Source organism: Micromys minutus, assembly GCF_963924665.1.
Source record: "Micromys minutus genome assembly, chromosome: 31".
Taxonomy (NCBI): Eukaryota; Metazoa; Chordata; class Mammalia; order Rodentia; family Muridae; genus Micromys; species Micromys minutus.
Genome location: NC_137966.1, coordinates 16363063 through 16414908, shown reverse-complemented (window position 1 = coordinate 16414908; position 51846 = coordinate 16363063). Strand labels below are relative to the sequence as shown.

Here is a 51846-nt window from a genome sequence, read left to right as displayed (position 1 = left end):
AGTACATGCGTTCAATTCCAGCATATTAGGGAAAAGATCTCTTGAGTTCGAGGCCAGGCTGGTCTACATAGGGAGTTCCAGGACAGCCAGGACTATTTATCAAGACCTTGTTCAAAAACAAACAGGCATAATCCTACTTTTAGCTGGTGATATGGTGCAAGGTAGGTAGGTATTCTAGTGGTCAATCCACAGCACAGGGTGGGGGAGGGGAATCTTGTTTCAGACTTAGAAACACAAGTTGATCAAGAAAGAAGTGACCCAGAGAGCTGGGGGCGTGGCTCAGTGAGCAAAGCCTTAATGTGCAAACTAAGGACCTGAGTAGATACCCAGCGTTCACATAGAAAGCCCAGAGTGGCAGCCCCTGGAACCCTAGCACTTGGGGGAGGGGAACAGAGAAAACCCAGGGGAGTTTGCCTGCCAGTCTAGCCAAAACAGTAAGCTCTAGGTTCAGCGAGAAAAGACCAAGGGGAGGTAGAGGAGGAGACTCACACAAGCCTAGGAGAGTACACCTGAGAGCACACAGACATACCACACTTAACACGAATACACACACTACACCACACATGCACACACGCAATGGAGCGGCCCAGAAATCTCTTGGATGAACTGCTATGGAGAAGCGGTCAAGCACTCTGCCCCACTGGCCTTCCTGCCCAAGCAACCTGAGCCAGGAATGAGATGTGAGTTCAGCTTTGACCTTCACTACTGGAACCCAATGACCTCCCTTCCAAGAATTACCATCATCTGGCTCTGGGGTTAGGAGCGATGATAGAGGTGCCAAGTTCAATTCCCACAACCACATGATGGCTCACAACTATCAGTAATGGGATCTGGCGCCCTCTTCTGGTGTCTCTGAAGACAGTGGTCCTCATCTACATAAACAATTAGCCTGCGCCCACTGGCATACAGCACATCCACCGGGAATCAAAATCAAATTATCTGTGATGATCACGCCTGTGCTGCGTTGGGACCGGTTGTTCTGCAAAATGCCCGGCTAAAGACCTTCACATCTGCCAAGATCGCAAACAGTGGCCGTGGACTGGGGTGAATTTGGGGTGATGGTCAGAATGAGAGATCTCACCTTTCACTATCACCCTGGATTGTTTTTGGAAGATTTTTATATATATTCTGTGTGTCTGTGTGAGTGAATACCTCCCTTGTGGACAGGCACCCCCTGAGGCTGGAAGATCCCTTGGAGCTAAAGTTACAGGCAGCTGTGAGCTGCCTAACACGGGTGCTGGGAAGCCAACGTGTGGCTTCTGAAAGAGCAGCCAGGGCTCTTTACACTTCTGAGCCACGAATCCATACTCACCTTCTCAAGATGCCGCCACCAGCTCACTTCTAGCAGTAGCCCATATTTAATAGTGTAAAAGGTAAGATCCATTTACTCAACAGGGTCTTTTTATTATTATTATTATTATTATTATTATTAGTCTACTACTCAGAGAAAAAGGGTCAAAGACCAGACTTCTCACTATGAGGCTGAGGCAGGAGGATCAGGAGTTCAAGACCAGCCTGGGCTACAAGAGACTCTGTCTATGAATAAATGCATAAATACGTATGGACGTACATATGTACATGAGCCAGGTTTGGTGGCTCACACCCAAAATCCCATCACTCAGAAGACTGAAGCAGGACAGTTGTCATACATTTCAACTTCCAAAAGAAAAAAGGTGGCTGAGGAGACAGTTCTGCAGGTGAGACCATTTGATCCCTGGAGTTTGCTGGCTGACCAATCTGCTTAGCCAAAATGGTGAGCTGGTTCAGGTGAGCCAGGCTCTCTCAAGGGAATAAAGTAGAGGGAGGGATGGGGGAGACACATATTCAGGGTTCTCTTCTGGCCTTTGTATGTGTACAGAGATATCTTCACACACACACACATACACACACACACACACACACACACACACACAAATCCCCCCCTTCTGATAAAAATGAAGCAAGAGTTGGTGTAACCCAGTTGATAGCTTGCCCACGTTCACTCCAGCTCTCATGACCTTGGTCATGACTAAGGATACCAGAAGAGCAAAAATAGCTGGAGACCCAAGCGCACACAATGAGCAGGAATCATTCACACATCTTAGGTCTGTGAGCAGCGGATACTGAATCCTGAGGTGTCCAAGTCCTGATACTGAGAAGCTGGTGAGGTGGTATACATCTATACTCCCAGAAGTAGGAGGATTGGGGGTTCAACTCAAACCTACCTGTTAAGAACCTGCCTCTGAAACAAGGGTGATCAAAATGGCTTAGCAGGTAATGGTACTTTCTACCAAGGCCTGAATTCCATCCCAGGATCCACATTATAGGAGAGAGCCAACTCCCACAAGTGGTCCTCTGACTGCCACAGGGCACATGCACACTCTCATTTAAAACAAAACAAAACAAACAAACAAAGGAAACAGGGCTGGACAGATGGCTCAGTGGTCAGCTGCTTCGTTCTCTTCCAGAGAACATGAGTTTGGTTCCCAGCACCCACATCAGGTAGCTCACACAACCACCTGTCTACCTCAGAGGACACGAGGCTGTCTGGCCCTCACAGGCCCTACACGCATTTGGCACACTGACACATAAAACAGTTTGTTTTTAAAAATGGAAAGGAAAAAGGAAAATGTGGAAATGGGATGCGAATATTAGGAAGGATAAAGCTAGAGGCAGGGTTCATTATTTGAGAAGGGGCTTTGAAGACCGAGGAAGGACATACCAGCCAAACCAGGTAGGTTTCTAGAAGCTGCCAAGAGGCAAGTTAAATGTTTCTCTCCTAAAACCTGCTGTCTAACACCCACATCTGACCTCTGGCCTCTAAAATAGACGACAATAATGTGTCATTTTAAGTCATAGATTGGTGGTGACTGTTGTTTCGGTGGTCATAGGACAGTTAAAAGTCCAAACTCTCACTGATGAGGCTCAGCAGGCTTGGAATTTCAGTTGTTATCTTGGGGTGAGAGACAGAATTACCTTTATAGAGATGAGAACTAAACATGTCCTAACTGGAAGGACAGACCCTTACCCTCTCTGGGCTGCTTTGATCTGTGTAATAGGAGATGCTAGCATCAGATGAAGGGTGAAGTCCCTGAACTCAGGTTACTAACAGCAGCTGCTATAGTCCTGCACAGTAATGGAGAACGAAATTGGGCTTCCTAAGGAACGGTATGACACTGGGGTGTGCGGGACACATCCCACAGGGAAACAAAAGTAAACGGAAGTAACCATCCCAAAAGGTCAAGAACTGTATAATATGCAGGGCATGACAAAGTTTCTCCAATGCGGGGGTCCCAAATAAGAGTACATCCCTTCCCTAATCACCATGACTCAGAATGGTATCTTCCACCACCCTTGCCCCAGCTCCCAGCCCTCGAACTCTGCTACTGAGACAAGGACTCCCAGGACATATGCAACAAAACTGCAGAGCGTAAAGGATGGGCATGTACCAGGCAGAGAGGTCTAGGGTAGGGGCGCGTTGAGGTGCGTGTGTCCCAGATTGGGGGTATCCAGGGGTAGTGTGGATTTGTAAAAGGAAGCATGGAGAAAGAGCCTCGCGGATGGCCGACAAAAAAGCGGCCTGAATCTGGGGGTAGGGGGCAGAGTCAGGGACCCTTCCTAGCACCGGTTCCAGATCCCGGGACCGCCAGTTTGGGGGTCACTTCTCGAGTCAGGACCCTCCCGCCCGCTGGGGGCCCGTCCTCACCGACGGCAGCAGGCCCTGCCTCTCGGACGACGAAGCCGTGGCGGGTCCCTCAGCCTCAGTGCTTTGGGCCCCCGCCTTGGCTCCCGCCGTCACCTCAAGCTAGGGTCACGGGGCGAGCATGCGCAATATGGCCATGAAGGGGCCCCATTCCTTTGTCGAATTCCGCCTATCCGGATATTACAGTCGCAGCTAAAGAGTAGAACGCCCGGTGAACAGGCGTGAGGGGCGGGTCCATTACCCGCGAAGGGGGCGGAGCCAGTAGGAATGGAGCAACCTGGCTTTAGTATCCCCAGTATGCTTTACTGAAGTTTTTTCCATTTACTTCCCCCAGTATGTGACTCTGACTCCCTGCGGAAGAAGCTGGGATATTAATATAAAGGTTTTGTCTGCCCCATCCAGGGAAGGGAAATGTGTTCTTCATTGAAGCTAACTGCATTATTCAGACAAACATTCCTAACTGCGCAGCGTCCTTTGTCATTAACCCAGCCCTCGCCCATTGGTCCAGCCCCCGCCCATTGGTGCAGCGTTTATCACATTTGTTCAGCCTTCGCCCATTTTTGTAGTCACTGCCTGCTGAAATAGCCCTGGCGCAATGACTGTGTCCCAGCCATCTTGTACTGTAGAGGTGGAAGCCGGGATGGCTCGGGGCGCTGCTTTCTTTCAGTATTTTGCGTGCTCGCGATCTTATCATCCTGGGGTTGCCGGCCCTCATCCATCTGCAGAAAGGCTATCCTCCTACGTGACCATGGCTCCGCAGATCCTTGGGTCCCACCCTCCTTTCTGGTTTCTTTACCTCCATGGCCCCATCCTTTCTCCCGAGTCACGTCATTTCCTGGGCATTCTCTAGTAACTCAAGGGCCTTCGTGAATTACATCATTTGCAATCAATCATAGTCTTGGTTGTTTTTAAAATTATTATGTTATAATAATATATATTACCATTAAATGTTATAATATTCTATATTATATCTAATCTTCATATATAAATCACTGATATAAGCTTCTGTCTCAAGAACAAAACAAGGGGTTCAATGAGGTGACTCCCATTCAGATAGCTGGGCTCAGCCAGAAGGCTCACTCTATACAGCACTGCCAAGCCTGGCCCACCCAAGTTTAATCCCTAGGACCCACATAAAGGTGGAAGGAGAGAAATGACTCCACAGCGTTGTCTTCTGGTCTCCGCACACAAACCCATGACCACACACAGACATAATTCAAGACTAGAGAGATGGCTATTTGGCTCCAGCACCTACATGGCTGCTCACAATGATCCAGATCCTCTGGAATATAACGCCACTTCCAGGGGATCTGACACTCTCTTCTGGCCACCGTATATCCAAGCAAAACTCCCAAACACAAAATAAGTAAATATTAAATAAATATTGTGGGAGCAATTTTCAAAACATGGAACCAATAAAGATCTTGTATTTTAAAAAAATGAATTAATGGGGCTGGAGAGGTGGCTCAGCGGTTAAGAGCACTGACTGCTCTTCCAGCGGTCCTGAGTTCAATTCCCAGCAAACACATGGTGGCTCACAACCATCTTATAATGGGATCTGATGCCCTCTTCTGGTGTGTCTGAAGAAAGCTACAGTGTATTCACATACATGAAATAAATAAATCTTTAAAAAAAAACAAGTAGTACACACATAGTAGCACATGACTGTACTCCCAGAGAGAGAAGGACTAAGAGTTCAAAGCCAGTTTTAACTACATAAAAAGCTATTAGAGGCTCTTGGCCTCTCTTGCCTCCTGGCTCTCTTGCTCTCCCAATCCTACCCCTCCTCTTCCCTTCCCTTCCCCCCCCCCCCCCCCCGATGTGCTCATGGCCGGCCTCTACTCCTCTATTCCTCTATTCCTCTCCCCTCTCTCTCTGCCTCTACTACCCTCTTAACTCTCCTATGACCCGAATAAACTCTATTCTGTAAACTCCATTGTATGGCTGGTCCCTAAGAGGAAGGGATTTCCAACATGGGTCCCTCAGAGGCATCTCCCTTCCCCCCCTGCCCCCCATCTCCATGTACCATATGCCCCCACTCTCTTTATCTTTCCCCTAACATTGGTGCCAAAACCCCTGACGTCATCTTTTCCTTACATTGGTGCCCCGTGTGAGGAGATTAGATTTCCTCATGACCAGGTATCTCTTTTTCCTTTCATTCTGTGATTTTTAACAACATTGGATTGGTGCTGGCACGACTCAAGAAATCCGGACCGCTCACTAGCCCAAGACCTGGTAAGCTCCCTCCCCACATTGGTCAGAGTAAGCATCCATGAGGTCCCAGGGAAGTGTTCCTGAGCTACCCCTGAGAACAAGTACTTTTACTGACCCTCATCCTAGGATTTTTGCCCTTGGGACCCCCTCCTCCTTTTACTAGACCTAGGCCAGGCCTGGATCTCATTCTGGAGCGCTGCCTCTGAGGAGCACTGCCTCCAGTTTAGCCCCATTGCTGACTCTCACCCATGTGCCACCTCCAGGGAGCACAGCCTTCGAGTTTAGCGCCCCCCCCCCCCCCCCGTGGCAGCTATCCCTACCACACCCATGGGCTTGTCGTCGCTGCCTTTGTCCCTATTTCCTGGGATGCTTTGGTTTAATTTACAGTAAACAGAAACCAATAAACTGCACTCCCTTGCTAGCTATCCTTTCTGTGTGAATAGTGGGCCTGGCCCTGCCCCTAGCCTCCGCTTGGGATTCTGTTTGCTAGACCTAGTTGTTCCCATCCCACAAGTGCTTTCTCTGTCCCGGTCTCTGTCCCAGACTCTTTGTCCGCTGGGAGCTGGTGGGCAGGCATCTGGTCCCGTAGGAGGTTCAGCCTTGGTTGTTTGGGCTTGCGGCAGGAATCCGGAGCTAGTAGAGCCTGCCAGTAGGTGGGCTTCCTGGAAGCAGCAACAGCCAGCAACACCACTCCTGCCGGAGCTTCAGGGCAGGCTGATGTGCTCTGGGCCGAGTGTCCCAGGCTCCAGCCACTCCCTGGGGGCAGCAAGCAGGAGGGTGGCGACTGGGTTTCTGCAGGGACCCTGGCCCTGCTCTCAGTCCCTAGAGAAACCATGAAAGCAGGCCTCCTGGTAAGCAGCGACCTAGCCGATCACACACGTGGTCCCCCCAACCATGGCGGCAGCACCAGTACTCTCACGCCCACCGAGGGGCGGGGTAGCGTGCCCCCTGGCCAGTATGACTTGTCCAGGACTTCCGCCTGCCTTAGCCTTGCCCTGCCGCCACAGAACCACACCCCTCCCTGTATGTGAGTACCTCCAGTGCATCAACTGCATTCTCTCTCCTGTGTGCAATAGTGCCTGTCTCAGACAGCATGTTTTATTTCCCTTTATTATTTCCAATCTTATTCTGCCTGCTAGATTAAAGTTTTATTTATTTTGAGCCAGATTTCTTACTGCATTGACAGCTAAGGTAACTGCAGTTGGAAACAAATTTCTATTTTCCAACAAGTAGTTCAGATAAAGGCTTCTACCGATATGACTGGTTACTTTCTTATGTAAACTCGGGTTCCAATAATGCTTCATGTTTTCTTTTGCTACTTCCTTTTCCACTACATATAATTCTTGCTCCTTCTGCTCCATAAAGGCTCATCTTAAAAATGTTTATGTTGCTAACTCATGTTGTTATCTCTTTTATAAACTTGTAAGCTACAAGAAACCCAATCAGATCTACCTCCTATGGACCAAATAAGACTCCACCCAGATAAGTACATCTACCTAAAGCTCACCACCTATTCTAAAGGGTGGGCTTCCTCTAGATTTCAAATGTGGGTTTCAAATGTACAACGAAGAATTTTTCTTTCTTTTCGTGACTATAACTCTCGCCGCGCAGGCCACTGAAATAGTTGAGCCAAACGCCACAGAGTTTCACCTTTCCTGATCCCAGATCATGGCTAAGATTCCGGCACAAACATCGGCAAATTGGTAGAGATTATCACTCCAGTTGGCAGAGAGAATCCCCAATTTCCCAAACAAGGCCTGGCCAGCCTTTGTGGGCAAAGAGGGTTAATTCTCTATAGCCACAGTTTTGAGACAGACATTGACCATTGAGAAGGTCCCTTCGGGAGTGCCCTTCACTCTTTATCCCTTCCCCCAGGGCTCTAGCAGCCGGTTCACTCAGCCGAAGACCAGGCCTGGCAAGGGCACTCTCTGCCAGATCTGGGATCTGGCGAAGCCACCAGGAGTCCGAGTGACGACTCACGACCCCTGCGCATAGGCGAAACTTTCCTACCGAGTTTTATCCACTGGGATGCTGGTTTGAGATAGCTCGGTAGCCCCTTCCTGTACCTTCCCAATGGACAACTCAATGTCTCAAAATGAAAATGTTACCAGGCTCCCCACTGGGATGTCTCCTGGAAAATTCCAAATCTCTAACACTCACACCTCAGCTAAAGACATCTAAATTGATACACCTCTACAACAATGTTTAGACTCAGTATCCACTAGATAATGACTCAAAATGGCACCCTAGACTCATTAATTTTATGAGACCTTCACTCATACTGCCAGTGATCTGGTAAATGGAAAGAGGTTCCCTATGTACAGGCATTTATCTATCTCCACTCTATCTATCTCCATTTATCTATCTCCTTCTCTGTGTTCTTCTTGTAACCCCACCCACCTCCTTTTAGCAATGAGGCAATAAGGCAGATGACACCACAGCTCTCGATCCAGCCAATGAGCATCCTCTCTCTGCTGCAAAATCCAAACCTCTACCTCAGCTTCTACTCATGCTACTCTAAGCATCAAAACTCTCCCTTCCGCGGCCAGACTCACATGTGGACGTGGACACAGTGCCCGGTCTCAAGCAATGCTGCCAATGCCCCTTACCTCCCTATCTTGTCCTCTTCTGTGCTGCAATCTTATAGCCTGATGTTCCATGCTTTACGTATGAGTCTCACTAATAATTTACTTCCTGAGGAAAGCCAGCGAGTTTGGGAGCAGAAAGAATGCATGAAGACGAGATCCATCAAACAGAAGCTCAGGACACCACAGGAAGACCTATAGAGTCAACTAACCTGGACTCTTGGAGGCTCCCAGAGACTGAAGCCCCAACCAGAAAGCAAGCATGGGCTGGATTTAGGCCCCCTGACATGTGTGGCAGATGTACAGCTTGGTCTTCATGTGGGTGCCCCAATAACTGGAGCAGGGGCTGTGTTTGAACCTGTTGCCTGCCTGTAGATCCCATTCCCCTAATTGGGCTGCCTATTCTGGTCTCAGGGGTACAGAATGTGCCTAGTCCTGCAGTCACATGATGTGTTTGTGTGTGAGGGTATGCAGGGGTTGGGGGATTCCCCTTCTCAGAGAAGGGGAAAAGAGAAAGGAATGAGGGAAGGATCTGTGTGAGGGGGACTAGGAGAGAGGGTCGGCTGAATTGGGATGTAAAGTGAATGAATAAATAAATAAGTAGGAAAATTTTTTTAAAAAGCTATTAGAGGAAAAGAATATTTATATACATCTTATATTTTTTCAAATGTAGCTCTTGAACTCTTAACAGCCCCTCTGCCTCAGCATCCCAGTTTTTACCAGTGACTAGGGTCTGGGCCAGATGTTTCCAGGCTCTTGGTTCTTTTTCAGGGAATTGACATACAGACACAGATTTGCAAAAGTAGCAAGGAAATCCTATTCAAAGCAAAGAACGGTTCAGATGCGCTATAAACTCTGACTGTAGGTCCTGTTGGTGGAACTTTCTTTTATGTGGTTCAGTAATTACCAGATCTGCACTTGGGCTACACCTCTATTTTGATTGACAGCTTTTGCTCACTGCCCTTTCCCATAATGCAACTGATTTTAATGATATGTATGCCCATTTACGTGTAGGTATAAGATGATAAATAGGGAATTTTTTTTCTAAATGTTCGTTTGGAAGATACACTTTGGCTTATTCTATCTTGTAGTGGGTTCAAGGAGACTGTTCTCCATAAGTATTTGAACAGTTGGTTCCCAGTTGCTGGTGCTGTTTGGGGAGAGTCAGAAAGTAAGGCCATATTGGAGAAAGTATGTCACACAGGACAGGCTTTGAGACTTTAAAGACTTTTGACACTGCCATTTGCTGTCTCTTGTTGTGGGAATGTCCTGTTGCTGTTTGTATACTGATATTACTTCTGCTTCCTCACAAATGTTGTCCCCATGAACAGTCAATCACATACTCAGGTGATCTCATGTGAACCTTCTCATTTTAACTGGTCAATAAAGGCTAGAGCTTATGATGGGCAGTGGAGGGGAAAGGTGGGACTGTAGGGTTGAGAGTGGGGACAGGTAGAGAGGGAGAAGAGGACAGAGAGAGGAAGGAAAGAGGACTGAAGAAGAGGAGGAGGAAGCCATGATGGACCAGAAACATGGGACCAGCAGAAACTGCAAGTAGCAAGGGGTCTTGTAGTTGAGCAATAAGTATAGTGTTAGATCTGCCCAATCTAGGTTTATACCTTATAATTATAGTAACTGGATTGTGTGGCTTTTTATATGGGCTTATTGGGGTTGGAAATTCCAGCAACAGTCTCTGTTTGGTGCTCATGGTTGAGATGTGGGCTTTCAGCTTTCTGTTCCTGCTGCCTGCTGCCATGGTTCCCTGCTGCAATGAACTCTTAATCTTCTGGAAACTTAAGCCCAAACCAACTTTCTTCTACAAGCTGCCTTGGTCATGGTGTTTCATCGCAGCAACAGAAAAGTAACCAATACACACATGCACTTGAAACTAGTTCAGGCTGTGTCTTAGTTAGGGTTGTATTGTTGTGAACAGACACCATGACCAAGGCAACTCTTATAAAGGACAACATTTAATTAGGGCTGGCTTACAGTTCAGAGGTTCAGTCCATTATCCTCATGGCAGGAAGTATGGCATTCTGCATGCAGAAACAGTCCTGGAGAAGGAGCTGAGAGTTCTGCATCTTGATCTGACTGCACCCAGGAGAGAACTGTATCTTCCACCCTGGGTAGAGCTTGAGCATAGGACTTCACACTTCCTCAAGCAAGGCCACACCTAACAAGGACACATCTATGGTCCATGCGTATTCAAACCACTACAGGCTGGGTCATCTGTCCTACCAGATGTAAGTAAGTAAGTAAATATGTATGTAAGTATGTATGTATGTATGTATGTATGTATGTATGTAATGAATAAAAATGTACAAATTTAGCCAGGCATAGCAGTACATGTCTTCCCAGCACTTGGGAAGCAGAGGCAGATGGATCACTGTGAGGAAATTTCAGGATAGCCTGAACTACTTAGAGAGACCATGTTTCAAAAAAACAACAAACAAACCTATAAGTTTGATAGTCATCAAATAAGGAGAACCATTTTATTATTTATAAGGGGCTGTGCACTCAGAGTACAGATGGGCAAAGGTTTCAGACTGCCGTGTGCATCATTAGAAATGTGTATAGGGGCTGGAGGGATGGCTCAGAAGGACACAGGTTCAATTCCCATCACCACATGGCAGCTCACAACTATCTGTAATTCCAGTTCCAGGAGATCTGACACTCCCCCACAGACATCTGTGCAGGCAGAACACCAATGCACGTAAAGTAAAAGCATAAGCATGTATATAGCCCAAACCAAGTGGAATCTTCTCAGATTGCTAGGCTAGTCCTCATCCCTGCATACTTCACAGCTGTGAGATTACAGGCATGTAAACACAGACAAGTCAGAATACATCTCCCCTCGGCTCCTTTACACTATTGCTTTTTTTTTTTTTTTTTTTTTTTTTTTTTTTTTTTTAAGACAGGGTCTCTCTATTATGTAGCCTTTGGTGTCCTGAAACTCTCTAAGTACACCAGGCCTCAAATTCACAGAGATCTGCCTGCTTCTGCCTCCTAAACACTAGTATTAAAGGCCTATGGCACCACACCTGACCTGAGGGGTTCAAGAAGATCTGGTTATGTGAGGTTAAAATTTGTCATATAGAGTCTTAAATGGAGACATTAAAAACTTATTCATTTAAAATAGTAGGGCTGGGGGCTGGAGAGATGGCTCAGAGGTTAAGAGCACTGACTACTCTTCCAAAGGTCCTGAGTTCAAGTCCCAGCAACCACATGGTGGCTCACAACCATCTGTAATGGGTTCCGATGCCCTCTTCTGGCGTGTCAGACGAGAGTGGCAGTGTACTCACATACATAAAATAAATAAATAAGAGTGGCCCGGGCAGAACATGGCAAGTCATATCCCGGGGTTATTGGCAGGGAAGTAGACATAATAACATAGACGGTAGATTCTGGTGCTTTAAACGCTTGTTATAAATCTAAAGGTTTCGTGTCTTTTATCTGGGAATTAGATGACCTAAGGCAGGGTAAAAACCCCCAATGGATAGTAATTATTACCAACACTGTTCCCTCCAGAAGATTCCCTCTCAGAGGCCAGGGTTCAGTTACATTCACTCCAGCGTGCACTGCAGGGCACACCATGCTGGACCACATCACTCTTGGCTAGTTCTCTCTCTGGCTATGCCTGCCTTAGGCTCCCAGCTGCTTAGAGCAACACAGGCAGCTGGAGGAGTCAGGACTCCAGGGTCCAGGCAAGAATTCTACACTCTTAGTGGTTTTGTTGTCTTCCTTTTTTCCTCCCTTTGTTGTTTTAACAGGATCTCTTTGAGCCACCCATACTGGCCTTAAACTTGTGATCTTCCTGTTCCACCTCCTAAGTTGCTGGGGTTCTACAGCCCCGAGTCCTTATTGACACGCATACAGGAAAGGATTTGGGGCCTTCCGTTCTGACTGGAGACAGGACAAGGAAAAACCCTCCCAACCTTGACAGTCAGGAGAGCGTGGAGTCTTCTGGACAAAACATTACCACATATTGTCAGTGTCCAGCAGAAGAGGATTTTAACCTTGCCCAGAGCTAAAGCCAGGTTTCAATAGCCTTCAAGGTGGGCTCAGGGGAGGTGGGGATCTGCTATGGAGGTCAAGTTGAAGCCATAGGTCAACTGAGTCTGCCTGAATTGAATGCCATGGTAACATCTACCATCTCTCCCCGAGGCGCCATGACAAAGAAGTCTGCCTGGCATAGGAGTTTCCCAAAAACGAGAAAAGCCTATACATAACTAATATATATGCCCTTAGTCTTTGTCTTCTTGAGACAGGGTCTCCGCTCTACCCTCCCAGGAGTATGGTCACAGTCATCCAGCACTGGCTTAGTCACTGTTCTACTGTTGTGAAGATACACACAACTCCCCCAGACAACTCTTATAAGAGAAAGCATTTGACTGGGGACTGCCTTACTGTTTCAGAGTTGGTCCATTAGCATCACGGCACAGATGGTGTTGGAGTAGAGAGGAGAGCTACATACATCCACAGGCAGAGGGAAGGAGAGAGACAGAGAGACAGAGAGACAGAGAGACTGGGCCAGGTGTGGGCTGTTGAAACCTGAAAGCCCACCCCCCAGTAACACACTTCCTTTGACAAGTCTATTAACTCCTAATCCTTCTAATCCTTTCGAATAGTTCCACTCCCTGGTAACCCAGCGTTCAAATATATGAGCCATGGAGACCCTTCTCACTCAAACCACCACTGTAGTGTGTGTGTGTGTGTGTGTGTGTGTGTGTGTGTGTGACTTACACACACGATTTATGTGTGGTAGGCAAGATCTCTATCAGCCATTGATTCTTTTTCAAAATGTTCTTTGCTTTTAGTTCTTTAGAGACAGAGTCTCACTTGCCCAGACTGGTCTGAAAATCTTGTAGCAGAGGCTGATCTTGAACTTCCTGATTCTCTTGTTTCCACCTTCCACGTACTGAGAGTACACACATGCAACCACCTACCGAACACCACCTATTGGTCTGCAACTGTCTAGGTTATTTAGCATGGCCTGGAACTTTCCAAGTTCCCAGCTTACCTTCCTGAGTTTACCACATGAGATTACAACCACTACTGGCTTTAGTGTTCCTTTTTTTTTTTTTCTTTCTTTTTTTAACATGTGAGTACACTGTAGCTGTCTTCAGACACACCAGAAGAGGGCATGGGATCCCATTTCAGATGGTTGTGAGTCACCATGTGGTTGCTGGGAATTGAACTCAGGACCTCTGGAAGAGCAGTTAGTGCTCTTAACTGCTGAGCCATCTCTCCAGCCCTGGCTTTAGTGTTTTTGTTTGGTTGGTTAGTTGGTTGTTTTTTTGTTTTTTTTGTTTTTTTTTTGTTATTTGAGACAGGGTCTCTCTGTGTAGGGGTTGTCCTGGACCTCTGTAGACCAGGCTGCCCTTGAACTCATGGAGATTCACTGGCCTCTGCCTGCCTCTGAGGCCAGCCTAGTCTACATAGAGTGGTAAGCCAGCAAGGCAACTGAGTGAAACAGTTTTGTTACTGTTTTCAATAACACACACACACACACACACACACACACAGAGAGAGAGAGAGAGAGAGAGAGAGAGAGGGACTGCATTTTTAAAAGAATTCATTCCGCTGTTGTGTGTATTTTTTTAATGCTAACTTGTACAAACAGAAGTAAATAATTGTAAAAAAATAAAATATAAAAGCAGTGAATTAAAAACTCACATTTTTACCTAAACTGAATCTCACAAGACTGTCTTCCCAGTCAGTCAGGAGAATCAGGCAAGAGAATTACAAGTTCCTGGTCAAACAGGAGACCTCTAGTGATAGATACACTGTGTCAAAACAAAAGGTTACACAGAAAAAAGGCAGACCTGGTGTGGATGAAAATAAGTAGGGATCACACCTAGGTATGGTTGAGGAGAAGGTTTTTTGTTGTAGATATGAGGGAGAGGACAGCCAGAGGCATCTGGAAAGATCCAGACTGGACCTGGCCATGAGAGGAGAGACAGAGTGTCAGGAGAGGAGACCAGGAGAGGGAGAAGAACCAAGAAGTCAAAAGGATGAGGACCAAGAGCGTTCCTGGGCAATATGGCGGGGCTATATAGGAACGAGAAGATGGGAGAACGGGAGGGGAGCTCCGTTGGCTGGAAGGCTTTAGGGTACAGCGTGGTGAGGAGTGCTCAGAGAAGCCAGGACTCTGACAGGGCTAGTTTTGCTGAGGGAGCTTGACAACCAGTATTAGCTTTGATATATTAACAGGCACCTCAGCTGGCCATTCGTCCTGTTATCCCAGCGCTTAGCGGGTTAAGAAGAATGAATGAGAAGGCCAGCCAGCTCCCACTCAGCAAGTTGGAGGCCAGCCTGGACTGCCTGAAATTCTGTGTCCAAAACCAACCACCCAAAAAGCCCAATACATCACAGTGGCAATGTTAACACCATTCGCTTCATGAGACCCTGTCTGAAAACAAAGTTCAAAAAGAAAAATAATAAAGAAGTAATTTTAACAATATGTTTGTGTGGAAAAATCAAGGCAACAGTTATCTTATCCCCCACCGCCGCCAGCCACCCCCGCCCCATTTTTATTTCTATTTCCTCCTTTGCCCCGTGGCCTGTCACGGTGTTGCTTTTTAGTATGGTGGCTCACTCCTGCAATCCTAGCACTTGGGAGGCAAAGACTTGGAGGAGCGTGGGGCCAGTCTGGATTTCTAGCAAGCACCAGGGCAGCTTGCACACAGTCTCAAAAAATAAAACAAAAACCCAAACCAAACCAAAAACAAAACCCCAAAAAACAAAACAAAAAGACCAAGCGACTGTGAGGGGCTCCGGAACCCGCTGCTAGGTGGAGCCTCGGCTCGCAGGGCAGCGCTCACGCGGCTGGAGCCACTGTGCCTTTGTTCTGAGCGCCCAGGTCCACTGTTTGAGAGCCTCGGGCAACTCGGCTCCGCCCGGCGCCCTGGTCCCAGAGTCCTCCTTAGGAGGACAAGGAGGCAGCTGCGGGGGGCCTGGGCTTCCGCTAAGCGTTGGAGGAGGAGCCGCAGCGGTGGCTCCGCCGCCACACCGTTCTCAGCTGGGATCCATTAGGCCTGGAGGATTTTCGAGAAGAGGAGGCTTGGATATCCTGGGAAAGACTGGATACTTCCTGGAGATAGCCCTGGGAGGCAGGGTCTCGCGTTACTAACCCCGGGTGTGCAAAGTACCTCCTGGCTGTCACTGTGTCCGCCTGGAACGGGAATCCGGCATTTTCACATCCTGTTGCTGCAATGCCGCCGGTGTGCGTCCACTGAGGAAGAGCAGGACACACAAGGTACTTGGAATGGGCTTATTCCTGGTGGGCAGAAAGGGATGACAGTCCCCAAGGCTCAAGAAAGCGTCAGAGTGGATGCAGTCTGCACTGTGTCCCTCACTGTGCTGCTGAGAGACCCCACCCCCACCCCCAAAGGCAGCCACATTGAGTTTTAACCCTCGTGATCCACCGGCGCTCTGAAAAACAGCCTGCTCCCAGGGGAGGCCAGCCTGACCTGCAGGTGACATCCTTTAGGAGGAACAAGAACAAAGCCTGAGGGTATCTGAGCACAACGGCCTTTGTCATCATTTTTTAAAAAATAATTATTTATTTAATGTATGTGAGTCCACTGTAGCTGTCTTCGGACACACCAGAGGAAGGCATCAAATCCCATTACAGATGGTTGTGAGCCATCATGTGGTTGCTGGGATTTGAACTCGGGACCTCTGGAAGACCAGTCAGTGCTCTTAACCACTGAGCCATCTCTCCACTCCCCACCCCCTTTTTTAAAGATTTACTTTTTATCGATTTGTATGTGTGCAGATGCCCACAGAAGCCAGAGGAGTTGAATCCCCCAGGGGCTAGTATTACAGGAAGTTGTTCATGGGAATCAAACTCTGGTCCTCTGAAAAAGCAGTGCCTGCTTCCCTCCAGCCCCTAGATGTTTAGTTTATTGAGACAGGGTCTCACTATGCAGCATTCATACTGGCTTAGAACTCACCATGCAGGTGAGGCTGGCCTTGAACTCATAGATATCCACGTGCCGCTGCTTCCAAAGTGCTGGGGCTAAAGGCGTGTGTCACCACTGCCTGGCACTATTGGATCAGACAGTTCCCCAGAAATCCTCATGGTAAGATCTGGGCCTTTCCTTTCTACACCTTCCTGTCAGCTGGGTTTTGATTGCTGTTTGCTTGCTTACTTGTTTTGGTCTTTTGAAGACCCGTTCACTCTGTGGCCCTGGCTGTCCTGGAACTTGCTCTGTAGACCAGGTTGGCCTCGAACTCATGGAGATCTGCCTGTCTCTGTGTCTCCATTGCTGGAATTAAGGGCTTGCACCAACATTACCAGGGATTTGTCAGCTGTGTGTGTGTTTTTAATTATTGTTTTATTTTACATATATGAGTACACTGTAGCTGTCTTCAGACACACCAGAAGAGGGCATCAGATCTCATTACAGATGGTTGTGAGCCACCGTGTGGGTGCTGGGAACTGAACTCAGGTCCTCTGGAAGAGCAGTCGGTGCTCTAACCGCTGAGCCACCTTTCCAGCCCCTGTCAGCTGTTTATAATTCTGCCCCAGCTGCATGTCTCAGGAGGTAGAAAGACTAGATGGACGGTTAAGTGACACGAGGAACCTCATCTGTGTTGCTGGAAAGTCGTCATCAAGGTTGGGGTGAGATATTTGTGTAGTGAAGCTGTTTTAGGGTTACCCGTGCTCCCTTAAGTAACGCCTCATTCATACTCTGTAAAGAAGCTCCATAAACAAACTGCTTCAAATCACTGGACTTCTGCAGAACTGTCACCGGAGCCTGTCACTGGTGGGGTGTTCGGGGGCAAGTAAACTTTGTTTTTGTCTCCCCAGGAGAGTTCCTGAAACACTTCCTGTCTCTGGTCATTGTCATTCCAACGCACTGTAGTGTGACTTGGGTCTATAATCCAGCAGAAGAAGGGGAAGGCAGAAGCCACCAGGCAGAGAGTGGACAGGTATGTGGTACTGTGTCTTCCTCCCTCTCTTTGTTCGTAGGCATTACTGAGACATTCTATGTGTGTGCACATACACATGCGAGCACATGGGGAGACACACCAGAGGTCAACCTCGGAAAGCATTCCTCAGGTGCCACCCACTTTGCGCATGTGTGTGTGTGTGTTTAAATTTACATTTACTTATTTTGTATGTATAAGCATGTGAGGGTCGGAGGACAATTTGTGGGAGTCAGTTCTTCCCTTCCTGTGAGGGTCCCTGAAATTGAACTCAGGCCACCAGGTTTGTCAGCAGATGTCTAGTCCACTGAGCCATATTGCCTGCCCTCCTTGTCTTCTGAGACAGGTCTCTCGCTGGGATCTAAAGCTTGCTGATTATGCTTGACTGGTTGGTTATTAAGCCATGGAATCCACAGTCTTGACCTTCCAACGGCTGAAGTTACAAGCAGGCACTGTCATGTCTGGCTTTTTGCTGTTTACCTGGGTTTTGAAGCTTGAACTTAGGTCTTTCTTGTTTGCACAGAAAGCACTTTACTGGCTGAGCTGTTTCCCCAGCCTCTCCTTCCACTTCTAGTAAAGGCATTAGTCACAGATTTAAGGTCTGACCTAAATTCATGACGTCTTCTCAAGACCCTTAATTATATACATTTATATACATATATTTTTTTTCTTAATTATATCTGCAAAGCCTGTTATCTCGGCCAGACTACATGTCTGCGTGGACATGACATTTTGAGCAAGACTGCTCAAAGTGTTCTACTGTGTGATGTGATTTTTCTAATGAAAATTGAAAACACATTTTGGAGTTTATAGGGAGGCTGAAAGGAAGCTGTCACAGAGTGGGGCCAGTGTGTGTCTGTGTGTGGGGTGTGTGTGTGTGTATGTATGTGTATGTGGGGGTGGGGGGTGTGTGGGAGTGTGTGTGTATGTGTGTGGGTGTGTGTGTGTGTGTATGTGTGTGGGTGTAGGTGTATGTGTGTGTAAGATGGGTGCGGTGGATGTGTGGGCATGTGGGTGTGTGGCAGCTGAGAGCCACAGAGAGACAGGGTAAGGGGCAGCTGTCAATCTTCTGGTCTCTCCAAAGAGGACTGACAGGAGCGTGCGAAGAGGGTTATGTATCACACTTAAACACTGTATTTGTTGTTATTATTGTGTTTTACATGATATGTGTGTAAATGGTTATATGGAGGTCAGTTGGCTCTCTCCATCCACCATGGGGTCTTGAAGATCAAACTCGGATGTTGAGCCTTAAAAACAAAGCAGGAACCCACCAGCCTCTCCCTTTTCTTTTTAGAAAGAAAAAAGACAAATGGCTAAGAGGTCCGGAGATGTAGGTCAGTAGTAGAGCACATTTAAACACAAAGCCTGGGCTCAGTTTCCAGCACACTTCTCACAAGTAAGGACAAAGGACTTGAATAGATTTTCTTCAAGGAAACCCTCCAATTACCACATACAGTATGTCTGATTTCTTTAGTTCTTGAGGACTGCCACTCAAAACTACCATGGCAGTTGGCACCCAACCATGGCAGTATGGAGCTGGCTCAGCAGCTTAGAATACCTGCTGCACTCCCTGAAGGACCCAGGTTTCCTCCATCACTCTCATGGTTCTCAGACATTAGGATCCTGTGCCTTCTTTTGGCTCCAAGGGCACCAGACACATTTGTGGTGAACAGACATACATGTAAGCAAAACACTCATAATATAAGTACATCTTAAAGCATCATAGTAGATCATAGGCTGGGGAGGTGTCTCAGGAGAGTGCTCAAGTGCTCAGTTCAGCCTGAGACGTGGAAGGGAAGGGTGTGTGTATGTTTGTGTATGGATTTTATCATTTACACTTACTGGAATGGTTACTATAGAAACACAAAAATATAAAAGTTATCATGTGAGCCAACAGTTCTCCTCTTATATTTAAGAAATTAAAAATAGAGCAAAATATAGTATCACACACCATAATCTCAGTACTTGGTAGGCTGAGGCAGGAGGATTACTATGTGTTTGAGGCCAGTCTAAAATGTAGACAGTAAGACTCTGTCTAAAAGACAAAAATCCCAAACCAAACTGATACACACACAAACATACACATCCTAACAAAAACTTGCATGCCTTTAATTTTAGCACTCAGGAGGCAGAGGCAGGTGGATCTATGAATTCTAGGCCAGCCTGGTCTACAGAGTGAGTTCCAGGCCAGCCTGGTCTACATAGTAAGAACGAGCATTAAAAACAAAACAAAACAAAACAAAACCTTGTATTTAAATGTTTATAGCAGCATCATTCATTACAGCCAGAAACAACAAAAACACTTGTTAATGTCTCTCTGTCCTTCTGCTTTGATCCAGTCATTAAAAGGTAAAATTCTGGACTGGAGAGGTGGCTCAGTGGTTAAGAGCACTGACAGCTCCTCCAGAGGTCCTGAGTTCAATTCCCACATAGTGGCTCACAACCATCTGTAATGAGACCTGATGCCCTCTTCTGGTGTGTCTGAAGACAGTTATAGTGTACTCACATACATAAAATAAATTGATAAAAAATATTAAAAAAGTAAAATGCTGGGCAGCGGTGGTACAGGTCTTTAATCCCAGCACTTGGGAGGCAGAGGCAGGAGGATCTCTGAGTTCAAGGCCAGCTTGATCTATCTACATAGTGAGTTCCAGACAGCCAGGTCTACACAGAGAAACCCTGTCACAAAAACAAAGACGAAAGCAAGGACAAACAAAAAACCCAAACCAACCAACCAAAAAAGAAGATGAAGTCTATGTTCTGTCTACCATCAAACCCTACACTGAATACCACTTAGCACACCAACAAAAATTCACAAGTATCACAACTCCCTCTGTTGGAGCGGCTGCAGACAAGCAGGCCCGTTCATATTCTAATAGTGAGGACTGAAAAGAACCTTGTGTCACTAATAAATGCTTGTGTACGCTTACTGGGTGATCTGCCTCCCTCAAGATGGTCATTTCAGTGTTGCGTTTTTTCCTCAGCTAGATAAGTTCTACCTCTGAGCCAAGACATCCAGCCCTGAGGCATTGCTTGGAAACAGCTGGAGTCATTTCTGCCTACCATAATGTGATGCAGCCAATGACAGGGGCCCTTAGTTAGAATCAGTACACTGGGTGCTGGAGAGATGGCTCATTGGTTAAGAGCACTGCCTGCTCTTCCAGAGGACCTCAGTTCAAATCCCAGCAACCACATGGTGGCTCATGATCATCTGTAATGGGATCCCATGCCCTGTTCTGGTGTGTCTGAAGACAGCTACAGTGAACTCATATAAATAAAAATTAATAATAACAATGATGATGATGATGAAGGTGAAGAAACACACCACTGCCTGCAGTTCAGCCTCTAAAGCTAGCTGTGATCTGCACAGTTGATGAGTGAGGCTGCCTCGAGTGTTTCATAGTCCTAAGGAAATAGGAACTAGCAGACCTCCATGATGTGTTCTTGCTTATTTATGTGAAGTGCCCAGTGTAGAATGTATGTACAAGGCAGATCTGCACAACAGTTCATTTGCCAGCACTAAGGTTGTCTTACCTCTAGCCGTCAGAGTTGGGTGGAAGATGGGAAGGACATTAGATCATGAGCTCAGAGTGGCATCTCAGTTCTGAATACTGTTGCCAGGTTCGCTCCATTCTTCCACCTCTGCGTTTGTGACTCTCTTCCCCAAATATAAGAAACCTGGTTTCCCAGCTGGAGAGATGGCTCAGAGGTTAAGAGCACTGGCTGCTCTTCTAGGGGTCTCGAGTTCAATTCCCAGCAACCACATGGTGGCTCATACCATCTGTAATGAGATCTATTTCCCTCTCCTGGTCAGCAGACATGCAGAAAGAAAGCTGTATACATAATAAACAGACCAATCTTTAAAAAGAAAAGAAACCTGGTTTCCATCTCCCCAATACACTTCTACTTTGCTAGAAATATAAAAAGTGGGTTTCAGGATTGTACTTAATCCTGTCAGGAAAAAGAGGAAGTACTTATAAATTGAGTTCCATATTTGCTTTTGTTTTGTTCTTTTCTTAATCTTAAGGCTGAGGACATATACTGTATATACAATATTTGAAATTCGCTCCATAGGAATAGAGGTATGTACCAGCATGCCAAACTACACACACAGACATTTAAACAGATCATTGCCTTCCTACATCTTCCGGTCTTTCTTTGGAAGCTGAGCCTCCAGGCAACTCTTGGCTGCATAGGAGGACTTTGTCCCCCCAAAACAAAAGAAAAACAAGAACATTACAGTACTGGGCATGGTGACACACACTTAGGAGTGGGAGACACAAGAGAAACAGGAGCTATAATCCTAGTATATTTGTGCCATGTGGTCTACATATTAGATTCTAATCCAATTAGAATTTTGAGATTGTGTCTCAAAAGAGCCAGGCATGGTGGCACACACTTTTAATTCCAGTACCCAGGAGGCAGAGGCAGGTAGACCTCTGGAATTTCAAGCCAGTCAAGAATATTCGGTAAGAACTTATTTAAAAAACAAAGCTCAGTTGATAAAGTATTTGCCTTGCAGACAGGAGAATCCAAGTTTGAACCTCAGAACCTTTGTTAGAAAAAACAAAACAAAAAACAAACAAACAAACAAACACACCCAAAAAACATTAGGGGATGGTGCATATTTGTAATCCCAAAACTGGAAAGGCAGAGACAGGCATATCTTTAGAGTTCACTGGCTAGCCAGCTTGGACTACTGGGTGTTCAGGTCAGCAAAAGACCCTGTCTCAAAAAAGGTAGCTCTTGTCCTGTTTTGTTTTGGGTCTGTGGTAAGCTAGGGCTGGATTGATCCCTGGAAGTTACATGGTAGAAGAAAACTCACTCCTGTAAGTTCCCTGACCTCCATTTGTACACGGGTAAATGTATGGGCATGAACAGACTATAGCTTTTGCTGGCTCAAAACTCCCTATGTAGATCAGAGTGGACTTGAACTCATGGATATTTGCCTGCCTTGGCCTTCCTCATATCCCCTGGGCTCCATATACACATGTACACATGCACTAACTAGCACATACCTGTGAACACATGAGTGTGCACACATGCACTACATAAGAAAGACATAACTGAGTGTAATGCATACATATATGACTTCTCCTGAAAAGAGCAAATATCTGCTCTAATTAGGGTGCCAACGATGGGCCAAATAAATGATTCCACCCGAATCTAGTTTGTTAACCAAATAATTTACTGGTGTTACAGGAAGGTGGGTGAGTGCTGGTGACCTGGGTGTGTGTCACACATGCCCATTCCGGTGTGGATGAGGGCACATGGGTTGCATTGCTAGGTCCCCTGCCTCATTTGCAGGCAAATTCATCGGAGACTTTCCTCTTACCTAGCAATTGTCTCCTGCCTATGTTCCTTGGAGATGGCCTTATGTTATGAGCTTTGTATATTTTGAGTCTTAAGCACCTTCTAGGAGAGGATGTTTTAACGCAGAAGAAATAATTAAACAGTCCAAGTGGTTCGAAGCATGCTTCTAATATGTATTATGTTATCGGAACAAATAAGCTCTCAATAAGATTTGCCTGTAAAAAAATAAGTGAAGTGTTCGCTAGAGAAGAATAATCTATATAATCTTTGTAAATGAGGTGGGTTTTTTTTTCTCCTGGTGTTCAACTTTGTTCCAAGCCCTTAAAGCCACTAAGCAACATCGTTCTATAGTAACATCATCAAATTGGGTCTAATCTTGTATGTCAGAGTTTTGCCCTTCACCAACAACAGAGCTTTGACCAATTTTGTTCCTCTGGCTCTATTTTTACTGTTCAATATCCACGGCTTCTTCCCTTCACTGTGCTAACCACTGTGACTGTGGACCTCCAGTACAGCCGCCACCAGTGCCTTCCAGTTTGGGGGAATAAGCTGTTTTGAGCAACCCTGTTATTTAGAATTTGTTTCACATAAATTACGTGCATCCCATATGAAATCACAGCCTCTTTAAAACAGCTTAGACCTGTTATTTCTATAGACTCCGTTCTGTCTTAACCTTGTCCCATACCATTAGCAAGGGTGTGCTGTAAACGACTGGAGATCTCATAACCCAGGGCCACCTCTCTTCTAATTCTGGCCGTGTACTTGGTTCGAGATTAACCCTTCGTTTGAAACGGGCAGTTTCATCTGATTGTCCTCCTTTTTCAACTTTGTTCCTGACCTGACCATCCTCCAGCATAGCTTCTTTCCAGTTTTCCTCCTGCAGGAAACTTGCTTCAGTCTCCACCACAACCTCTTCAGTTGCACTGCCAACTCTGCAGCCTTCTCAGAGCAGAGAGAGCAGAGTGGTCCCTTCGTTTTCCCACTTCAGCCAGGGTTTGCCTGACAGGCTCCTCCTTTCCACCTGTAATTTTTCCAACTGCTCAGCCAGTCTGTCAACCTTTTTTGAAACAAAATATATGAAAAAGAAGAAGGAGAAGGAGAAGGAGAAGGAGAAGGAGAAGAAGAAGAAGAAGAAGAAGGAAAGAAAAAGAAGAACCCAGAAGGAGGAGGAAGAGGAAGAGGAGAAGAAGAAGAAGAAAGAAGAAAGAAGAACCCAGAAGGAGGAGGAAGAGGAAGAGGAGAAGAAGAAGAGGAGGAGGAGGAAGATGAGGAAGAAGAAGGGTCCAGAAAACCCCCTCTTGGCGCAAATCAGGGGATATCTCAGTGGTAGTAACTGTAATACATTTTTTTGCTGGCCTCTTGAGAAAGAAGATCCATTCCTTTGTTCCCTGGTATTGTCCCTATGGTGGCTGAAATCAAGTTTCCTGTGTTTATTCTTAACTTTTGAGCCCCACATCTGGGAGCCACCCGCAGCTGAGCTTTGCTACCTTGTGGGCTCTTCTTTTACCCTTTATCCCCTCACCCTGGTTTTACCGGCTCTCACAGGTAGTGTAGAAAGGAGTGGGGAAGGGGGAAGAAAGGGAGAGGGTGAAGGAGGGGGAGAGACATCCTTTCCTTTTGATTCTTCTTTGATCACGGCTGATAACAAACTGCAACCAGCCCCCCTGAAGACCAGCGGTCACCAACCATGCCTCTTGGGGCTCTAGTATTTTTATATACCCTCTGAAAAGTTCCCAGAATTATAAATGTCACACAATCCCAGAAATTTTCTGCAGCTGGCTAAAACATGCTTCTGCTAGTGCATGGGGCAAATCAAAGTCAGCTGCCGCAGGCAGTGCAAAGCAGCACCACATCTCCATAGCTGGGCTTAATACAAAAACATGCATATATATATATATGTCTGTGTTTTTTAAAGAAACCAAGATTCCAGAACTTTCACCACTGGGGACTCTAACAATGCTTCTGTGTTACATTCACCTATTTATTTATTTCATCTATGTGTTTGGAGACTTGGGGTTGGTGACATGCCACACATTAGGAAGTCAGAGGACAACTTTGCAGAAATTGGTTCTATTTTCCCACCTTACAGGTTAGGCTTAGTTTCCTTCCTAGCTGAGCCAATCTTGTCAGCCCTACATTCCTGCTGTTCTTACTATTGAGAAAGGGTCAACCCAGCGCTCAGACTGGCCTTGAACTCACGGGGATCTTTCTGTCTCAATCTCTTGCGTCCTGGAATTACAGACGTGTGCCAGCATGCCCAGTTTTCATGTGTGCACATGTAAAGGAACTCACTGTTGTAATGGAAAAAGAACACTTTCCCATGCTGTTGTCACAAACATTTAATGCACTGATTCGGACCCAAAATTTGGCACATGAAGGGAGAACTTTCTATGGGAATTTCCCATAGAGGAGTGTTCTAGATAGAAGTGATACAATCTTTAAAGATGCCTCCAGCCTTTACTTTCAACCTAAAATACCTTAACTCCAAAACTTGACGGTAACAGTTAACACAGCTCTAAGCACGGAAATGGAACTCAGGTTCCTGCACAGATGATGGCTTTCACAATCTTGGGATTCTAGTACATTCTTTTGTTGGCAAATCGAGAAGAAACAGTATCAGATTTGATTTCTCATACTCAAGACTGCAGAGAGCTTGGTACTGCATCTGTTAAGGCCACCTGGCATTAGCTTGAAGGCTACAAGGCCAGCTTCCTACAACTCTGCTTCCTGGGAGACCACCTTTTAATCAGCCCTAGAAAAAAGGACTTTTACAAATTAATGGAGTGGGCTGGAGGGATGGCTCAGTAAGACCTTAGCATTATTCATTCAGAGGACCTAAGTTTGGTTCAGCAACCACCTAAGCTGGCTCCCAAGCCTCTTAACTCTATCTCCGGGGATCCAATGCCTCTGACCTCTACAAGAACTGCACTCTTGTGTACCCTGAACAGACCAACATGCATACATTTCACTGTTAACAAGTTAAAAGAAGACAAAAAGGAAGACAAGGGGCTGGAGAGATGGCTCAGTGGTTAAGAGCACTGGCTGCTCTTACAGAGGCTCACAACCATCTGCAATGAGATCTGATGCCCTTTTCTGGTGTGTCAGAAAAACAGATACAGTGTACTTATATATAATAAGTAAATCTTTAAAAAAAAAAAAAAGAAAAGGAAGTCCAAGAATAATAATGAGCAGGGAGTGTAGCTCAGTGGTGGAGCCCTTGCTATGAAGTATGAGGCACTAGGATAAACTCCCAGAACCATATTCTAGGGCCCAGGAAATGGAATTGTATTCCTGACACATTCCTTCACAGATTCTATAGGCGAAAAGAAATCACTTAGTCTCTTTACCCAAAGGTAAGAGAAAGTATTTAGTGGTCAGCTCGGTCTAGAGGTGAAAACTTTGTACACCACCAGAGACTGGTTTGGCTTTTGCTTTAGAATCTGGGCCAGAAGCGGGGTTCAAGTGGTTCCAGAGCTGTCAGGTGGCTTGACCCTGAAGCACCTTTTCCTAACAGGAAGACTCGGTGCTAATGGGGCTTCGGACTCATTAAACAAATCCACGGTTACCGTGAAAAGCTAAAGCTGCTGAGCCACTGCCGACAACACAAAATGGCGACCCTGCCATTTGTGGAGGGGGTTGTACGATTTTTTTTTAAATCTTTAAAGCCGAACTACAACTCCCAAAATTCTGTGCGCCGAAGGCATGCATTTGAGCTTCTCCGGTCTTGGGGGTTGCGGCCCCCACACCCCTCCCCCCTCCTACAGAAGAAGATTTTTTTTCAGCAGACGTTGCAGCTTCGGTACCGAACCACGCCTTTCCCCGCAGTGCCCGACGGGACTCGGGGTTTCTCGACTGAGCAGTCGAACGTCCCTTGCGGGGACTATACTTCCTATACTTCCCTGTGTGTCTTCAACGCCTGCGCACACCGCACTACGGTTCCCAGAGGGCCCAGCGGCTCTCGTGATTGCGTGCTGACGCACTAGGGCGTGCTGACGCGCAACGCTACCCAGGCTGGGTGCGAGTGGCGCAGTCGAAGCTCGCTGCGGCCCCTGAGGAAGCGAGGAGGCGGCAGCGGCAGCGGCGGCTGAGGCAGGCGGACCGGCGAGGCGGCGGCTTCAGGCTCTGAGGGATTCGAACTCTTTAAGCAGCATCTGAGGCAGGACCTCTCCGTTTCGCAGGCGGCGGCCGGAGGCGGCGGCGGCGGGTGAGAAAAAGGGAGCGCGCTAGCTGGGTGGGGGAGGGGCGGCGGGCTCGGCTGGAGGCCAGAGCGCGGGGAGAACGGCCCAGGCCGCCGCGCGCACGCGTGCTCGCCGCCTCAGCCGGCGCGGACGCCTTCTCTTACCTCCCTCCCCTCCCCCTCCCGCGGTTCCAGACGCGCGCGGCCTTCAACTCCTCCGCCCCTCCCCCACATGACAACGGCGCGCGCCGCCGCCTGCTCTCGTCCGCGCGCCCCCGATGAGACAGCGCTGCGCGAGGCTCTGAATCTCGCCTTTGCTCTACCTGGGGCTGAGGAGGCCACCATTCCGCGGTCGCCCTCTTCCGTCTTTCAGGTGGCGGGGGAGGGGGCGGCAGCCGGGGCACTCGTCCCTCCCTCGAGCTTCGGACCTGCGGGTATCTCTGCTCGATCGACTCCGGCGTGAATCCCCGGCCTCTTCTAGGGGCCTGAGAAAGGGCCAGAGCCGCAAAGGCTGCGGGGCGCCGCGCGGCCCCCTCCCCCACCCCCGAGGCCGAAAATAGGCTGGGCAGCCCAGTGGGCGCCGGGAGGCCCGGATTTAAACCCCCCTTATTCGTATCAGAGGCTAAGAGTGTGTGCAAGGGGGGTGGGGTGGGAGAGGAATCCCCAAGTCTTAAGGAAAATAAAACCGCGAAAGTTAAATCTGCGTGTATTAAGGAAGACCAAAGTGCTCCTTCCAACCCTGATATTTATTTTTTACTTTTTGGTTTTATGAGTTAGAACCTCTAAATAGTCGTCTTGGTTGTCCTGGCACTTACTATGTAGATCAGGCTGGCATCGAACTCGAGGTCTGCCTGCCTCTGCCGGATTAAAGGCATGTCTGGCTCCTACCCTGCTTAATATTAAAGCTGGGCAGCTTTTGGAGCTTTTCGATGGGGGAAAATTTCTTAACAGCCTGGTTTGTGTCAGACATTACTTGACAATGAAATTCTTCCTTGGCTGTTTCCATTTTACAGTTCTTTTAAAATATCTCTGAATTAAGGACTCAAACGGAAACTATTTCCTTTTCTCCGTGGGAGTGGGCTTAGGTTAGATCTCTTCCTGGATTAATCCTGTAGCTTGTACGTTTTGTGGTGCCTACACAGTTAATAGTGTCTCAGATTATTCCATGTCCTTTTCCTTGATCATTGCTGTTCTCACGATAGCTGTTTCTTGAATATCTTAGTTCACTATATTTCTACCTCTCTGTATTGGCATTCTGATAAATTTTCCTTGCCATCTGTTCTTTGAGAGGCTTGCATACTTTGGACACTCCTGGTTTTGATACCCCCCCCCCCCAAGTTCCTTAGCTCTTTCCGAAAAATTCTCCAAAACTGGTTTTAATATCTTTTGCTTAGCTTTCATTCTTAAGGTAGGGTGTGGGAGGATTTTTGTGTGAAATGGTGGAAGTATTAGTGAATGGTTAGAAGGGCTTTTAGAAGCTTTTTGCAAAGGAGACAAGATGAGAAAACAATATAAACCCTAGATTTAGAGTGAGGAAGGATTGGTTTTTCTTTTGAGACTATTACGAGTGTTTGTTTAAAGGTACTACAGAAACATTAGAATTTTTGGCTGTAAAAAAGGTTTTGTGTTTCTTAAATTAGCCTTTTCTATTCTTGACTGTGCTAGATACACCTTTGCTTTTAGTTTTCTCTTGCGTTAGTTGTTGAGGTTGAGTAGGACTTAGGGTAGGATTGAAGATGGCATGGGACAAAGGTACATCTCGGTGTTTGCTTTACATTCAATATCTTCCTTTATCTGTATTTTTCACACTTTGGTGACATGTTCTTGTCCTCACCCCCAGACTAGGGTATTTCTGTGTAGCCCTAACTGTTCTGGAACTTGCTATATAGACCAGATAGGCCTAGAGCCCAAAAGATCCACTTGCCTTTGCCTCCCAAGTGCCACCAGAGCCTGGCAACACACTTCAGTGGTTTTGTTTTTAAATCTGGGCATTGATACGGTACTACTGGAATTTCATCCAGTTCCATCTATTTCATCTGCTTTTACTAATCTCTACTTTTACCCCGGGGTGTGTGTGTGTTGCTAGTTTTCTTTCCCATGTTTGAGAACCTTTGGAGAAAATGTGTTGGAGGAAAAAAGTGAAAGATACAGTGAGAAGGGAATAGAGAATGAGTAATACAGTCAAAAAAGAAACTGGATCTTGGGAGTTCCTAGTATTGCTGAGCTTGGAACAACATGGAAAGGTAGAACCTTACAGGAAAAGTGTTAAATTGAAGAGTAAAGCAGGACTTAGAAAAAAATGAAGTGCCAGAACAGGGATTGATTGAAAGTTGACAATTTTACATTAAGGTATGGAATTTGAACATTTCTAGGTACTTATAGAGAAGATAAGAAAACAGTTGTGTTTAGACTGAGTTGAAAACAGGCAATATTTAATAAGAGCTAGCTAGACTTGGAGGAGCTGCAAGCCATGTGATAAACCTTACTGGGAAGGAAACTAAAACAGTAAAATCACTGTAGTCAGTAGGAGCTGTGAATATTTACAGTCAAAGAGATGGTTCACCTTCCCCATGTAAAGTATAAGCTTACATGTCCATGATTTCTGTGTTTCCAATGTGCTTGCTTGCCTGTAGTTTGGGTATGAGACTGCATAGGACACTTGGTTTATGTTAACTAGCCAGTTTACCTATTTAGATAACTAGGACTGTTTAATCTATTTTGTGTTTGTTCAAGTTAGTTTAAATATTTTCTCGGAGGCGGCTTTGAAAATGGACTTATTAGGCTTTTATTAGGTGATACTGATCCACAGTGTTTGTTGTGCTATTTGGAGTACTTGGTTACCAGTAGTTACATTCAGGGTGTTTGGTGAAGATACTGTTTGTGTGTATTGTGGCCACAGAATAAAAGGATAGTGTGGAGAGAAACTGGATTCTTGTTTTCTCAGATAAAAGGAAATATAAGTACAAAGAAGAATGGTTTAGAATTTGAAAATACATTGTGAGAAAGGGCTTAAAAGTAGATGGTGAGTGGAAAGGATGAAGTGTGGGGAGGATAAAGGGAGGGATTTGTTTGCAGACCAGTGGAATGAGGAAACATCAGTTTGCTAATGAGAGATTCAGTATGAGACTAAGTGTTGAACTAAAGGTTAAGTAAGAGAGCCAGGGATGTGGGAGATGTGGTAAGTAGTTAGATTGGAGCTAGGAGCCTGACTGGTGTCTCCCCGCTCCCCCTCAGGAGCGGTGGTGCCCTTGGGCACAGGGCCATGTACAACGGGATCGGGCTGCCGACGCCCCGGGGCAGCGGCACCAACGGCTACGTTCAGCGCAACCTGTCCCTGGTGCGGGGCCGCCGTGGTGAGCGGCCTGACTACAAGGGAGAGGAGGAACTGCGGCGCCTGGAGGCTGCCCTGGTGAAGCGACCTAATCCTGACATCCTGGACCACGAGCGCAAGCGGCGCGTGGAGCTGCGATGCCTCGAGCTGGAGGAGATGATGGAAGAGCAGGGGTGAGGGAATGGGTGGGGAAAAGCCAAGCACTATGAGTGCTTAGTTTGGGTTGTTAGGTGGGTTGTGTGGAAAGAAACTAGAGCTGGTTGAGAGAGTCTTAAAGAGGAGTTGTAAGGGATAAAGAGCTTGAAGAATTGAGAAGAGGCATGGGTCAGTGCATGGTGGGATGTCAAGGAAATTGTTTGGAGTATTACTAGTGTAAGGGGGTCTGAATCACTTAGCTGAATTTATGAAGGGGATGGGGGACATGAATGAACAAAAATGTGTTGTGCAGGGAAGGAGTATAAGGTAGGAGAGCTAGGTAACCTGATAGGTGTTGTTATTGGTAGGAAGAGAAAGGTAGGTGGATTGAAGGATTTCGGCTGTGGAAGGTGGCAAAGGCAGAAGATTGGAATTGAGAGAATTTGAATAGAGGTTGTCAGAGAAATGAAATTTTGGAAAAGGAGCGCATTCAGGCAGAAAACTGTTTAGAGCAGTGGTTTTCAAACTTGAGCAGTGGTATCTTTTTATACATTTTGTCTTCCTTGAGGTCCCAGGAAATAAAAGATCTATTCTTGTTGAAGTTGGGAAGGAGCACTGGGAACTCCACCAGCAAGCTGTCCTCTCTTGGCACCTGAATTGTAGCATGTTTAAAATCCACTGTTCTAGAGAACATAGTGTAGAGGAGTGTCATGGAGAAAGATTAGGAAAACTTAAGTAACTATTTGACTAACAGTGAGTGCAAAGTACTGTGTGCATGGAGAAGGAAAAAAGACCCTGTTGGAAAAAGAAGCAACTAAAAATTGAGACTTGGGAAAACTATTATGCTCTAACCTTGATGGGATTTATCCTTCAGGTACGAAGAGCAGCAAATTCAGGAAAAAGTGGCGACCTTTCGACTCATGTTGCTGGAAAAGGATGTGAACCCTGGGGGCAAGGAAGAAACCCCAGGGCAGAGACCAGTGTGAGTGTTGTTCTCTTTGTTCCTTCTTTGGGTCTATGTAGTTACTGCTGCCTTTAATCTTTACCTGGGTGTAACTCTCAGTTTTACCTTCATCTTCCTTAGTCCCTAGCCTACCTGTTTGACTCCTCCTCATAAGTTCTGAATTAGGGCTCTGACCTTGCTCTCTCCAGGGTAACTGAGACCCATCAATTGGCAGAACTGAATGAAAAAAAGAATGAACGACTTCGTGCTGCCTTTGGCATCAGTGATTCCTATGTAGATGGCAGTTCTTTTGATCCTCAGCGACGTGCTCGGGAAGCTAAGCAAGCGGCTCCTGAGCCTCCCAAACCATACAGGTATTCAGGAGAGAAGCTTGAGTCTGTTTACTAGTTAAAACTGCTCTATTATGTATCACTACTAGAAGACTATTTCCAACCTTTATTTTCATTTATTTTATTTTATTTTAGCCATTCTCGCTGTAGCTCTTGCTATCCCTGGAAATATATAGAATAGGCTGGCCTCTAAATCACAGAGATCTATCTGCCTCTGCCTCCTAACTGTTGAGATTAATGGCATTCATTTACCATGACTCCTGGCTTATTTCTATACTTTGAAAAAGATTTATTTTATGTATATTAGTACACTGTAGTTGTCCTCAGACACACCAGAAGAGGGCATCAGATCCCATTACAGATGGTTGTGAGCCACCATGTGGTTGCTGAGAATTGAACTCGGGACCTCTGGAAGAGCAGTCAGAGCTCTTACCTACTGAACCATCTCTTCAGCCCTGGGGCCTTTTTTTTTTTTTTTTTTTAAATCATGTAGGGAGTCTTTTGCTTATGTATGCTTTTGTACCATGTCCCTAGTACTGCTGGAGGCCAGAAGAGGGCATTGGATTCTTTGGTTCAGAGTCACCTTATTGTTGGGAATGGACCCCTAGTAAAAGCAGCCAGTTCCCTGTACTGCTTATCCATCTCCAGCTCCTATTTTTTATTTAATTTTTAAATAGTTGTTTAAGCTGGGTGTTGTGTATGCCTTTGACCCCAATACTCCAGGCAGATCCTCTTGTTCCAGTACAGGGTTACATAGTAAGACCCTGCTTCAAGACAAATAGTAAAAGTACATTACATGTGACTTTAATTTCAACATTTTCTAATTTCAACGTTTCAGGGGCAGAGGCAAGAGGATCTCTGAGTTGAGGCCTCCTTGCTCTGCAATAGGTAGTGCCAGGACAATCGGCTATATAGTGAGACCTGCCTTAAAACACGCAGACGCAAACACCCAAACTTTACATCTCCTCCTCAAGACATGACTTCTCTCTGTAGCCCTGGCTGTCCTGGAACTCACTCTGTAGACCAAGCTGGCCTTAAACTAGAGACTTTCCTGTCTGTCTGCCTTCCAAGTACTGGGATTGAAGGTGTGTACCATCACTGCCTGGCAAATTTAAATCCTTTAATTCTGAAGTTTTCAAGCACAAAAAAATTGGCATGTAGCAGTCCTAAGGTGAAAGTTATCAGTGAACTGTTGCAAGTATATTCTTTGGGGTAGTTTAAAGAAGTCTGGCTTGGTACCTAGAATCTCTTTGCCTTTTTTTAGCCTTGTTCGAGAGACCAGCAGTTCTCGTTCACCAACTCCAAAGCAAAAGAAGAAGAAGAAGAAGAAAGATAGAGGACGGTAAGTTGGTTGGAAAGTTATACTAGTGTCCAGGGGAACTGCCTGTTTGGGCTTTTAGAAGTTGAGTTTGCTTTCAGATAGCAGAGAATCAAATTATAGTGACAGTTGAAGGGGACAGAATTGTTTTTCAGATTTCAGCTGAGAAGAAATGTACTTAGTGGGAAAGATTGACTATGTAGCCCAGCCAAAAAAGGTAGCAGTATTTTGGATTTGTATTTTTATGTTTACTGATTGAATGCAGAAGTAACTTAAGAAGTGTGGTTGGTGATGGTGTTAGTTTTTTAGTTTGTTTGTTTTTTTTTTTTTTTTCCTGGTGCTTTTGAGACTTATGGGTGTGACAGTCAGAAAGGGCCAAGTAGAATGATTTGTTTCTGAACCTATTTTAGCAGGTCAGAGAGCAGTTCTCCTCGACGGGAGAGGAAGAAGAGTTCAAAGAAGAAGAAACACAGGTATGAGGTGAAAAAGGGTTTTTTTTTTGTGGTTGTTTTTTGAAACAACAGGGTTTCTACATAGCCTTGGCTGTCCTAGAATTCAAAATGTAGACCAAGCTGGTCTCTAACTTGGTAGAGCTTTGTCTACCTCTGCTGATTAAAGAAAGACATGCACCACCACCTCTGACTAAGTTGAAAGTTGTTGGGTGTAATTGAAGGTAGCTCTTAAGTTGGTAGGTGTGGGTTAATAATTTTTCTCTATTTTTCATAAACAGGTCAGAATCTGAGTCCAAGAAACGAAAACACAGGTAAGAAAACTTATTGGTTCTTGGGGAGACACATGGGAGTGGTGAGTTAACTGATGACTGTGTTTTACTCTAAATTGGTCTATACATGGGTCCATCTCCCCCAACCCAGCCTCCCTTTGTTTAACCTACTTGTTAGCAGTAATACCTGGGCCGTTATTTCCATTTCACTTCAGATTCAGATTTTATTGTGATTTTAAAAATACCTTTTAAGTAGCATTTTTTTCTTTTCTAGGTCTCCTACTCCAAAGAGCAAACGTAAATCAAAGGACAAGAAGAGGAAACGGTAAGTTTATTTGGAAGAAATAGAAAAATGCCTCCCTTGGGGAAGGATTGAAGTTGTGCCATTGACTGACTGGTAGTTAAAGGTTGAAGAGGAAAACTCAGAAACTGAAACTGAGTGGGTTCTCTAGCTGAGGAAGTAAAGGCCTTTTCTAGCAAACCTAAAGATCCTGTAAGTTTTATCCCTGGAACTTGCATAGTGGAAGGGGATAACTTGTCTTCTGACTTCTTCTACGTACTTAATCGAACTAAATGTAGTTTTTAACATTTTTTTGACCAGGGGTCTTTTTATGTAGTTCTATTATAGAACTTGTGCTACAGATGAAGCTGGTCTCACCTCACAGAGATTAACATGACTCTTACCTCCCAAGTACTAAGATTAAAGGCCCTCTATGCCTGGCCAATTTTGTTTTTAAAAAGACATTAGTTCGGAGAACTTATGATAGGTATGACCATCTCCTGAGCTTTGTGGTGGTTTTCCTTCAGGTCTCGAAGTACAACGCCAGCTCCTAAGAGCCGTCGAGCTCATCGGTCAACTTCTGCTGACTCTGCTTCTTCCTCTGATACTTCTCGTAGTCGGTAAGGGGTGGTCCAGGAGGAGTGGAGGGAGAGGGAATGATGGGTTAATCAATTTAATATTTATTGAGCGCCCACGGTGTGCTAGGCGCTGAACAGACCATTCCGAAGACACGGTCCCTGCCCTCTAGGAGCTGACAGGCTAAAGCAACAGGATGGACAGACATATACATTTCCCCTTGTCTTTTTTATTTTATTTTATTTTATTTTTATTTTTTGTTTCTTATGATGTATATGGACTGCCAGAATAGGGCGGGGGTGGTTTGCTGGTTTGGTGGTGTCTGGGGGAGGAAGGAGTCCTTGCCCTGGCTTCCTTAATCGGGGAAGGCTTCCTGAAGGAGGTGGGCTCAGAGGTGAGTTGTGAATGAAGTGGGTAGGGAAGGGCCTGGGTGGAGGGTTTGGGTATGTTGGAGGGTGGTGAGTAACGGGGTAGAGGGACTTAAATTATTTGGGATTATATTGAGAAGAGATAGAGGAACAAAAAAAGGACTTGTATTTGCATTTTTGAAAATGAGTTGTCATGTGACCAAGGTGTTGTTTTTTTTTTGTTTTGTTTTTTGTTCATTGTTTTGTTTTTTGTTTTGTTTTCTTCATTTTGGAAAAAGGTTTTACATATAGGAAAGTGGATTGCCAGCTGGGGGTGGAGGGGGTTTTCTATTCTTCCTTGAGCTGATTTTCCTGGTCTCCCCTGCCCTTCATTAACTCACAGGTCTCGAAGCACTGCTGCTAAAATTCATACAACAGCCTTGAGTGGGCAGAGTCCTCCCCTTGCTTCAGGGCATCAAGGGGAGGTAGATGCACCTTCTAGTGAACCAGGTGCCACCAACATACAACAGTCTAGTAGCCCAGATCCCTCTACAAAGCAATCTAGCAGTCCTTATGAAGACAAAGATAAGAAGGAGGTATGTTCTGAGTTGGTGGGTGTTCATTGGGTTGCAGGAGAATCGTCTGAAGTGGGCAAGTGTGGTAAATACCATAGAGTAGCTTATTAAGATAAAATCTTGTCCTTTAGATTATGGTCAGGTTCAGAGATCAAGGTTGGCAAACAGCTATAGAAAGCAGTAACGGGGGGTGGGGTGGTGTCAGTGGGTGGGTGGTGGTTTCAGAGAAGTAGACCAGTAGTGTAAACAAATAATGAAGATTTTTGGACAGTATTCAAAGAAGGTTCAGAATGAGAGAAGAGTTGGGACCCACTAAATTATGAAGGCTTTAAAATGAAACTTCAGTTTACTATTTTAGTAATATATCAGTAATTGTTTACATCCATACAGTGAAACAAAGATTTTTAATTTTTTTGAAACCAGAACATTTTATTTTATGACTGATTGAAATTATTAAGATGAACTGGATACTGCAACAGCTAAAGCAGCTCTCTTGGGTTGAGGTGTTGCTCCTTTAAGGCATCCGTGTCTGAATCTGTGATAAACAGTTTTAGGTGCCTCATCTACCTAAGCATGGTAGTGCTTTATCTCTTAGTCTTGGGACTCCAGTTATACTTTTTGGGCTTAGCAGATTAGTCACATTTGCCAAGCCACAGTGGCACATGCATGTCGAGTCATGGCACTTTAGAAAGGATGATGTTTTCTTTTGTCATCTTCTGCCCAACAAAATTTATCTTTAAATAAAGTATCTCTATTTCCTTTTCATTGTACTTTTCAATCCTTTGTTATGATGCCACCAATCTGAAAACAGGAAGGAATTTTTTAAAGTAGTTCCTGTTTTATATCCTCTATTCTAGTTCTGTGGTTGATTGTTTCTACTGGTTTCAGCAATTAGTGTAACTTAAGATATCCCATATTGTGGCTCCTTTAAAGATAAGTTCCAAGTTGGTCATCTTAGAAAATTAGTTACTTGCTATGGTGTTTTCTGTAATTAAGGTGTTTTTATGGTTTAGCCTATTACTGTAAGACATTGGTGAATTAATTTTTGTGTATATGTATGAGGGGAAGGCAAATGTGTTATGTGTGTTTGGAGGTCAAGGGACAACTACCTATGTATGTGTTCTGTGGATTGAACTATGGTTACCAGGTTTATGTTGCAAGTGCCATCTCATTGGCTGTTGGTCAGTATTTTTGTTTTTGAGACAGGGTTTCCTTATATAGCTGCTGGTTGTGCTGAAACTTACTACATATTTCAGGCTGGCCTTGAACTGAAAGCTTCCTCTGCCTCCTGAGTATTGGGATTAAATGCATATATGGCCAAGCCAGGCCCCTCTTGGTAAATCTTAACACAAAACATAGAGCACATTTCTTATTTTTAACTTAAAGTCAGTCCATACCAGGTGTAAAGTTACCACTCAAACTGCTTTCTTTTTGTTTAATTATATCTTTTTTGGATGTTGTGGTAGTATTCATTTGTAACCCACACATACTGCCAGACTCCTTTCCTTGAAAAGAAGAAGAAAAACATGCAATGGAAATGAATTTAAAACACTCATCAAAAGATACTGAATTAAGTTTTAAAAAAAAAGCACAAAGTAAAATGTATATTTAAGAAGGAAGATAATAAAAAACTGGGAAATAACTTGAGCGAATAATTGGTATTCGAGTATGAGGCCTGGTGTCCCTGTATGCAAAATAGACCCAGGACTATCTCTGTAAGGCATACCACAGGACAGATGGTATTTTGTTGGTAATGCACTGTTTTCATTTTTTCTTTTCTGAATTATTATTTGAGGTTAGAGATTGTCAATAGTCAGCATGCCCCCTCCACTTTATTTTCTCATTATAAAAAATGCTTTTATTTTGTGTGTGTGTATATGATGGGTGCACATGTGCAGGGCATAGAACAGCATTGAAGAATGGACTTTCTCTTTGCCACTACACACATAGGCCCATTGATTTGTAGCCCACTAAGTGATCTTACTGACTCCCCACTAAACGTGTTACCTTGTTAATGAATATAACTGGGTTGGGAAAGGGTCAATTGGTTTAAAAGGTATATAGAGTAAAATTTCATTAGAAACTGTTATCTTACGGGTGATAATGAAATTTTGGTGTTTTATTACTATTCCTACTTTTCTTTTCACTCTTAGAAATCTGCAGTTCGACCTAGCCCCTCTCCGGAAAGGAGCAGCACAGGGCCAGAACTACCTGCCCCTACTCCGCTCCTTGTTGAGCAACATGGCGACTCCCCACGACCCCTTGCAGCAATCCCGTCCAGTCAGGAGCCAGTTAATCCCTCATCTGAGGCTTCCCCAGCCCGGGGGTGTTCACCACCTAAGTCTCCTGAGAAACCTCCCCAGTCATCTTCCTCAGAGAGCTGCCCACCATCCCCTCAACCTACCAAAGTTTCTCGACATGCCAGCTCTTCTCCTGAAAGTCTTAAACCCACACCAGCTCCTGGGTCCCGTCGAGAGATTTCTTCTTCGCCCACATCTAAGAATCGCTCACATGGCAGAGCAAAGCGAGATAAATCTCATTCTCATACCCCTTCTCATAGAGCAGGGAGGTCTCGTAGTCCTGCCACTAAGAGGGGACGATCTCGATCTAGAACCCCCACCAAAAGAGGTCACTCTAGGTCCCGGTCCCCTCAGTGGCGTAGGTCACGATCTGCACAGAGGTGGGGAAAATCTAGAAGTCCCCAGAGACGTGGCCGATCAAGGTCTCCTCAGAGGCCAGGCTGGTCCAGGAGCAGAAATACCCAGAGAAGAGGCAGGTCCAGGTCAGCAAGGCGAGGCAGATCACATTCTAGATCTCCAGCTACTAGGGGCAGATCCCGGTCTAGAACACCAGCCAGAAGGGGTAGGTCTCGGTCTAGAACACCAGCCAGGCGGAGATCACGATCCAGAACACCTGCCAGGCGTAGGTCTCGGTCTAGAACACCAGCTCGGAGGGGCAGGTCTAGATCGAGAACACCAGCTAGGCGCAGGTCTAGAACACGATCACCAGTTCGAAGGAGGTCTCGAAGTAGATCCCAAGGCAGGAGAAGTGGCAGGTCTAGGTCCAGAACACCAGCCAGGAGAAGTGGCAGGTCAAGGTCTAGAACGCCAGCCAGGAGAGGGAGGTCACGGTCCAGAACACCAGCCAGAAGAAGTGGTCGATCTAGGTCTAGAACGCCAGCCAGGAGAGGGAGGTCACGGTCCAGAACACCAGCACGACGACGATCTCGCAGTAGAAGTCTTGTGAGACGTGGAAGATCTCACTCTAGAACACCACAAAGAAGAGGAAGATCTGGCTCATCCTCAGAGAGGAAGAACAAATCTAGAACATCTCAGAGGAGAAGCAGATCCAACTCAAGCCCAGAAATGAAAAAATCTCATGTTTCCTCAAGACGGAGCAGGTCTCTTTCTTCACCACGATCCAAAGCAAAATCTTTGAGGCGAAGCCTTTCAGGTTCCTCTCCATGTCCTAAACAAAAGTCACAGACACCAACCAGGCGAAGTCGTTCTGGTTCTTCGCCTCCTAAACAGAAGTCAAGAACACCACCAAGACAAAGTCGTTCAAATTCTCCTCAACCTAAAGTAAAGTCTGGAACACCACCAAGACCAGGCTCTGTAACAAACATGCAGCCTGATGAATGCTCTGTAACACCACAGAGACAGAGCCGTTCTGAGTCATCACCTGATGGTGAGGTGAAATCAAGGACCCCATCAAGACAAAGCTGCTCAGGGGCTTCTCCTCAAGTGAAATCTAGCACACCTCCAAGACAGAGCCCATCTAGGTCATCATCTCCACAACCCAAAGTGAAGACAGTAACATCACCAAGACGAAGAAGCCATTCTAGCTCTTCTTCTCCAAGTCCTAGTAGAATGACGTCTAGGACACCTCAGAGGAAAAGCAGATCAGTATCTCCCTGCCCCAAGGTAGACTCTAGATTACGACATAGCCGTTCTAGATCCTCTTCACCAGATACCAAAATGGAACTGGGAACGCCACTGAGACACAGTCACTCAGGGTCTACATCACCATATCCAAAAAGTATGCTCCAGACTCCACCAGATCAAAATCTTTCTGGATCAAAGTCACCCTGTCTCCAGAAGTCTAAGGATTCACCAACAGGAAGTTCTGCATCTTTTTCCCTCTGCCCAGGTGTAACACCTAGTAGTATATTATCAGCAGAGAGCTGTTTTAGCTCCTCATGTGTGCAACAGAAAGGGCACTCTCAAATTTGGCCAGATACATCAAGTCCAGAAGTCAGGCAGACTTACTTGGAATCTCCATCACTGCAGAGCAAATCTCAAACATCTCCTAAGGGTGGACTTTCCAGATCCTCATCTCCAGTCACTGAGCTGACAGCCAGATCACCAGTAAAACAAGATAAAAGTGAACTATCAGCAGATCCAAAGCTGAAGTCAGGAATGTCTCCTGAGCAGAGTAAGACTAAACCTGACTCTAGCCTATATCCTTTAGTAGACTCTAAATCTCTTCTGGTACAAAGCAAATTGGAGCCTGCTGAATTAAAAGAGAGACTAAGTTTAATACAAGAGGATGTTGCATCGCCTTGTATACCAAGAGACAAATTTAGTCCTATACAGGATAGGCCTGAGTCCTCCATAGTAATGAAAGACACACCTAGAGTACTGTTAAAAGAAAGAAGCGGAGCTGGGTCACCTCCTGACACAAGAGACCAAAAAATTTTGTTACCCAATTCAAGTCAAGATGAATTAATGGAAGCAGAGAAATCTGAGCAACCTTTAAGCCAAGCTCTACCTAGTTTGTCTCCAGAACATAAAGAAATGCCTGCAAGTAACTTTGAGTCATCTCCTGAAATAGAAAGGCCTGCTGTATTGTCTGTTCTTGACCAAAGCCAGTCACAACATTCAAAAACAGTAGAAATCCCTGCAGTGGCTTCATGTTGGGGTGGGCCACAAGTTTCTCCTGAACATAAAGAACTATCTCATTCTCCCCCTAGGGAGAATAGCTTTGAGTCATCTTTAGAGTTCAGAAACTCGGGCCCTGTTTCAGAAGTAAATACTGGATTTTCTCCTGAGGTTAAAGAGGAATTGAATGGACCATTCCTTAATCAAACAGAGGCAGATCCATCTCTGGACATGAAAGAACAGTCAACCAGGTCCTCCAGGCGCAGCAGTTCTGAGTTGTCCCCAGAAGTAGTGGAAAAAGTAGGAATATTTTCAAGTCAGAGTGTGTCTTCGCCTGTACTTGAGACTGTGCGGCAAAGAACTCCTTCACGAGAAAGAAGTAGTTCTGCATCTTCTCCTGAACTGAAAGATGGTTTACCCAGAACTCCATCTAGGAGAAGCCGGTCTGGGTCTTCTCCAGGACTTAGAGATGGGTCTGGGACTCCTTCTAGGCATAGCCTATCTGGGTCCTCTCCTGGGATCAAAGATACACCTCAAACCCCATCCAGGGGACGAAGTGAATGTGACTCTTCTCCAGAACCAAAAATATTGCCCCACACTCCTAGAGCCCGAAGTCATTCTCCATCATCCCCAGAACGCAACAAGAGTGTCACCCCTCAAAGAGAAAGAAGTGGGTCAGAATCATCAGTAGAACAGAAAACTGTGACTAGGACCTCTCCTGGGCAAAGAAGTCGATCTGGGTCTTCCCAAGAGCTTGATGGAAAACCCTGTCCATCCCCACAAGAAGGAAGTGAGTCAGACTCTTCTCCAGATTCTAAACCCAAGGCTCGAACTCCTCTAAGACAGAGGAGTCACTCTGGATCATCTCCAGAGGTTGACAGCAAATCTCGACACTCTCCCAGGCTCAGTAGGTCTGGCTCGTCTCCTGAAATGAAAGATAAGCCAAGAGTGCTACAGAGGGCTCAGAGTGGTACTGATTCTTCTCCTGAACACAAGATACCTGCCCCTCGGGCCCTGCCCAGGCGTAGTAGATCAGGTTCATCAAGCAAAGAGAGAGGCCCTTCCCCTGAGGGAAGCAGCAGTTCTGAATCTTCTCCAGAACATCCCCCCAAATCCAGAACTGCTCGAAGAGGCTCCAGGTCTTCAATGGAGCCAAAGACAAAGTCTCGCACACCACCTCGACGCCGGAGTTCTCGATCATCACCTGAGCTAACCAGGAAGGCTAGAGTCTCTCGTAGAAGCCGGTCTGCCTCCTCATCACCAGAAACCCGCTCCAGAACTCCACCAAGACGCAGAAGAAGTCCATCAGTTTCTTCACCAGAGCCAACTGAAAAGTCAAGGTCTTCACGGCGGAGGCGTTCAGTTTCTTCTCCTCGTACCAAGACAACTTCAAGGAGAGGCCGGTCTCCTTCACCCAAACCTCGTGGACTCCAAAGATCCCGATCTCGTTCACGTAGAGAGAAAACCAGAACAACCCGACGCCGAGATAGATCTGGATCATCTCAGTCAACATCACGAAGAAGACAGAGGAGCCGGTCTAGGTCACGGGTTACTCGGAGACGGAGAGGTGGCTCTGGTTACCATTCAAGATCGCCTACCAGACAGGAGAGTTCCCGAACCTCCTCTAGACGCAGAAGAGGTCGCTCCCGGACGCCCTTGACCAGCCGGAAGCGATCTCGATCACGCACATCACCAGCTCCTTGGAAGCGCTCTAGATCTCGAGCCTCACCAGCTACTCATAGGCGATCCAGGTCCAGAACACCCCTGATCAGTCGACGTCGATCCAGATCTCGGACCTCACCTGTAAGTAGGAGACGGTCAAGATCAGTGAATAGGCGTAGATCTCGATCAAGAGCATCCCCAGTGAGTCGAAGGCGATCCAGGTCCAGAACACCACCAGTAACTCGTCGTCGTTCGAGGTCCAGGACACCAACAACTCGACGTCGCTCTCGTTCAAGGACTCCTCCAGTGACTCGAAGAAGGTCCAGATCCAGGACTCCACCAGTAACCAGGAGGCGATCTAGAAGCAGAACTTCACCTGTTACTAGAAGACGATCAAGATCGAGGACATCCCCAGTCACCCGCAGAAGATCGAGGTCTCGAACATCTCCAGTCACCCGTAGGCGGTCCCGTTCCAGAACCTCTCCAGTGGCAAGACGCCGCTCCAGGTCCCGAACCCCTCCAGCGATCCGGAGACGCTCTAGGTCTCGGACACCACTGTTGCCACGCAAGCGTTCTCGCAGCCGCTCACCACTTGCTATCCGCCGCCGTTCTAGGTCTCGTACTCCTAGGGCTGCTCGAGGCAAGCGATCCTTAACAAGATCTCCTCCAGCCATCCGTAGGCGGTCTGCATCGGGAAGTAGTTCTGACCGTTCACGTTCTGCCACTCCTCCAGCAACAAGGAATCATTCTGGATCTCGTACACCTCCTGTAGCACTCAGTAGCTCTAGAATGAGTTGCTTTAGTCGTCCTAGTATGTCACCAACTCCTCTTGACCGATGTAGATCACCTGGAATGCTTGAACCCCTTGGAAGTGCTAGAACACCCATGTCTGTGCTACAGCAAACTGGTGGCTCAATGATGGATGGTCCAGGTCCTCGGATTCCTGATCACCCAAGATCATCTGTTCCAGAAAACCATGCTCAGTCTAGAATTGCACTTGCCCTGACAGCCATCAGTCTTGGCACTGCTCGGCCACCTCCATCGATGTCTGCTGCTGGCCTTGCTGCAAGAATGTCCCAGGTTCCAGCTCCTGTACCTCTCATGAGCCTCAGAACAGCCCCAGCTGCCAACCTTGCCAGCAGGATTCCAGCAGCATCTGCAGCAGCTATGAACCTTGCTAGTGCCAGGACATCTGCTATTCCAGCATCTGTGAACCTTGCGGATTCACGAACACCAGCTGCTGCTGCAGCCATGAACTTAGCCAGCCCTAGAACAGCAGTGGCTCCTTCAGCTGTGAACCTTGGAGATCCTCGAACCCCTGCAGCTTCAGCTGTGAACCTAGCAGGAGCTAGAACACCGGCTGCATTAGCAGCTTTGAGTCTCTCAGGTTCTGGGACACCTCCAACTGCTGCAAATTATCCCTCCAGTTCCAGAACACCCCAGGCTCCAACCCCCACAAACCTGGTGGGTCCTCGATCTGCACATGGCACGGCTCCTGTGAATATTGCTGGCTCTAGAACCCCTGGAGCTTTGGGTCCCACAAATCTCTCCAGTTCCAGGATGGCTCCAGCATTGTCTGGTGCAAATCTCACTAGTCCTAGGGTGCCCCTTTCTGCTTATGAGCGTGTCAGTGGCAGAACCTCACCTTTACTGCTTGATCGATCTAGGTCCAGAACACCACCATCTGCCCCAAGCCAGTCTAGAATGACCTCTGAGCGTGAGAGGGCTTCTTCCCCTGCTTCAAGAATGGTCCAGGCTCCTTCACAATCTCTTCTCCCTCCTGCACAGGAGCGGCCTCGGTCCCCTGTGCCATCTGCTTTTTCAGACCAATCTCGTTCAGTTGCCCAGACCACTCCTGTAGCAGGGTCTCAGTCCCTCTCATCCGGGACTGTAGGAAAGTCCACATCCTCTGCTAGTGACCACAATGGCATGCTTTCTGGCCCTGCCCCTGGGGTGTCCCATGCTGAAGGTGGGGAGCCACCTGCCTCTACTGGGGCCCAGCAGCCTTCTGCATTGGCTGCTCTGCAACCAGCTAAGGAACGTCGGAGCTCTTCCTCCTCTTCATCATCATCTAGCTCCTCCTCCTCTTCATCTTCATCATCATCATCCTCTTCTTCCTCTGGCTCCAGTTCTAGTGACTCAGAGGGCTCCAGCCTTCCTGCTCAACCTGAGGTGGCACTGAAAAGGTGAGGGAAATAAGGGATCTAGGGAGAAGGGACTTACAATGATGGGGGAGTTGGGAGGGAGAAATCTTGTCACAAGCACTTGGCTTTGAGAAAGTATGGGGGACCTTGGCCTTCAAGATGGGAGTAGAAAGAATGCTGGGTGGGGGCTTTGTGGGGAGGAATGGGACAGATAAAAGTCTCCAAAGATTAATTCTCCAGAGGATAATGATAAGTTTTCCATCTCTACAGAGGACAGAACTAGAGGAAATGGACTTAATTTTACAGCAGGAGGGATGGCAGTTAGACCTCAAGAGGAACTCCCTGGGCTGGAAGGATCTTCAGAGGTCATCCCATCCCTCTCCCTGCCTCCAGGCAGGACGGCCCCTCCCCAGCCAACCTGCACTCACAGGGGCCTCCCCAAGCTGCGGCTCTCCAAGGAAGGAGATCACCCAGCTTCAGCTTCCACATCTGAGTCCAGGGGCCTTAATCCTTCATCAGGGACATTCTTGAGGTTTAACCTTGATCCCTTGTGCTTCGGGCCCCAGCCTGTTGCTTGTGTTAGCAGAGGTTTGGTCAGCTCTATACCACTGCTCCAGAAAAGTGCTCACTGGCCTACCTTCGTGTTTTCCCAGGGCCTTTCTCAGGCACCCCTCCCCCACTGCCGTTCCTCCAGGCCAAGGAAGGTAGGGTTGGGGTTGGGGCATCTTGTCTCCTTGTGACACCTTTCTTCTCTCGCAGGGTTCCCAGCCCTCCTACCCCAGCCCCAAAGGAGGCTGTTAGAGAAGGACGCCCTCAGGAACCAACTCCGGCCAAAAGGAAGAGGCGCTCTAGCAGTTCCAGTTCCAGCTCCTCCTCCTCCTCCTCCTCTTCCTCCTCTTCTTCTTCCTCTTCTTCCTCCTCTTCTTCCTCTTCCTCTTCTTCCTCCTCCTCTTCTTCTTCCTCTTCCTCCTCCCCCTCCCCCGCCAAGCCTGGCCCTCAGGCATTACCCAAACCTGCAAGCCCCAAGAAGCCACCCCCTGGCGAGAGGAGGTGAGTGCTTTCTTGCCTGTTGTGGAAGGGGGGTTGGGGTGAGTTCTCCAGAAAAGGGACCCTGGGTGAGGTTCCTGCTGGGGTGCCTCGTGTGGACGTCTGTGTCTGGTTGTACGGGAGAAGGAGTGTCAGACTCCTCCTATCCTCCCACAGTGTTGTATTCTGGTCAAGGGCTGCACTATCCAACTGAGGTCCCAGGCCATGTCTGGGAAGTTATAGGATTCTTCCTCCCTCTCCCCTCCCCTGACAAGCAGCCTGGTCCCAGAGATTCTAGCTCTAAGTCTCCCCATTGCTGCTGCAGGGCTCTGGTCTGGCCACCGTCATCTTCTCCCGACTCTGTCCACAGCCTCCTCCCTGTCTCCCTGCCTCCACGCCATTCTCTTCCACACGTAGCCAGAGGGATCTTTCTAAAACGCACATCTGGTTACTTCCCTTCACTCCACAAATCCTTCCGGAACGCCCTGTGGCCTGCAGGATAAAGTGCCACCTCTGCGGGAATGGCGTGTGAGGCTCTTCACCAGCTGCCCTTGCCCGCCCTGTGCTCCTCCTGCCCGCCCCCACACATGCCCCGTGCTCCGGCCATACCCAGCGCCTTGCAGTCTAAGGAGAGCCCCATGCCTTTGGACTTGCTGTTCCTTCTGCCTGGGATTTCCTTGTCTGCCTGGTGAACTCGTTCTGCAAGACTGCATTCAAACAGCACCTCCGAGAAGACTGCCCTGCCATTTCCCTGTCCTGCCCAGGTCCCCATCCTTGCTCTGGACCCCCAGGCCCATGCATATCCATCCTGCTGGGCTGTTTCCTATGTAGGGGGCGTGTGTGCCTTCATTGTTGACCTCCTTTACTACCAAACAAAATCCTCCCAAGGGCAGGGACTCTTTTATCTTTGCATCCCCCGCTGCACCCTGTGCCCTGTCTACTAGGGCACTCGGTGGATGGTGTGCGGGCGGATGGGTGAGTGCGGACAAAGGTGGGTCTGAGGCTGGCCCTGTGTGGTGTGAGGTTTGGTGGTCAGGACCTGGGTGGGTGGTCCTGAATGCTTGGCTGGTGGGTTTGGGAGGATGTGGTGCTATAGAAGCATACTCTGCTCTCTAGGTCTCGCAGTCCTCGGAAACCAATAGACTCCCTTCGGGATTCCCGATCCCTCAGTTACTCGCCCGTTGAGCATCGACAGCCCTCGCCCCAACCCTCACCAAGGGATCAACAGAGGTAGGGCTAGCAACCTGGCTCGTTAATTTGAAAGCAAAAATGTATGGTACTGTTCTGAAAACTGATTTCTCTTGTAGCAGTGAGCGGGTTTCCTGGAGAGGCCAGCGAGGGGACAGTCATTCTCCTGGCCACAAGAGGAGGAAGGAGACGCCTAGTCCCCGGTCTAATCGCCACCGCTCCTCCAGGTGTGCCTCCTTTTTAAGTCTGGCCCTTTTGAGAGCTAGTTGTTGGGACAGGGATATTTGTAGAATTATGCAAAAAGCCAAACTTGATGACCAGTCTTCTCTGTTCCAGGTCTCCATAATCTGGATTCTACCACACCTCATACTCTGGAGACATGAGTATTCCTCATTTTCCCAGAAGAATCATGGGAGGAATCTTTGTATGCCTTCCCTTGAACCTTGGCAGCATCTTGAGGGGGAGAACTTCCTCCCCCTCCCCCCCTTTTGTTTTTTTGTTCCTGTGAAATGTTGATCTGTGAGTTTTACCTGGTTTATGTGTTTTGGGGGGGTTGAGTGGGAGGGAATGTGAGTTTAGGGAACGAGGGGCACAGCTCAGGACATCTAGGCCTCTGATTGTAATTGATGCAGGGAGCTAGTCCCTCAGAATTTTTGGGTGACCGGAAGCTAAAGAAAGGTGGGCTGCACCCCCTTGACAACGTTGTGAGACCCTCCTCCCCAAACTTTGTTTCTTAAGGCATTTTGGTTTTTTAAAATCTGTACAGCAAAAGCAACTTTTCTGTCAAATAAAAATGAGAAATGCAGTAATCTTGGTCTGTAGACTTTACTTTGTGAGCAAACAAGAACAAGTCAGCCAGGTAGACAGCCAAATCTTTTTTTTATTGGGGGAATGGGTAGAGAAACTGGGTAGGCCTGGGGCCCTCCTCACTGCACAGCTTGTTCATTGGCACTGCCTCCAGAATCCTGTGGCTTCATCACATCTGGAAGCTCTGGAGGGCTGGAGAAGGGCTCGATGCGCAGAGCTTCAAAGGCATCATCTGTGGAAGGGTTACAGAAGAGCTGCAGTCACCACCATGGTCACCAAAGAAGTGACCACAATCTCCAACCTACTGCCTGTTACAAGGAAAGTCCTTATGGGTCCTTAAAGCTGCCAAAATTCAGGCTGTCTGCTGAGTACTCAAAGAGTACTTTGCCTTGGGAATAATTGCTTACTATTTTGAGGAGGATTATTTGTGGCCTGCTAATGTAGCCATAGCTATTACGCCCTCACACTTCATGCCTGTCTGGCAAGTAATACTTTTAAAAACCACAGTCAGTACAAAACAAATGACCTGTCTTTTGTGCCCACCTGGAAAGTCCTGACCTAGTTCTCAATGCTGGTGGTGGGGGGCTTGCTTGACCAAAGAAGTCAAGGTACCTTGTGGAACCGAGGTGCCTTTCTTTCACACATGCCAGCAGTGCAGAGGTTAAGAAACTGACCATCAACCAATGGTGGTGGAACACACTTTTAAGCTTAGCTGCATGGGGGGACCAAAAGAAACCCGACCATCTTTTTAAAAATCTACAAATCTACAGTAATAGTTCTTAAAATACTTCCCTCGTTCCTGTTATTGTTCTAGTTAAAATGCCATTTGCCAAACCTTCCTAAAAAGAAAATTAGAATGAGAATAGAAAGTTCCTAATGAGAAGCTTTATCCTTCAGTATGGACATTTTGAGTGGCAGAGGGACAGAAGGCAACCTAATTAGGTCCAAAAACCTAATGCTGTTAGCTGCTCCCAGAAGTGCTTCTGCAAATCCTGTCATAACATTGCATTTTGCCAGAGGGGTCCAGAGTACTGTCCACATCTAGAGTTGTGAAAACAAATTGCTGACCTTAGCTTTGACATAACTAAAATTATGTTTGCCTCCAGGGGTCCTAGATTGTGCTTGGGGGAAAAAAAAAAGATTGTGAGACACCACAACCTTATGTTAAGAAGCAGATAAGCTAAACTGTATTTTTAGCTTCAGGAGCCCTTGAAAAAGGGAACTTGTCTAGCCTTTGCATTTTCACCAGCCCTATAAATGCCTCATTGCCTCAGGGCAGGTAATTCTCATGAGATTTAGCTATGATCAAAGGATATTTGCAGCAAGCCCTGCTTGGGGTGCCTGTGGAAATGGGAATTCTAGGCTAGGTGTGGCATAGACAATTGGCTATACATAAGGATATAGCTTAGTGAGCTGAGACTTTACAAAAACTAGAGGTAGTTAGAACTGTACTTTTCCCATCCTAGCCTCTTGTCAGAGTGCTTTGCTTTCAAGTATGTATATGTGCCAATGGCAGTCACAGGCATTGGATTTTCTGGAACAAATTATGGGCGGTTGTGAGTTGCCATGTGGGTACTGGGAACTGAACCCAGGTCCCCTGCAAGAGCCAGTATTCCTACTTGCTGAGCTATTTTTCTACATTTTCTTCCCCATATACATAGTCCCTGAATCCACCCCCAGGACCACCCTTGTTTAAATTCTCAGAGGCAAAGGATTAAATTATTAAATAACTGCCTCTGAGGCGGGGTCTCTACATTGACCTGGCTGTCCTGAACTCCCTCTGTAGACAGGCCATGCACCTCTGGTATTAGTGTGATCTAACTTTCCCAGCTAACTTCACTTGTCCTTAAAATCTGTCTGGGTGTGGTAGCACATACTTTTAATCCTGGCACTGGGAAGGTGGCAGAGGCAGGTGGATCTCTGATGAGTTAGAAGTGGTTTGCTAAACATAGCCTGGCATGGTATCTGGCTGCAGCTAAGTAAGTGCATTGTAGTCTGTCTGTTATCCAAGCACTTCGTGGTCTTGGCTTCAAAGTCTACAAAATGAAGACAATGGCCTCACAGGACTACTGTGAAAAGATTAGGCAGAGCTGGGTTCAGCGGTGAACTCCTTTAATTCCAGCACTTGGGAGGCAGAGCAAATTCCAGGCCAGCCAGAACTAAATTCTGGGTCTAAAACAAAAATATATAGATTTATATATCTGTCTTAAAAGATGAGGTGGAACAAGGCCAAGTACTCAATCCTGTTAAATGTGGCTGGTACCAGGAAACCTGCAAATTATCTCTAATTTCCACACCGCCTGTTTGTGTCTCAATTTTTTTAAAACTATTTTTTATGTGCATGGGCATTTGTCTGCATGTAAGTCTGCTCCATGTACATACCTGATGCTTTAGAACACTGAAGAGGGCTTCAGTCCCCTGGACATAAAATTACAGTTCTCTGACCTAGAATGGAACCTAACTCCTCTGGAAGAGCAGCCTTTAAATTGCTGTCTCCAGTCATTACGCTCTGCTTTTTAACAAGGAAATAAATACCCCATGCTCTATGTGGACTGAAAAGGCATTCCTTGAAAGCTCAGAGGAACAGTTAAAGGCTTCCCAAAGTCTCTCTTTGGATGTTAACAGATGGTAGCTACCATCCAGGTTAGCCATCTTACCTGCTCGGAAGGCCAGGCCCACTGTGGCTGGGGCCTGTGGCCGTGCTGTCTGACTAGTGAAGCCACACTCGCCCAGAGTTTTTCCATCATCAAGGAGCTGGTCGTCCTGAAGAGAGAAGCAGGGTTTGGGGAGAGGTACTAAAGGAACATGTCCCAAAGAAAGCCTGTTGGTCATCTCTAAGTATAAAACACATATTCCAGGACTATATCCCAAGAATTTCCAAATCTGAATGCACTGACGGCTCACAGCAGTTAAAATCTCTGGCAGAGAATCCCAAGGATGTTTTCTAGCACCCCAGTTCAATGGATCTGATCCCTCTGGCTTCCTAAGCACTGCAACTGTATGTAATGGGTAGGTACCACAAAGAATTAAAACTCTTAAGAGCTCTGTCTGGATTCTGGCTTTTCAAGGTCTCCAGATAAATCTAATTCAAAAAGGCACTTGGAGTTTCTTGGACAAAAGATCTCATACAGTATAGTATCTTGTTTTTGATGATCTTCTGACCTCTACCTTCCAAATAGGATTATTGCCCAGTTTTTTCAGCCTGTTGATCTAACCTAGGCTTCCATGCAGGCTATGTTCTACAACAGCTGCATTCCCTGACTCCTATCAAGCGCCCCCCCTTCTTTAAATCAACCTTAATCTTAAAATTGGAATTGCTGGAATTCCCAACTCATAGGTCAGCCAGAAGTTTTAATAACTCAGGGACATAGAAAGCAGCACTAAGAACACTATGTGGCTCCTAAAACAGCCGAAGGGTCGGTCTCTCAAGCAAAAGTCCAGTGGGTAGGAGAGAAAAACCCCCTTAGAGACGTGAATTCAGGTTCTAATCTGGAGCAGAAGGTTGGTTCCCGTTTACAGTTAGAATTAGCTCAATGTACTTAGATTACTGACATCATGCTTCTGGGAAGCCTGAATCGGGTTTGGGGCATGAGGCTCCAACTCCACAGCCTGGCTTACTGAAAACTGGAGCTGGCTTCTGAGGTAAAAGGGTGAGCTTGAATGCGAAGTGGTTCTAGAACATCAGAAGACTGGCAAGGATAAACACTGGTTGGGTGAATCACTGGTGGGATCTTGACCCATAGACAACACTTGCATTCCTTGAGTTCCACCCCACCCTCCGACCCTGGGATCACGGTGGGTTCCCGGCAGGCCAAGGGTGGCTAGCCATGAATAAACCCTGGCTCTGCCATGACCTTCGGCTGCTTAAAAGACTATCGAGGCCTCGGTTTCCCCAACCGCTGAGCAAGGCGGCCTGGCAGGGCGCGGCGGCTACCCCGGGACCCGATGTCGCCGGCCCCTTCCGCACGATCAAGAGACCCCCCCCACCCCTTGTTAAGCGTCCTGCCTGGCCTCCACGCGCGCAACCGCCACGCCCGCTCGTCCCACCTTGTACAGCCGCTGCTCCTCTGGCGGCCGCTTGAGGATGCCCTCGACGATGCGCTTCAGTTCGAACACAGTGCTCGATTCCTTGGCGTCCGTAAAGATGGTGGTCTTGTGGCGCCGGATCATGAGAAACACGTCCTGAGGACGGCGGGCCCGCGTCAGCGCTAGCCCGCGGCCCCCGGCGTGGCCCCGGAGCCCCCGCCGCCCCCGGCCCCGTGCCCCTCCCCCCCGCACCCGCTCACCATCCCGGCGGCTGCTTCTGGCTCGACGCGCCGGCGCGGCCGCGCTCCGCCCCTTCCCGGCAGCCCAAGCGCGACCCAGCGTGCTCTGCGTGGCCCCGCACGCCCCGCCCCCTTTACCCCTCAGCCCCTCCCACGCTGCTGCCGCCATCTTAAGTGATCATAAGCCACTTCCTGTGCGTGGCCGCCATCTCGGTGTTTGGGCTATATATATATATATAAATATATATACATATATATGGTTATAGGTTGAGGCTCTCAGGGATCCGTGGCGCAAGCTTGGCTTTCTTTGGGGCGTAGAGTGAGTCACGGAGAGCGATACATGCTCATCTGCCATAAAATCTTACATGCGTGTTTTATCTGCATTTATGC

At 47.0% G+C, this 51846-nt stretch overlaps 2 protein-coding genes across 14 annotated transcripts; one reads left to right on the top strand and one right to left on the bottom strand.

Annotated features, from left to right (window-relative positions):
• Positions 1-15604: 15604 nt before the first annotated feature.
• SRRM2 (serine/arginine repetitive matrix 2) lies at positions 15605-47193 on the top strand. 13 transcript variants are annotated; one of them, XM_080942513.1, is made up of 16 exons: positions 15605-15739; positions 17300-17421; positions 30143-30412; positions 31249-31356; positions 31527-31691; positions 32932-33009; positions 33396-33458; positions 33716-33748; positions 33981-34031; positions 34514-34606; positions 35313-35505; positions 37638-44212; positions 44930-45220; positions 46313-46426; positions 46504-46611; positions 46721-47193. In XM_080942513.1, exons 3-16 carry the CDS (start codon positions 30171-30173, stop codon positions 46728-46730), a joined length of 8124 nt encoding a protein of 2707 aa, XP_080798639.1. In that variant the 5' UTR covers positions 15605-15739; positions 17300-17421; positions 30143-30170; the 3' UTR covers positions 46731-47193. The 13 variants fall into 13 exon arrangements, 7 of the variants coding, with proteins under 7 accessions (XP_080798639.1, XP_080798640.1, XP_080798636.1 ...); XM_080942514.1 differs by lacking the exons at positions 15605-15739; positions 17300-17421 and adding an exon at positions 26748-26935 and having other exon boundaries at positions 33399-33458; XM_080942510.1 differs by lacking the exons at positions 15605-15739; positions 17300-17421 and adding an exon at positions 26748-26935.
• Positions 47194-47246: 53 nt separating this feature from the next.
• On the bottom strand, positions 47247-51540 carry ELOB (elongin B). Its single transcript, XM_080942509.1, has 4 exons — positions 51478-51540; positions 51239-51373; positions 49849-49954; positions 47247-47423 (listed from the first exon to the last, which is right to left on the bottom strand). Exons 1-4 carry the CDS (start codon positions 51478-51480, stop codon positions 47311-47313), a joined length of 357 nt encoding a protein of 118 aa, XP_080798635.1. The 5' UTR covers positions 51481-51540; the 3' UTR covers positions 47247-47310.
• Between the last annotated feature and the right edge of the window lie 306 nt (positions 51541-51846).

Bases quoted from the DNA above. Each gene is read 5' to 3' on its own strand.
- SRRM2 (XM_080942513.1), top strand. From the start codon at position 30,171: ATGTACAACGGGATCGGGCTGCCGACGCCCCGGGGCAGCGGCACCAAC. The intron at 30,413-31,248 runs GTGAGGGAATGG...TTTATCCTTCAG, and splicing joins GAGATGATGGAAGAGCAGGG to GTACGAAGAGCAGCAAATTC. The intron at 44,213-44,929 runs GTGAGGGAAATA...CTTCTCTCGCAG, and splicing joins CCTGAGGTGGCACTGAAAAG to GGTTCCCAGCCCTCCTACCC.
- ELOB (XM_080942509.1), bottom strand. The intron at 49,955-51,238 runs GTGGGACGAGCG...TTCTCTCTTCAG, and splicing joins AGGAGCAGCGGCTGTACAAG to GACGACCAGCTCCTTGATGA. The intron at 47,424-49,848 runs GTAAGATGGCTA...ACCCTTCCACAG, and splicing joins GGGCCTGGCCTTCCGAGCAG to ATGATGCCTTTGAAGCTCTG.